At 40.4% G+C, this 72,089-nt stretch overlaps 1 protein-coding gene across 1 annotated transcript; it reads left to right on the top strand.

Moving 5' to 3' along the window:
• Nucleotides 1-36,519: 36,519 nt before the first annotated feature.
• LOC137501304 (toll-like receptor 13) lies at nucleotides 36,520-64,875 on the top strand. Its single transcript, XM_068228304.1, has 3 exons — nucleotides 36,520-36,788; nucleotides 37,598-37,787; nucleotides 64,494-64,875. The coding sequence occupies exons 1-3, from the start codon at nucleotides 36,520-36,522 to the stop codon at nucleotides 64,773-64,775; spliced, it is 741 nt and encodes a 246-aa protein (XP_068084405.1). The 3' UTR covers nucleotides 64,776-64,875.
• The last annotated feature ends 7,214 nt before the right edge of the window (nucleotides 64,876-72,089 follow it).

The raw sequence follows: 72,089 nt of genomic DNA, 5'->3' as shown, positions 1-72,089 counted from the left end.
ATCTTCATACGTTGGATACAGGAAGAGAGACACCAAATTTTTTTTTCAGGTTCAAATAACAAGGAATGGTCTTACTTGGTTGCAGGAATATTGACCTTCACACAATACTAGCAGATTACATGTTGAGTGTGAACAGAATGGGATGCAACGTGGCCAGCGTCTCATCACACACCACACAAGTTGACAGCACATGACACAGACTAGGATTATCATACCAGTACAGAGCGTAGTAGGCAACCATAGGTACCATACATTCTTGCTCTCTTAAAATAGTTGCATGGTTGGAAAAGCGCACAACACAAACTGCAACATAATATGTCGGAGCACAGAATAATGTTCCAAAGACCGTAAATAATTTTGCCGGTCGAAATACACAACACAGGCATTAATGGCGTCGTGGCATGGCACATACATAATCACTCGAACAGCCGAAACAAGGTAGCACTCGAAAATGTATGATGGAGGATACCGTTGAAAATTTAGATGTATAAGTTTTGATGTTACTTGAAGTTTATAATCATAATAATTTACATAGTCTGTCATCGATAGTAATATCTGACAATGTATCTTGCGTGTGAGTAAGTTACATAATTTTGAAGAAAATAATAAACGCTATTTTTAAAGGAATTCAGTTTACATGACCATAAATATGTTTACAAAATTTTGATGATTAAGTGGGCTTAACTTGACTCAAGTGTACACGTCTAATGCGTTTGGCAATAGGGTCGTTAACTAACAAGGATACTGGAGTTAAGAACTCTAATACCGTACAAGGACCGTGATAACGAGCTGCTAATTTAGCAGAAAATTTATTTACAGCTTTACTACTAGGATAAGACTTGACAAAAACAGTGTCACCCACAGATAGATTGGTAGGCCTGCGTCCTTTGTCATACTTCTTTTGCACATTATCATAGGAAACAACAAGTTTAGCTCTAGCTCGGTTCCACATTTTACGAATCTCCTCCGGATCTGGATCATCAGGGAGGAGGGAATCAATGTTAAGCACATTAGAAATGGGGGAAAATGGGGTAAATCCAAGCATTAAAGACATGGGTGTTTGGCCTTGAGACTCGTGAACAGATGAATTAAACGCATAAGTAAGCCAATGAATACAAGAATCCCATTTAGATTGTTGGTTATGATGGTATGCAATGAGGGCAGCACGTAAGTTGCGGTTAACTCTTTCAGCAAAACTGGGGTTGGGATAGTAAGGAGTAGTGGTGACGTGGGATATCGAGAGATCAAAACAGAACCTCCTAAACAGGTTACATGCAAAGGATCTAGCATTGTCAGACACAATAAACTTAGGAGGACCAAATACAGAAAAGATCGAATTGAGACAAGATATAGTGGTCTGGGCATCCATCTTTCTCGTCGGGAAAATCCAAGTAAAACGGGTAAAACCGTCAACACACACTAGTGCAAATCGATTTCCTTTAGAGCTTAATGGGAACGCTCCGACATAATCAATGAACAGTCTCTCCATTGGTTTAGTAGGGTGAGATGAGGACAACAACCCAACACGGGTATTCAAACTAGGTTTACTTATACTGCACAGTCTACAAGCTTTGACCATTTCCCTAATGTGAAAATCCATATTCTTCCATATGAAATGCGTTCGTATCTTTTGACGAGTTTTGAAAACACCTAAATGTCCTCCCATGGGGGAGTCATGGTAATACTTAAAGATTTCAGGGATGAGTATTTGAGGACACACAATTTTGTACTTATTGTCATGTCTGGCCTTGCAGCATAGGACATTGTTAACAAGCTTATAAGGCTTAACAACGTTACCATCTTCAAGTTGTTTAACAATGGAACTAATTTCAGGATCACTAGCTTGCAATTTTGACATATCATGGAACAGCAACGGAGAGTCAGTCAAGATAGCATTAATGCAATTGGATTGGCATGCAGAATGGTTAGGAAGGGAATTGACATCAAAATCAGGAGGGTGAAGAGGCTTTTCACCAAACATCCTACTCAATCCATCCGCTACAACATTTTCAGTACCACGGATGTGGCGAACATCAAAATTAAAGGCGGAGATGCGGATTGCCCAACGGGTCAACCTACCCTTGCGCTTAGGTCTATTTAATACCCAACTAAGTGCCATGTTGTCAGTTTCAAGAAGAAATTTAGAGTGTTCTACATACATGCGGAACTTTTCAAGGGAAAAAATAACGGCCAAGCATTCAAGTTCGTATATGGAATACTTCATTTCATCAGAATTCAGGGTACGCGAGGCATAAGCAATGGGTCTTCTACCTAGCTCATCTTCTTGGAGGAGGACACCAGCAACGGCAGAGCCAGAAGCATCAGTTTGAATAATGAAAGGTTTTGAGAAGTTAGGAATAGCCAGGACAGGGGCGTTTGCCAGAGCAGATTTAAGTTTATCAAAAGCAATTTGTTGAGGTTCCTTCCAGACAAATTTAACATCCTTACGCCGAAGGGCATTAAGGGGAGCAGCAATTTGGGCAAAATTTGGGATAAATTTTCGGAAAAAATTGGCCATACCAACGAAGCGGGCTGATCCTTAGGTACTGGAAAATCATAGATGGCTTGGGTTCTACTCTGGTCCACAGCTACACCATTAGGCGATACGATATGACCCAGGAAAGACATACGAGGCTGCGCAAAGGAAACTTTAGATCGCTTGACAGTGAGACCAGCTTGCTTAAAGCGACGAACCACTTCCCTGATATGAGAGAGATGTTCCTCAAAGGTTTCCGAGTACACGACGACATCGTCAAGATAATTGTACACAAACCTGAACTTAATGTCAGACAATATGGAATCTAGTAGTCTCGACAACACAGCTGCGCCCGTACTGAGGCCAAACGGGATTCGTTCGTACTCGTATAAGTTCCAGTCCGTGATAAATGCAGTTAAATGCTTACTTTCCTCGGCCAGAGGGATCTGGTGATACGCCTGATTGAGATCAAATACAGAATAAAATTTAGCACCATAGAAGAATGAAAAGCAAGTATGCAAGTCAGGTAGTGGAATAGATTGCAAGATAATCTTCTTATTGAGAGATCGGTAGTCGATCACAGGCCTGAAGCCACCTTGGGGCTTAGGGACTAGGAAGATGGGGGACGCATAAGCAGAAGTTGAAGGCCTGATAACTCCTTCCTCAAGCATCTTATCAATAATTTCTTTCAGAACCTACATACGTGGGGGAGATAGACGATAGGGAGGAGATCGAACAGGGATGGTGTCACTCACATCAATTTTATACTCAAGCACATTAGTTACCCCTAGCTTATCCGTGAATACCTCAGGAAATTCATCACACAATTCATGTATCAGTTGAGCTTGTTCACTAGTTAAATGACTCAGGTCACATTTTTCCTCAGTAACTTGGTCGTGTGCATCAATAGAACAGAGATGTTTACCAGAACAAGGGAGATAATTGACCAATGGCAGAGCATAATCTGTACAAAACTTGAAAGACAGACAACGATTATGGGCATCAAGAATTAATCCTACATGAACAGCAAAGTCGTAACCAAGAATTACATCATGCGATAACCCTTCGACCACAATGAAATTAAATTTCCAGGTGAAATGATTAATACGAATTTTGACCTTTACATAACCTTTAACATTCAAGATAGAGCCGTTTGCGGCATGAAATATAGTTGAAAGGGGCTCAAAGTTCGGAAATTTACAGACAGATTGATTTTTAGAAAACCAAGACCAATTAATAGCAGAGGTAACACTGCCAGAGTCCACTAGAGCAAACGTAGGTTCATTATTGATTTCTATAGGAATAATCGGAATTTTAGAATGGACACTCCCTGAAATACCTTTACAGTCACCAGGACAAACAACATCATTATCATAGACATAAGTATTATCATGGTCATTCAAATTACTCATGGAGGGGCTTGCGTTATCAGTACTTTCACCTAGTCAGATGCGCTGATTAGTATTACTCAAGTTGAAATTAGCAGAGGGAGGTGGATAATTTGGCACCGGGTAAGCAACGCCTTGAAATTGGGGGCTAGGAAAATTACTAGTAGGCAAATTCTTCCTCTTTACCAATGGGCATTTGTTCCTCAGATGGTCTTTAGACCCGCAAGCAAAACATTTTTTTGAAACAGCACCTAAACTACTGGCGTTCAGACCAGAGGACTGCCTAGGAGAAGGACTTGTTGGAGGGGGTACATTAACAGGTCTACAACTATCACCATGTTTGGCCTCTTCAGCCTTAATACAAGCCACTTTCAGCTCACTAAAGGTTTCAGGACATTTCCTAAAGGACAGGTATGAACGGTACTCAGGGGATACACCATTCATTATACTATCTACCATATTTGCCTCATCAATAGATAGCCTGAACACATTACAATAAAACTTAAGGTCATTGACATAGTTAAACAGGCTTTCAGAATACAACTGTACCCGAAAACAATGTTTCGCTGTTAAATCCTTGAGCGCTCTGAAAGGTATAAACTTCCTTAAAATTCCATCATGAAATTGGTCCAAGTTAGTATCACCCGAACAAGCTTCTAAGATCTCAGATTTAAGGATACCAACACAATGGGAAAATAGGGTTCGGAATACACTGGAAGAGCTAAGTTTAAAACAATTTGCAGTCTCTTTAACCTCGACCAGTAATCTCAAAAAGGACACTGTTTCCTCAATTGAATCTATAGACAACTTGTTAACCCCTTTAAGCAAATCACAAACAGGGTTCACATTATCGCACCTTAGCATGCCAGGATTATCAACCAATAATACAGGTTGGCCATGAAAAGCAGCAGCTAATGAGTGATTACCCAAAACAGGGCTAGAAATGGGTTGGTTAAAATTATGAGCGGCAGAAATATTGGGGTCATTATCTTGAGAACCAGCATTAATATTAATACTTCCCAATTTAAGAGTTTGCATGATGACGTTCAAATCAGCAGATATGTTAACAGCCCTAGTTAGCAACACAGTACATTGGTTCAGAGTGGACCGATCCATTTTTAAGGTAAACAGATCCTGGAGGCGATTCGTGTAATGCGTTACACGAGCTATTTGTCTCTGTACCTGGTACTCTGAAGGTTGAGATGTTTTAAAGGCTTCAGTTAACTCACTTATTTCATCTAAGGCATCAGTAATGAACAAAACAGACTCACCAATCTCTGCTTCTGACATGTCAGGTACAACAATGGGGAGATCAGCAATTTCTGAAAGTAATTCTACGTCACCCTGGATAGTACCGGATGGCTTCCTACCACGAATCTGCACCTCATAGCTTAACTCCAGCTTCCGCAACATTCTAGGAACTGGCAAGGGGCGAGACTCCATGATTGACATGAAACAGACAACAGTTAGATTAGACTTTACACTTGGTCTTACAAATACAAGTTTAAATACCAGTTATTTTATTTTGAGCAACTAGCAATGTTGACCTGGGCAACTTATCAAGGTGTTAGAATAACAATAACAATAACCACAGCGAATGCTACCAAACACTACTGCAACCTTACCAATTAGTAAACCAAACATTCAAAAGAAAAGCACAAACATCAAGAAGAAAACAAGCACAATACTTACCGAAAGGCAGTAGCATTAAATATGAAGCGTGGAGGGCAGAAGCGAGAATAAAAAGGCCAGGGTCTTACATAACTTTGACAGGTTGCCAGGTAAATATTGCTAGCTACTAAATGACACACCAGATAAATTTTAAATGAAGAAAATTTACTAAGCAAATGTAATTTGAGAATGGTATAAAATAAGAACAATAAAAATATGTGTAATTCTTTTTCTAAAATTTAAAAATGCAATCAAACTAGATGAGAAAAACAGTATTTTAAAATAAAGTTGAAATTAAGGAAAAATGAAGCTCACATTAACATAGGCTTCCGCCGAAATTAAGGTTTGAAAATTCATTACTAACTCATTACCTTACATGCAGAAAATTAAAATTATTTAAAAATTGGTTGCAACCGATATGCGGGCCCGCGATATAAAATCACTTTAAAATTGAAATTTGCTACACTACTAAAATACTAAATTACAATACGCACACAAGGACACACGAAAAAGGAAAAAAGGTAGTGGCTCCAACCGCGAATAAACATTAGACCAAAGAAACGAACTAGATGAAAACACAATAAAATAATAGCGCACAGCAACTCCAACAAAAGAAGAATATTAAAGGAAATTTACAATTAACGGTGCACTCATAAAAATAATAAAGGACACCGAAACACCAAACAGAAGCTACCCGTTACCGACGCGAAGCCAAGATCCCATAATAATCCTCAAAGCCACCCAAAATATTAACGTATTTTCAGATTAGATAAGAAGGGATGACATGACGTAATAAAGACAAAAGCAAGGAACCCAAACAATGGGAGAAAAGATAATAAGACAACGAAAGAAAACTCCCATTATTAAACTTAATTTTGACCAGCAAATTTCAATTTTAAGATTTTAAGTTATTAAAATAATATTAATTATTATTATTATTTACCCAAGAGGTGACAGTACCAGTTTACATTAGCCTTACTTAATCAATTCACCAGCGGTTTACATACTTTAGAACAGAGGGGGCCGTGGAATGCACTACGATGCGAATATGAGGTGTCATAAATTAAGGCCCGTAACAATGGGATAATAATCACGTACAGATAACCAGCCACGAAGGCAATAGGACAAAATCAGACAGCAATAACAACCAACCAGGAAAAAATTAAGGGAGAAAACACGCACCGAAATGAATTACAAAAAAATAAAAGTAATAATAATAATAATCATCATCATCACAATGAACATCAAGAAACACAGTTGGCAATAATGCACCCCGACAAAAACGTAAGACAAAATCACTTACACAAAATATCACCTCATAGATGCATAACTAGCGATCCCGAGCTCCCTACATTACATTAAATTTTCTTTTTCCAACGGGTTCGGTTCAAACAGATATCAAATTTTGCTTACAAGGTTGCACTATACCAAAATTGTCGTTCATAACGTTGCTCATGTCCACGATGAAATTACTCACACTAGTGCCTGAACGAACGGGATCCCTTCAATAAATTATAATTTTCAGTACTTACTTGAGTTAAGATATCCAAACTTACAAGACACTTAAAACATTTCATACCGATAACGGTTACTCACTCCACCAAGTTTACATGTTACATTAAGAAAAAAATAAGGTTGGAGCACACTGGATAACTTTGAAAGAATAATAGGGCCTAGCCCTAACATTATCTTTTTAACCGCCGGAGTCCGGCTCCATTATAATAGCTTTCCCTTCTCGCCAAGCCGTCCGCTTGGGAGCTTCACACAACACAGCCATCTTGGAGAGACGCGGCAAGCAGACTACTGCAGACTACTGAGCTCACACCGAGCTAGGCGAGTGGCCAGTCCCATAATTCAATGCGTGCACCGCGAAAATGCGCAGAAGTTACAAATGATAATTCAGCGCATTACAGAGTCCAGTCAAATGCCTGACAATAATGGATAGATAACTTGAATTAAATTGGTCTGGTAACTTCCACAGTTAGGAAACAGTTCCAACAATGGCCGATAATACAGATAACGGCTGGATACACATGTCGACATGACAGATGAATAAATAAATACACTTAGATGCTTTGATGTAATAATTCAGTTATGTCCAGTAAATATTAGTTCCCATTTTCACATTACAATACGTACAAGAACGGCTGGAACCACAACTTTCATCTTTTGATCATGCCTCGACGGGCAACATAAAACTCCATTCCTCAACACATAAGGGACGACAAGTTCCCCAGAAGAAAGGTTTTCCATAATAGGAGCCAGACAGGATCTTCACGTTGATATTTTTCAATATCTCTAAACAACATGGGGGCATCTGTTAGAATGGCATTTACACCAGGAGTATGGGCTTGGGAAGAGAAGAACTATCTTCCGATTCGGAGGTCTCCACATCATTAGGAAACGTACGGCTTAGTCCGTCCACCACAACATTTTCAGATCCTCTTATATGCCTAACATCAAACTGGAAGGCCGAAATCCTGATGGCCCATCGGGCTATACGACCAGTACGACGCGGTCTAGCTAAGACCCAACTTAAGGCTTGGTTATCTGTTTCCAAGTCGAACTTGACATGTTCCAGATACTGGCAAAAATGCGTGCAATTGGACTTGACAAAAGAGTGACTGAATGGGTGGCTCAGTTTCTAGAAAATAGAACTCAGAATTAGAGTAGGTGAAGCTTCATCTGTCCTTGTAAAAATTAAGAGGGGGAATTCCTCAAGACAGTATTATTGGACCTTTATGTTTTCTTATATATATCAATATAATGTGTAACGAAGAGGAATCAGAGATAAGGCATTTCGCAGATGACGTTATTATGTACAAAATATTTAATAAGTTAAAATATTGTGAGCAACTGCAAAATGACCTCGATAATGTTGTGAAACTGACAGTAGGCAATGGTATGATGATAAATTGGGATAAAAGTCAGGTTGTGAGTTTCACAAATAGGAAAAGTCCTCTCAGTTTTAATTACTGCGTTGATGGGGTGAAAGTTAATTTTGGGGATCATTGTAAATACCTAGGTATAAATATAAGGAAAGTTCTTCATTGGGGAAATCGCATAAATATGATTGTAAATAAAGGGTACAGGTCTATGCACATGGTTACGATAGTATTTAGGGGTTGTAGTAAGGATGTAAAGGAGAGAGCATATTTGTCTCTGGTGAGACCTCATCTTGAGTATTGTTCCAGTGTATGGGACCCTTACCAGGATTACTTGATTCAGGAACTGGAAAATAATCCAAAGAAAAGCAGCTGGATTTGTCCTGGGCGATTTCCGAAAAAAGAATAGCGTTACATAAATGTTGCAAAGTTTGGGCTGGGAAGACTTGGGAGAAAGGAGACGAGCTGCTCGACTCAGTGGTATGTTCGAGCTGTGTGGGAGGACATCAGTAGACGAATAAGTTTGGATGGTGTCTTTAAAAGTAGGAAATCACAATATGAAGATAAAGTTGGAATTCAAGAGGACAAATTGGGGCAAATATTCGTTTATAGGAAGGAGAGTTAGGGGTCGGAATAACTTAACATTGGAGATGTTCAATTAATTTCCAATTTCTTTGCAATCATTTAAGACAAGGCTAGGAAAACAACAGATAGGGAATCTGCCACTTGGGCGACTGCCATAATTGCAGATCAGGATTGATTGATTGATTGATTGATTGATTGATTGATTGATTGATTGATTGATTGATTGATTGATTGATTGATTGATTGATTGATTGATTGATTGATTGATTGATTGATTGATTGATTGATTGATTGATTGATTGATTGAGGCGGAACCTCTCTAGTGCAAATAAGACTGCCAAACCAAGTTCATAGTTGGAATACTTGGCTTCTTGAGCCGATAATGTCCTAGACGCATAGGCGATTGATCACCTTCCATTTCGGTCTCTTGAAGGAGCACAGCAGCCACTGCCGACGACAACGCGTCAGTTTGAACAATGAATTTCTTCGAAAAATCAGGCATAGCAAGAACAGGGGAATTACAAAGAGCTAATTTCAGGTCTTCGAAAGCGGCTTGTTGAGAAGGCCCCCACTCAAATTTGACGCCTTGCCTAAGAAGTAAGTTCAAGGGCGCCGCTCTGTTAGCGAAGTTAGGAATAAATTTTCTGAAGAAATTCACCATGCCTATGAATCTGGCAATACCTTTGATGTCCTTAGGAGGTTTGAAATCGCGGATGGCCTGTGTCCTAGAATGGTCAATGGAAACATCATCGGGCGACACAATATGCCCTAGAAATGACATGGAAGGCTTAGCAAAGGCACCTTAGATAACTTCACAGTTAACCCTGACTTACGAAGGCGATTAAGGACCTCTTTCAGATGACCCAGGTGTTCTTCAAAGGTCTCAGAAAATACGACGACATCGTCATGATTATGGTATAAGTATTCAAACTTGATGTCGGAGAAGACCCTATCTAGTAGTCTCGTGAGCACAGCTGCTCCCGTGCAGATCCCGAAAGGCACGCGGTTGTACTCATACACGTTCCGATCCGTGGCAAAGGCTGTGAGATGTTTGGATTCTTCGGCTACGGGGATTTGACCATACGCCTGATTAAGGTCTAAGATGGTGAAGAACTTAGCTTTCTGAAAGCAAGAAAACAATAATAATAATGTTATTTGCTTTACGTCCCACTAACTACTTTTTAAGGTCTTCAGAGACGCCGAGGTGCCGGAATTCAGTCCCGCAGGAGTTCTTTTACGTGCCAGTAAACCTACCGACACGGGGCTGTCGTATCTGAGCACCTTCAAATACCACCGAACTGAGCCAGGATTGAACCTGCCAAGTTGGGGTTAGAAGGCCAGCGTCTTAACCGTCTGAGCTAATCAGGCCGGCCCCAAGAAAAAAAAGAGTGAAGGTCGGGAAGAGGCACAGATTGTAACACCACCTTCCGATTTAAAACCCTATAGTCAATCACAGGCAGAAGCCCCTTGGGCTTTCGGAACCAAGAAAATAGGCGAGGAATATGCCGGCTTAGAGGGCCAAATTATACCATTTTTTAGCATTTTATCTATGATCTCCTTCAGAGCCTTCATTTTAGGTGGAAATAACCTATAAGGTGGAAACCTAACCGGGATCGAATCAGTAACCTCAATCTTGTATTCGATAAGGTCAGTAACACAAAGAGTATCAGAAAAAGCATCAGGAAACGACTGACACAACTTACGAATACTCTCAGCCTGCTCCTCAGGTAGATGTCTAAGATCTAACAACATCTCGTCCTGGGTAGGCGAAACAGAAGAACATGACACAGAATTACATTTCAGTAAGGGGATTTCACAATTACTAGCAAAGTTGAAAGTGCACGACTTGCTCAGAAGGTCGAGCACTATACCGGTATGAGACATGAAATCCGCTCCCAATATAATGGGGCAAGACAAGTGCTTAGCCACAAACAGTTTTACTTTCCAAGTGAATTTTGAATTACGAATTTTGGCAAAGGTGAAACCTAGAATTTCTAATGGAGAAGAGTTAGCCGAAACACATTGAACCGAAGACGAACAATAATCAGGAAATTTACAAACAGACTTTAATTTAGAGTACCATTCAGCCGAAATAATAGAAGAAACGCTCCCAGAGTCTAATAGAGCAGTTAGCGGTCCATTATTTAACTCAATTTTGAGAAAAGGTACCAGTGCGGGGTCTCCGCCGCAATCCTAAGACATTCTTTGGAATCTTCGATGATAAATTAGAAGAGCCCTGACTTTTCCCTGAGCTTTCGCCGGGTTTAACAGGGGCTGAGCCTGAAGAAGGTGAGTACGCCGACTCAGCCGATACAACTAGTCACTTTTGACTATTTGCGTTGTTGGAAGTTGCACCAGAAGTTGAACAGGAGGGGGTGCTATTGGCATTAGGGTAATTTTGGCAAAGTGATTAAATTAGCCACACTTGAAACACCCTTGTGATGACCCTGATACATTCTTTGGCCCATTGGATTTGATCAAAGGACACTTGTTCCGGAGGTGATCTGCCGACCCATAAGCATAACATTTGCGGGTTGTGAAAGTTCGGCGAGGTGGAGGCCGAAGGTTACTTGAAGACGGAGGGGGCTCCTTAGCGACTCGTAATGTGTCGGCATACCGCACTCCTTCAGCTGATACAGCCAGAGCCTCTAATTCAGTAAAAGTTTGAGGACGCGATGCAAAACACAGACATGACCTGTAGGGAGGGGAAATGCCTTCCACAATGGCCTGCACAATATGATCTTCTGGGAAACGGAGAGCAAATACCCTAGTGTAGAACTTAAAGTCCTGGATGAAGTCTGCGAGATTTTCATCCAGTCGCTGTACTCCATAATGGTACCTTTGAATTAGAGATGACATAGCTCGAGCCGGAATCAAATTAGTTAGCAGATGGCCGTGGAAGTCTTCTATAGATGATTGTTCAGCTATTGCTCTGACTATCTTGTCCGATAGGACACCAATGGAGTACGGTTAAATAATGTGGAGAATTTGAGAAGGGGAAAGAGGAAACACAAGAGTATGATCCTGAAACTCAACTAAAAATCTTAAAAATGTAACGACATCATTGGAGGAATTAATGGAAATCTTAGAAATACCCCTAAGCAACATCGCCAAAGGATGAGGCAAACTACTGAACCCAGGTGACATGGTAGGTAACGGCCTAGGGGGTGAAATTGTTTCAGAGACAGCGTTGTACAAAAAGAATGGTGGAATTGTGGTACGACGATCAGACTCATTTTTTAATGGTGCAGACGTCTGTTGAGTAGCCACAGATTTTCTACTTTCTTCCCCTTTAGAAGAATCCTCCTCACTAGCTATATTTACAATAGTGGCTTGGTCGGTTTTGGGAGGAACTGTTCCAGTTAACAATTGACTCACTTTATTAGACATTTGTTAGAGAAATTATCAACAAGGTTGCTAGCCTCCTTAGCATGGTCCTATTTTAGTTTAAGGGACAATAGGTCCATTACTATACTGTAAAAGTGAAACAGTCTAGCTTGTACTGTTTTAAGTTGATTGGGAGATGGATCAGTCCCTTCAAAAAACTAACTGCAGATGCTAGCTCAGCAGTGTTGTCAGTGATCGTGGAAAGAGCCTCTTCAGTATCCTTCTCTCCGAAATTTGGGATACTAATTGGCAATTCGAGGGATTCCTTAAAGCTTGGTGGTATCGGCAGCAACCGTGCCTCCAGATTGAACATTTCTAATAGCTAATTCGTAAGTCAATTCCTCCTCGCGCAAGTAGCCGGGATGGAGGACATCGCGAGAGCCGGACATGATGACAGAAACTTTACAAATTTAGAAATTTGGAAAAGAAAATCCCAGCGACTGAGAAAATTGTTAGAGTACAAATCAAATCCTATGTTTAGCCGTCAAAAGTGCTTAATAGAGACCCATTCAACCACGCTGTGCTACCACTTGCTACCGTGGTTGGTGGATCAGCAGAGGAGAAAGAAAGTGCCTGGGTGAATGGGTCTAACTACCAAATCAAAGTTAATTTAAAACTTTAACAAGGTTATATTTTCTGAGTTTCAACAATCAAACACAACAAAATTTAACAACTTTTCACTAGTTGGGATAACAATAACATACCAGGTAACAGGACAAAGTTTATACAAGGCAAGAACATCCAAACTTTAGTGACAGTTTAGTAATCCGGGCTTCCAGACCCTCACATTACATTTCCTGAGCTCTCAGCTGCACCTTACAACAGATTACTATTTTACACAAGGGTAGAAAACCCCTAATCTCTGGATCACTTGCTCCCGACTCCAAATATCAAGCCTCCCAGAGGCACAGTTACCACACTTGAAAAGAGCTGACACGCTCTTAGTTTTCCAAGCCTATTCAAGGCAATATCAGAACCTACAATTAATTGCCATCAAGGCACAACTTATCAAAATGAAACAGGGGTATCTCGTATCCAACCTACAGGGCCTTCGTGTAGAAGAAATAACAGTTAAATAAATGGCCCGGACACAAAATAAAAAGAGGCGAATACTTGCACTCCTCGATGTGACTTCCTACAACCTAACGGCACAAGGCGGATGAAACAGGGGCTATACCCAAACTATGGAAGTGACTCGTATGAGAATAATTTAAGACATTGTGGAAATGAAGAGAACCAGTTACAAAACGTAGTCACCTCAAACCAATATGAAGGGGAGCTCGAGAGGGTAAATCACTCTCTATCCCCGAATTACAGTTACAGATTTTATGAGATTTTCACATTAGACGGCAGAACTTACATTTTAGAGAAGTTGGTTACATATTAAAGTTTCGGACCCTTCCCTCAGGTTAAACTGTGGAGCTAGCAAGAAATAAAGATGTTAAACGGCCATTACCTTGCTGAAGAACTGCTGCCTGATGACGGAGGCACCTCCTGCCTCCTGCTTCACATACACACCTTAGTTAGATGTTGATCAAGTGGCCGAGAGACGTGAAAATCCGCAGTTTATAAACCCTCGCGGAAAGTTCGAGACCTTTCATGAATAATTAGGCCACACCCTCTCACTTTTATCGGTAGATAAAAAAGTTACACACAAAATCGAAGAAGAAGCCTGTGATAGGCTGAAAATTAATTACGTAAATTAGGGATTGGCTGAATTCAAAACTGGCGGAATGAAAACATCAATATTGCCAACCCAAAATTGAGTGAATATAATTTAGTAAAGGAGCCTCCGTGGCTCAGACGGTAGCGCGTCGGCCTCTCACCGCTGGATACCGTGGTTCAAATCCCGGTCACTCCATGTGAGATTTGTGCTGGACAAAGCGGAGGCGGCACAGGTTTTTCTCCGGGTACTCCGGTTTTCCCTGTCATCTTTCATTAGAGCAACACTCTCCAGTCTCATTTCTTAGCATTTATCAGTCATTAATATATCACTTTGGGAGTGGCGACCCCATCGTACTAATAGCCTATATCTGCTTCATTCATCACATCCCTGACCCGGTCAATGACTGAAAAACAGGTTGTAGGTTTTCATTTTCATAATTTAGTAAAGAACAAACTTATGCATACAAAATTCCTCAAAAAAAGTTCTTTCACTTCACACCAGGGTGCATGATCATTGTTTTTATGGCAGTGACATCTATGAAAGAATGTCCACACTTCTTGATCAATGGTAAACAAAGCACGTAGAATTTTATACAGTAGTGGAAACTTCACGATCACAAAATTAAGGAGGTGACATCTTCAGAGGAAAAGTTTAAATAGGTCTAGTTCCAAGTTCAGTGTTTCTCCTGTAGAGGAGTTGTTACTGGCGCAAGATTTAAATGTGCGGCCTAGAGGTGTACCTCCCGGTACAATTATTATTATTATTATTATTATTATTATTATTATTATTATTATTATTATTATTATTATTATTATTATTATTATTATTATTATTATTATTATTATTATTAAGTTGGTTCGGGCCACCTAAGGACCACGGTTCTTGTGTTTTTGTTGTGTTATTAGCTATGTTTGCCGCTTCTGCTGTTCTTGATGGTGGGTTTGGCCCTTGCTTTCTTCTTGGTACCGTGACATTTTCTGTTGGCCGGCCCAGTATTCCTTCATTTTCCTGCTGAACTCTATTTTGCATTACTCGGAACATTTCCTCTTCTCACTGTGGTTAGTCTCTGTAAATCATGTTAAGAAGGGTCTGGTTTTGATAATTGAACGGTAGTTGCTTTTGTTAATTATGACAGCATTATTAATATTTAATTTAGTCAGATCCTTCTCTACCTGTTCTATCCCCTGCGATCAAGGAGCTTTACCCTTGCTGACTACTTTGAAAATTTAATTGGCCAAGGTTAAGTTACCTCACGTGTTACCCACTCCTACAAGTCACCTCACCAGTTCGGCTCCTCCAAGGGGAGCCCGTAAATAGACTCTCTGAGGTTCTTCGTAGCGAGGTTAGTTTAACACGTCATCATGGTGTCATAACATAAACTTAATTTCACCTGACCGATTTGGCTCTTCCAAGGACGCATCGACAGATTCGACTCCTCCATCGTGGTCCGTGACCTGGCCAATTCGGCTCCTCCAAACTGTAATCTATTGTAATCCATCAGTTGTAATCTATCAGTTTCATGTCCGTACTGATACGTGGTATTCACAATCACAAAGGATGGGTACCGTTCACCTAATCAATACTGTATTATGCCTTGTTACTATGCAGTACCGGTTTCGACCTTCACAGAGGTCATCCTCAGCTGGTCATGAGACATAAAGCTAACTTAATATATAATTTTAAAACATTACTAAATCTAATGAAGTATGTCACATGATATGAGTGATAATATTAAAATATACAATATATAAACTATACAATGATATGCTGTGTCCTCTGGTTTAAAAAACAAGCGTCGATATTCTATGACATGCATATGTTACATAAAATTCTGGTGTACTGTTCTTGAATAATAGATAATTTGGTGAAGTACAATTTCTACACTTAAAATGTTTACAGCATTCTTGAGGTACACTTTGAAGTTTAGTTCATATTGCGTATTGATCTATAGTAATGTAAAATTCTTCCGTTATATTGAGCAGAGGGCCTTTGGGGATCATAATTAGAATCTGCATGTCGTTTTCAATATTTGCAAAATTATGCTTATAATCCTCATTATGTTGAGCTATAGACGAAAAGTGATTATGTTTAAGGCGTTAATGTGTTCATTGTATCGGATAAAGAAGTTTCTTCCAGTACGTTCGATATAGCTAGCCTCACATTTCAATCGATACACTCCTGAACAGTATCTATTATTATCATTAACGGATTTGGCATTGTGTAAAATGTTGGCGCTGCTCTGTGTGGTTTTGTATGCTATTTTTAGATTGTGTTTTGTTAAATATTAATCATGAAATGAACGTGGTATTATTGAATGTGAAAAGTACGTATCCTTCTCGGAGTCATTAGCTCTGGTTAGTCTTGATTTGGGTTGATATTTTACCTTTTGAATGATTTTATTGTCCATTTCTCTACTAAATCCGTTTTGATGGGCTATATCGTAAATAGTGTTTAATTCTTTTCACAGCTGTTCCAGGGATAGAGGTATATTGAATGCTGTGGGTACAATACTGTGATAAGCTGCTTTTTTTTCTTTACGTCGCACCGACAACTGCTTTTTGTGAGCGTTAGGTTGGATAGAATCCTTTTTTTATTGTATTGGAGGTTTGTGTGGGTTTCCTATATACTTGATATGTTAGGTGATCGTGGTGTATAGTGACAGCTATATCTAAATAATTCATGGTCCAATAATTTTCTTTTTCTATTGTGAATTTTATATGTGGGTCTACTTTATTTTTTTGGTCTAATATACATGTCCCAGTGGTGAATCTATTGTCTATAATAACAAAAATAGCATCTACAACTCTGCACCAGAAAGGGATGTTCTCAATTTTGCTTATTTCTTGGTTCTCTAAATGATCAATGTACATTTCTGCTAGTATACCTGAAGCAGGAGATCCCATAGGAAGACCTTGTTGTTTGTAAATAATGTTATGGAATTTGAAATAATTATTGTTAATGGGCGAATTCAAGTAAAGTCATTAACTCTTCTATTTCTAGGACGCTTAACTTACTGTTGTGTTCTAAATTACACTGACTGACAGAGCAAATGCAACACCAAGAAGGAGTGGTCAGAACTTTATGCCAATTGCAGGGTAGACTGACGTCACTGAGGTATGCTCATGATGTGAAATGCGCCGCTGTGCTGCGCACGTAGCGAACGATTAATGGGACACGGCGTTGGCGAATGGCCCACTTCGTACCGTGATTTCTCAGCCGACAGTCATTGTAGAACGTGTTGTCGTGTGCCACAGGGCACGTGTATAGCTAAGAATGCCAAGCCGCCGTCAACGGAGGCTTTTCCAGCAGACAGACGACTTTACGAGGGGTATGGTGATCAGGCTGAGAAGGGCAGGTTGGTCACTTCGTCAAATCGCAGCCGATACCCATAGGGATGTGTCCACGGTGCAGCACCTGTGGCGAAGATGGTTGGCGCAGGGACATGTGGCACGTGCGAGGGGTCCAGGCGCAGCCCGAGTGACGTCAGCACGCGAGGATCGGCGCATCCGCCGCCAAGCGGTGGCAGCCCCGCACGCCACGTCAACCGCCATTCTTCAGCATGTGCAAGACACCCTGGCTGTTCCAATATCGACCAGAACAATTTCCCGTCGATTGGTTGAAGGAGGCCTGCACTCCCGGCGTTCGCTCAGAAGACTACCATTGACTCCACAGCATAGAGGTGCACGCCTGGCATGGTGCCGGGCTAGAGCGACTTGGATGAGGGAATGGCGGAACGTCGTGTTCTCCGATGAGTCACGCTTCTGTTCTGTCAGTGATAGTCACCGCAGACGAGTGTGGCGTCGGCGTGGAGAAAGGTCAAATCCGGCAGTAACTGTGGAGCGCCCTACCGCTAGACAACGCGGCATCATGGTTTGGGGCGCTATTGCGTATGATTCCACGTCACCTCTAGTGCGTATTCAAGGCACGTTAAATGCCCACCGCTACGTGCAGCATGTGCTGCGGCCGGTGGCACTCCCGTACCTTCAGGGGCTGCCCAATGCTCTGTTTCAGCAGGATAATGCCCACCCACACACTGCTCGCATCTCCCAACAGGCTCTACGAGGTGTACAGATGTTTCCGTGGCCAGCGTACTCTCCGGATCTCTCACCAATCGAACACGTGTGGGATCTCATTGGACGCCGTTTGCAAACTCTGCCCCAGCCTCGTACGGACGACCAACTGTGGCAAATGGTTGACAGAGAATGGAGAACCATCCCTCAGGACACCATCCGCACTCTTATTGACTCTGTACCTCGATGTGTTTCTGCGTGCATCGCCGCTCGCGGTGGTCCTACATCCTACTGAGTCGATGCCGTGCGCATTGTGTAACCTGCATATCGGTTTGAAATAAACATCAATTATTCTTCCGTGCCGTCTCTGTTTTTTCCCCAACTTTCATCCCTTTCGAACCACTCCTCCTTGGTGTTGCATTGTCACTGTCAGTCAGTGCATTTTCAATTAATTTTATTGTTTTATGAATAGGTATGTTAGGATACATGTTCGTTATGATGCTAGACTATGGTACTGCTTGATTTCTAGTTTTTTGGTAATGTTGCAAAATGCTATAGCGTTAAGTAGTGTTTTTATGACTAAAAATGTGTAATGCTATTTCAGGAATGCGTTAATAAACTGCGACAATTTGTAAGCTGGGCTAGATCTATAATTTATGATAGGACTCATAGGTACATTTTCTTTATGAATTTTCGGGAATGCTTTTGCGGTCCGTAGTTTAGGGTTCATTATAGTTAACTTCGCGATTTCTAGTTGGTTTAAAAGAAAGTGAGTATTCTTCAATAATATTTTCAGAATTTTTTTTATGTTAGTGGTGGGAAATTTACGTTTAACTAGAAAAGTACTATCTAGGAAACACTGTTTTATTTAGTTATGTATTCATTTTTGTCTATGATGAGAGTAGTGTTGCTTTTATCTGCTTTTCTTACTATAAACTTATTTGGCCTGATTTTGTCTTACAATTTTTTGTTTGTGCGGTATTGACTGTATTTCCGTTATTGTTGTTATTATTAATCTTGTCGATGTGTTGTGGAAGTTTTTTCTTTGTTTCGTATCGGACTTCGTCTCGTATGTCATGCGGGATTTTCTTTAGGGTGTTTTCAGTTTCCGTGATGATGGTCGCGATGTTTCGAGAGGTTGAAGTATTTCCCCAGTTGTGTTTGGGTCCTCTACTCAATATATCGACTTCTATTCCATAAAGTTCATGTTAGTTAAGTTTTATAGGTGGGTGAAATATGTGTTTATCAGCTTTGTTAGTTTTGTGAGAGATGTTTTCATCGAGAGAATTGTCCTGTGTTCTTTGATCGTGTGATCGTCCAAGTGCATTTAATGTCCTGTTTAAAGCATTTTGTTTCTGGACTGCTAAGTCTGCTATTTTTCCTTGTGTGGTTGTTAGGAAGTTATCCCAATATCTTCGTGGTAGATCTTGTGAGGCTCTTAAATGTGCTTCATAACGTTGCGTGTTGAGGGAAATGTTTTTTTAATGTATAGAAATTTTATTTCAATTTTATCCAAATTTTAGTAATTTTTCTGTGTGTATTGTGTGTCTGTGTAGTATTCCTACTTCAAGAAAGCAATGCTTTTAATTACATTCGTTTCTTTGATCTTTATATTTTTGTATCTTTATGCATTTCTTTTTGCCTGGTTGGCTTCAATATTGTAATCTATCAGTTTCTTGTCCGTATAGATACTTATTCACAATCACAAAGAATGGGCACCGTTCACCTAATCAACACTTTATTACGTCTTGTTACTGTGCAGTACCGGTTTCGGCCTTCACAGAGGTTATCCTCAGCTGGTCATGAGATATAAAGCTAACTTAATATACACAGCTTGAAAACATTACTAAATCAAATGAAGAATGTCGCGATATGAGTGATAATATTAAAATATACAATATATAAAACATACAATGATATGGTTTAAAAACAAGCGTCGATATTCTATGACATGTATATGTTACATAAAATTCTGGTGTACTGTTCGTGAGTAATAGATAATTTGGTGAAATACAATTTCTACACTTAAAATGTTTATAGCATTCTTGAAGTACACTTTGAAGTTTAGTTCATTCTAGCTGATGTACCCGTGCTTCGCTATTCTACATTGTATAAAGAATCCTAAGTTAGGTAGTGTACACGTTGTGAGCAAGATTGTATGAAATTGTATAGCTCTTAACGTTACCCTAGAAACGCGACGGAGAAGTCAACAAACATATTTTCTCATATAAAGACTGAGTTAGGAAATGTTCACTATAATGGTAAACCCACTTGCACACCATCAGTCACAATCAGGTTGGGGAGCTTTATTATAAGGGAAGACACTCACTCTCCACCTGCCTTTTTACATCCTCAAACAGACTGTCTTAGTGGTTTTCCAAAATGAAATGAATATACATTACAATGACGTTAATAGGAATGGCGCGATTAAAAGCAATACTTTCATATTAAATACTCGATTAAATGAAAAACCACAAATTTTCTAACTTTTAACGAACAGGACTAAGATGTCGATCTAACAGTCCAAAATTCCAGAGCTGGAATGGCCAAGCCGCAGACTGCCGTGAGCCGCGAACACTCTTCGTCCCTTTCCGGCGGGGAGGGTTCCAATAGTGGAGACTCCCAGGACAAAAACTATGCCCTTTTACTACTCTGCTTCCTAATAGTACCCGATGAGTCGGGAAGTATCAATTCACTACACTGGCGGCGGAAAAATCTATCTGAATTGGAGGCATATTTTCCCTCATGCCAGAAGTGAAACCCATCTTCACTGCTAATTTGGAATTAAATGAATGTAGAATTTAATAAAAATGAAGAGGAAGAAGCTTTTCTTAAGAAACGGCTCTTTTCAGGATAGAATTTTGAGTTATTTAGTGAACTGTGGTGCTATAATTTGGAATAGCCCTAATTGTTATCCTAGACCAGGGCTACTACAACCCTACTAAGTGCGCCTCTGCCTGAAGTATGCCCACTGCTCATTCAAAATAGCGCGTCAGAGTAGGGATCGAATAGCTGGAATACTATGATGAACCAGTGTGTTACGTACCAGCTGTATCAGAAAATGTATGAACCAGACGAATGGCATGCTAAAGAAGAAAGTTTTCAAACTCCCCGGCTATTTCCCGCCAATATTCAGGCAGGCTATTATACTGTACTCGGTACGCAGCAGTAATCCCATCTATCGGAGTTAAGAGGCAGCATAAGAGACAAAGAACATCACAACAAACAATGGTCAATGTAATGTTATTGTTGATCAATGTTATGCGCTTTCGATATTGTAGGCCTTCACATTTAGTTTCCTTCCGACCCTGAAATACCACACTTATCATAATCGGTACGTTAAAACCGAATAAAACATAACTGATTCGAAATTGTATTCTCTATAACTTTTGTTATGTAGTACTATTCGATAGGACCCATAACATAGATATTTAAAAATTACATTTTAGGTGTCTTCCACTAAACTACAATTTCATCCAGGGTGAATAAAAATTGTTTATAGATTAGACTGTAGTTTCTTTTTCTCTGACTCTCTGAACCGATTTTAATTAAATTCTGTTAACCCATTTTCTCGTGGCTCGGCGTTGATATGGACTTATGTGCCGAACCCCCTCCCCTACATATCTAACGCGATGTAAATAGATGCGCATATAGGGAGAATTGAGGTGCGGACCCCGATTAGGGAAGGCAGGAAGACAGCCCTGAACTGAAGATGGCCCTCATTATTAATGAACAAAGATGATTATCCAAGACTACTATAAACGAAACGCAGAATAAACATAAGGCCAGAGTTTATTAATAAAGTAGCATTTGAATCAAGAATCATGGAAAAAAAGCCCATTGTACAAAACAAACCAATAAATAAATCATGAACATACCTTCACAATTAGAAGTTTTTAACTTATAATGAACATACATTCTCAAGCATACTTCTAGACATCGTGGAGTGAGCTCAATATAATTAATAATGAAACACTAAAAATATATTATTACCAGCTCACTGATTCATTAACAACCTCGTTACAATTACCATTCCAATCATATTGCCGTGCGCACGGTAATATAAGAAGTATCCTTTTTACGAGATTACATTATTCAGACCACATATCTTTCCTTTTTGCTATCCGCGCAACAACAATAGAATCCTCCGACTCACAAAAGAATGTCAGCCCACATGTCCAGAGAGATCAACATAAAAACGCAAGAAATTAAAGGAAGGTATCAACAAGGCGCTGAGTACAGCATCCCTGGACCAGAGATATTAAACAACAGAGGATTACAGGTATGCGCGATGATTAGAAAATAAGAGAATAGACATGGCCGACAGGCGGCTAGGCCGAACCCAAAGTAAAGACATGGCCAAATAAATAACAATGCTGTACCAAGGAAAGAAAATAAGGTACAGAAACAAGGTCAAAGTATTAAAAATAAAAATTTAAACAAACTAATCGATAGCCGATCTTTCACTTCGTTCAGACACCAGCATTCATTCGAAACATTCACACGAGATGCCAATACACATCACATGACTCACCTTAACACAGTCCCAGGTCTCGCATATTCAACAGGCAGCGTGTACTATGGGAGCACAATATAAATGTATAAACATATATTTATATAAACAGGGAAAACAGGCAGGATCACGTACCAAATCCCATCAAGCTCGAGTTTTGTACGACCCAAATGAAACCTTTAGTCGACACGAAAGTCATGACTTCATAGATGGCGGAGTACAACAAATCGAAGTGCACCAAAAATGCGATGAGTCGGAAACCAAAATTCCAGATGAACAGTAATCACAGTAACAAGCACAGGCACTCACACAGGTCATTACACGCACCGAAGTACAAAGACGCACATCGACCACTTATCAAGGATTGTAAAGAAATGTTTACAACATAGTAATAATAAGGTAACAACTAAAAGCACATACCGGTACCTGTTACATCCATACTTAACTTACGATTTGAATGTAGTAAAGGTTCATTTAAATAAGTTAAAAATCCACCTAAAACAGAGAAAGGCAATTCCGGACCATCTGGGCTCGAGCAAGCAAGGCAAAGACATGCGTCAAAAGATAAATCCTAGTTGTCTCGTAAAAGAAAAGATCATCATTACACATCGTGCAGAGTGCTGTGCTCTGTAGCGCATCGATGGAAATACATAAGTTTTTCCTTGAACTGAGGTCGACAAAACTCATTTGCAAAGTAAAACATTGCATTTGAGAAACATGCTAATGGAGCATGGTTCACCTTGCAACAAAAATACAAATTCATGAATATCTGTGTTATCATAGCCGGTACGGTAAAAATGTATAAGACATAAAGGGTCGGAAATTTAATTCTATTTAACTTTGGTTATGTAGTATTTATCGATACGACCACTAATAATATAAATATTTGAGAATTAAATTTTAGGCCTTCTATTAAACTACCATTTAATTCAGCGTGAATTAAATAATTCATAGCCTAGATTGTAGTGATTCATTCTCCCACTTCGCATTCCAATTTTCAATGAGATAGAACCACTAATAATATAAATATTTAAGAATTAAATATTAAGAATTCCCCTAAACTACCATTTTACTGAGCGTGAATATAATTATTCATGGCCTAGATTGTAGCGACTTATTCCCCGACTTTGCATACCAATTTGTATTAAGGTACGACCACTAATAACAAATATTTGAAAATTAAATTTTAGGCCTTCCCCTAAACTACCATTTCAATCAGCGTCAATAAAATTATTTATAGCCTAGACTGTAGCAACTTATTCCCCGACTGTGCATACCGATTTTCATTAAAATCTCTCTAGCCGTTTTCTAGTGATGCGTGTACATACATACATACAGACAGACAGACAAACAGAAATTACGGAAAAGTAAAAAGTGCATTTCCTTGTTACTGTGGACATGACCGATACAGAAATACCATTCTTTTCAAATTCTGAGCAATGTACAGACAAAACTCTTATTTTTATATATAGATTGGTGAATCGTTGCATACGTTTATTGGTATGGTTGTATTAAGCATTCTAGAATATTCTAGGATATGGATGTGATAAAAACTAATAACATATGTATGTTGGGTATTCAGCCCGAAGGCTGGTTTGATCCTCTGCAGCTCCGCCAACAGCTGTCATAAATAGCCTAGGCGTCACTGAAGAGGCGTACTAGGGAAATGAGGAGTGAGGTAGTTTCCCGTTGCTTTCCTCACCGAGCCAGCAGTTGCTATTACATAACAGTCTGCCAAGCCCACCGAAATGCATCTTGTGAGATCATATAGTTAAGAATGTTGGATGATTTACATCAAGATATTGTGGTGTGTCATTAGTTTCCTTAGTACTAATCTCGTTATAAGATATTGAGTAGGTGCAAATGTTCCCTCTTTGTAGTTTTTTTGTTGGACATGCTAGTAATTTGCGAGAACAGAGAAGAAAATTAAGTATAAGAATGTTGTCAGTGTACTGTACTGTACTGTTGACTGGTCGAATGTGTACAGTTAGGGAGCACGTCGTGCACTGCTCAGTGTGCGTCTAGGGCTGGTACTTGCGTTAACAGAGAGGGGAAGTGGAGGGGCATGAGGGGGAATTGATTGGGGAAGGTAAGGTTAGAAATGCTATTACTATTTTTATTACCGTCATCAGTAGTAGTAGCAGTTTAAGTATTTTTCGTTTACCAAGGAAGTGCTTATACTGACACCTCACTTTCTTTACTTTACAACACATTGTGTTAATACATACGTATGTACATCATCATTAGAGCCTTTGAGCGTTCGGTCTGAAAGCCTCTGTGAATTTACTAACGTCGCCACAATCCTCTATTTGCAACTGGTGATGTGGCCTCATTTATTTCTATACCTCTTGTATTTAAATCGCTAGAAACTTAGTCTAACCATCGTCATTTTGGCCTCCCTCTAATTCTCTTACCCTCCATAACAGAGTCTATTTTTTCCAAGGTAACCTATCCTCCTCCATTTGCCTCACGTGACCCACACCGACTCCGGATTATGCGTACAGTTTCATCCATCGAGTTAATTCCTTACTTAGCCTTTATCTCCTCATTCCGAGTACCCTCCTGCCATTGTTCACACCTGTTTGAACCAGAAATCAATCCTGCTATTTTCATGTATGTTACTTCTAAATTTTGAATAAGATATCCCGAGTCCACCCAGCTGTCGTCCCCGTAAAGCAAAGTTGGTCTGAAAGCAGATCGATGTAAGGATAGTTTCGTCCTGGAGCTGACTTCCTTCTTACAGAATACTGTTGTTCGCAACTGCGAGCTCACTGCATTTGCTTTACTGCACCTTGAATCAATCTCACTTACTATACTACGAACCTGGGAGAACACACATCCTAAATACTTGAAATTATCGACCTGTTCCAGCTTTGTATCACCAATCTGACATTCAATTCTGTTGAATTTCTTATCTACTGACACCAACTTATTCTTCGAAAGTCTTATTTTCATACCATACTAAGTGCAAATATTTTCAAGTTTCAAGATATTAGACTGCAGACTTTCGGTACAATCTGCCATTAAGACCAATTCGTTAGCATAGGCCAAACTGCTTACTACATTTCCACCTAAATGAATTCCTTCCCTGCCACTTTATACCTTTCAGCAGATGATCCCCGAAAATTATGGAAAACAAAGGTGAAATATTACAGCCTTGTCTAACACCTGTTAGTACCCTGAACAAAGAACTCATTCTGTCGTCAATTCTCACTGCAGCCCAATTGTCAACATAAATGCCTTTAACTGATTTTCATAATCTAACTTTGATCCCACTATGGTGAACAGCTTTTTCGGTATCCTGTCATATAACTTCTCGAGATCTACGAAACGTAAATATAACTGTCCATTCCTCTCGAGCATTTTTCTATTACCTGGCGCATACTGAAAAGATACCTGACGGCCCCTCTGTGGTTTGAAGCCACACTGATTTTTATCCCAGTTCCTGTCTCAACCACTGATCGCACCCTCCCTTCCAAGATGCCAGTGAATACTGTGAATACTTTGCCTACTATACTAATCAATGAGATACCTCGAGAGTTATTGAAATTCTTCCTGTTCCCTTGCTTATAGATAGGTGCAATTACTGCCTTTTTCCAATCTGAAGGTATCTCACCAGCACAACATGCTAGTCTAATCTAATGGAGCCATTGTATCCCTGCCTTCCGACTATTCTTCACCATTTCAAGTCTAATTTCATCTATTCCTGCTGCTTTATGAAAATGGAGTTTATTCACCATCATTTCCCCTTCCTCAAGCGTATTTTAACCAACATCATTTTCCTCCTCCCCATGAGCTCTGTTGTTAGCGACACCACCAGGAAGATCTCCTTTTAAGTTGAGAAGATTTTCAAAATATTCCCTCCACCTGCCCAGTGATTCCCTGGGATCTATTACCAGTTCACCTGAATTACCGAAAACACTGTTTATTTTCTTTATCTCTCCACTCCTAAGATTGTTTATTACTGTCCAGAAAAGTTTCCCTCTTGCTTGACCTAGCCTTTCAAGGTTTTACCAAATTCTTCCCACGACTTCTTTTTGGAGTCAAGAACTATTTGTTTCACTCTGTTCCTTTCATCTATGTACAATTCCCTGTCTGCATCAGCCCTTGTTTGGAAACATTTCTGATAAGCCTTCTTTTTACGTTTAAAGGCTGCTCTCACTTCATCATTCGACCAAGATGTTCGCTTTTTCCATCATTACACACAGTTGTCCCTAGAAATTCCCTTACTGTTGCTACTACAGCATCCTTGTATGCCACCCATTGTTTTTCTATATCCTGTACCTGCTTACTGTCCACTACTCGGAACTTCTCACTAATCATATCCATGCACTTCTCTCTAATTTCCTCGTCCCGGAGATTATCTATTCTTATTCGTTTGCAGACAGATTTCACCTTCCCTATCCTAGGATTAGAGATATTTAGTTCACTACAATCACATAGTTTCATCGAAAAATCCGCGAAAAACTCTTACATTCCTAACAGATTTTCTGAATTCGAAGTCGGTTAACATATAGTGTATTAAGGATTTGGTACCCCTTGCCTCCCACGTGTAGCCTTATGTTTGAAGAATGTACCCTTCATTTCCATTTAAAATCTCGCATTGAAATCACCCATTAGAAGTATCCTAACCTGCTGTTGACCCTGGCTACGATGTCACTCAATGCTTCAAAAACCTTCTCAATTCCTTTTTCATCATTGAGTTTGTATTCTCATCCCGTGTCATTGAAAATATTTGCTGGAAGAATGAGGGGAAGATTTTGTGCTTGATGGATTCCAATTCCTCATAAAATAGAGATAATCATAATTACCTATTACGTGAGAGTCACCACCAATATTTACTGATTGCTTATGTATGTTAGTGTACACTTCCTTGACTCTAGTTCTACTTGCGTGAGCGTCCACTGAGCATGCTCAAGCTCCTGATATAACAAACCCTGTTCTATTCGCTCCGCTATGACTGGATGTAGGCTATATTTCCTTCTTGGACTGGGAGATAACCACGACTCTACTGCATTAATTGCAGATAAGTCACCGTCTCATAATTACGGTAGTACAGTCCTCATGAGTGTTCTCTGAAAACAACTCCCTGCCGACTAAATATTACTACTGTGGCGGGACGTGTGGTGAGGAGAAATGCTTCAGTACGTTGCGCTGAGTCGAGGCCCGAGGAGAAAAATTCCAAAATGTTTATGGCCTAAGTGTGGGACTTCGTTTTCAACATGTGACCAAATCTGCGGCGTTGTCAATAGCCGGAGAGCACTTTTAACTGCAAGAAAGTTATATAATTACATACGTTGTACAAGCAATAAAGGGTATTCATTCGCTAAATAAGCATATTTCCTTGGACCAAGAGTAATATTTACTGTCGTGGAAAAAAGAACATGCAAACTAGTTAAAAAGGCCTACATAGAAACAGGCTTCTCCGCAATTTAGCTCACCTTATTCTGAGTTTATTTATTTGAGGTAGAAATTTTTATCGTTACCAGTTAAAATTTTAACGAGGTTGAACATAAAAAGTGGCGGTTTTTCTTCCGCTTCCTAGGAAAGCTCACTTTTAAAATTCGTAACTTCAAAAGTACAGCAGAACACCGTCAAAACAACATCCAAATGACATGAAGAATTATGTCGTTATAAACGTGATTCGTTTAATCAGTCTTGTGCGGTGGAAGTGAAGAATACAATAACATAAGATTAATTAGGATTACATTAGATTTGTGTGTTCATTTTTCAGCATACGAGGAACATTATAAAATTCTTCAGTCTTAAAGCTGTTTCTGCAGTACTCACCAAGTGTTCTTACTTGGGAGTGAACTGATCAATAATTTTGCTGCTGCCTCCTACTTATATCAAATATTTATTACGCTGCTCCTTCCCTAGCTTCATAGATCATGTTAACGCCCACTGTTGGGAGAGTCACTTCCTCCCTCAACTTCGTGTAACATGTTCGCACTCACTGTAGGGTCAGGCACTTCCTTCCTCCCCTCCATATAACATGTCCACACTCAGTATACGGAAAAGGTCTTCCTCCCTCCATTCCCTGAGCATGATTAGGTTCACTGTAGGGACAGGCACTTCCTTCCTCCACTTCATAGAACACGTTCACACTCACTCTAGGAACAGACACTTCCTTCCTACATTTCGTAGAACACGTTCACACTCACTGTAGGGACAGACATTACTTCCTACACTTCGTAGAACATTATCACACTCACTCTAGGGAGAGGCTCTTCCTTCCTACACTTCGTAGAACATTATCACACTCACTGTAGGGACAGGCACTTCCTTCCTAAAGTTCATAGATTATGTTCAGACTCACTGACGGGAGAGGCTCTTCATTCCTCCGCTTGTAGAACATGTTCACACTCACTGTAGGGCAGGCACTTCCTTCCTACAATTCATAGAATGTATTCACACTCACTGTAGGGCAGGCACTTCCTTCCTACAATTCATAGAACATATTCACACTCATTGTAGGACAGAAACGTATTTCCTAAAATTCGTAGGTTATGTTCACACTCACTGTAAGGAGAGACACATCCTTCCAAAAATTAATTGATTACGTTCACACTTGATGTAGGGACAGGCACTTACTTCCTCCACTTCATAGAACATATTCACACTCACTGGAGGGACAGGCACTTCCTTCCTCCACTTCATAGAACATATTCACACTCACTCTAGGGACACACACTTCACTGTAAGGAGAGACACATCCTTCCCAAAATTAATTGATTACGTTCACACTTGATGTAGGGACAGGCACTTACTTCCTCCACTTCATAGAACATATTCACACTCACTGGAGGAACAGGCACTTCCTTCCTCCACTTCATAGAACATATTCACACTCACTCTAGGGACACACACTTCCTTCGTGCATTTCGTAGAACACGTTCATACTTACTGCAGGGACAGACATTTCCTCCCTACACTTCGTAGAACATTATCACACTCACTCTATGGAGAGGCTCTTCCTTCCTACATTTCGTAGAACACGTTCACACTCCCTGTAGGGGCAGGCATTTCCTTCCTAAAATTCATAGATTATGTTCACACTCACTGTAGGGAGAGGCACTTCCTTCCTAAAATTCATAGATTATGTTCACACTCACTGTAGGGAGAGGCACTTCATTCATCCACTTCATAGAACATGTTCACACTCACTGTACGGACAGACACTTCCTTCCTAAAATTAATTGATTATGTTCACACTTGACGTAGGGACAGCACTTCCTTCCCCCACTTCATAGAACATGTTCACACTCACAGTAGGGACAGACACTTCCTTCCTCCACTTCATGGAACATGTTCACACTCACTGTAGGGACAGGTACTTCCTTCCTCCACTTCATAGAACATGTTCACACTCACTGTACGGACAGGCACGTCCTTCCTCCACTTCATAGAAAATGTTGACACTCACTGTAAGGACAGACACTTCCTTCCTACAATTCATAGAACATGTTCACACTCACTGTAGGGACAGGCACTTCCTTCTTCCACTTCATAGAACATGTTAACACTCACTCTAGGGACAGACACTTCCTTCGTGCATTTCGTAGAACACGTTCACACTCACAGTAGGGACAGATACATCCCACCTCCACTTCATAGAACATGTTCACACTCACTGTACGGACAGACACTTCCTTCCTCCACTTCATAGAACATGTTCACACTCACTGTACGGACAGGCACTTCCTTCCTCCACTTCATGGAACATGTTCACACTCACTGTAGGGACAGGCACTTCCTTCCTCCACTTCATAGAACATGTTCACACTCACTGTACGGACAGGCACTTCCTTCCTCCACTTCATAGAAAATGTTGACACTCACTGTAAGGACAGACACTTCCTTCCTACAATGCATAGAACATGTTCACACTCACTGTACGGATAGACACTTCCTTCCTAAAATTAATTGATTATGTTCACACTTGACGTAGGGACAGCACTTCCTTCCCCCACTTCATAGAACATGTTCACACTCACTGTAGGGACAGACACTTCCTTCCTAAAATTCATTGATTATGTTCACATTTGATGTAGGGTCAGATACTTCCTCCACTTCACAGAACATGTTCACACTGACTGTAGGGACAGACACTTCCTTCCTCCACTTCATAGAACATGTTCACACTCACTGTAGGGACAGGCTCTTCCTTCCTCCACTTCAAGGAACATGCTTACACTCACTGTAGGGACAGACACTTCCTTCCTACAATTCATAGAACATGTTCACACTCACTGTAGGGACAGGCTCTTCCTTCCTCCACTTCGTGGTCGCTGTGGCCGCTATTCTTCACTTCTCTTTCGTCTTCAGTTTGCACCTCGGTTGTAACCAGGTCGTACGTTTCATAGTCACACTGACTGAGCATATACCTGTTTCTCGCAGAAACGCGAATAACGACAGATCATCATTGTCAGTGAACGTATCTTCAGGTTCGACAGCATTTATTTCTTCGGTTGATGATATTCCGGCATTGTGGAAACAGTTCTTGTTAGTTTTGGTAGTGATCCGTTTCCATGCTTTCGTAATTCATCTGGTCGCATCTATCGATGTAATGGAATCATTCTGATTGTTCTCGATGCATTCTATTACTTTCAATAATATCAGTTTTCAAAGCGGCATTTCAGACTCCTAATTACCCCTTGATCCATGGGCTGCAATATGCCTTTCGTAATTTCAGGAAGAAAATCAAGCTTAATATTCTCCAGATCTAAGATTGCAGGGTGCGCTGGACAGTTATCATCAAGAACCAGGAAGTTTCTTTTCTTAATTCCAAGCTCCCGATTCCAACATCTCTTGTCGGCTTCAGATAACTCGGAAGTTATCCAGAAATGTTTATTAGCACTGTAGAGTACCCGCGTACTTTTTACATCCCTTGAGCATCTAGGATATTCTGATTTGTGAATCACGAACAGTTCTCTCTTTTCAGTTCCATCTGCATTAGCACAAAAGAGAAGTATTATTCGGTCTTTAGATAACTTGTACCTTTGGGTTTCAAAGTTTTGTCCGGTGTCAGTTTAAAGAAACTGCCAGTGCTGCACACAAATTCTACATCTTTTAATATTTTGGCATGTTCTTCTACTTTCACCATAAGGGGGGGGGTCCACTAATGGGAAAACTGTAGTTTCTCTGTCGCTTAAAGCACTTACGGAGTACTTTGCCCATGTCACTCCGTTGAAGTTCTCGTAGTCACTTAATTTTCGAAAAATTCTCTTCAAATGCAACAACAACATTTTTTCCTTGCTCTTCCAGATTGTATGGACTATGAAAGTTCCAAAGCCAGAGTCACGACAAACGTGAGCTTTTCTACTTCCAATCCCATTTTGGTGAATCACTCAAACTTTTCCTTCCAACGATGAAATATACCAGTACTTTTAGTTGTTACACTGCGTAAAATGCGCGCACTCAGAGCAAACCGCCCACACGCAGGTACCGTCAGTACCACATGAACTAGGGTGGTTTACAGTTGGATGGGAATTCTGACTACATTCCCGAAGTCTGTGACAAAAGGGCACAGGAAAGAATTTGCTGGTTTGCCAGATTTCAACAAAACAAAATCACTTATGATATTTTCTATCTTAGAAATTCTTATTTCAAACCGAGATTGGCAATGACGTTATATGTGAGGTAGACGCATAAATATTTGTCGTGTTAAGAAAGCATAGAAAACGGATTTCTTGTTAGAAACTTGTCCGTACCACATGAAACATGACGTTATAGACGAGTTGTCACTGAAACCGATGTCGTTATAACAAAGTTCAACTGTACTGATTTGATCGTTACGAAACTTGAATACGTGTTAAAGTAACTTAATTTTGATCTTTATATCAGGTTCTTATTTCATCTGATTTGTGTGAAAGAGGTGTTGTAAATTTTTTGAATTCACATATTCCCATTACTGAGTGGTCATAGCCGTAAGAAGTGTGGCTAGTTATGAAGCTCATGAGAATGTCAGGCTGAAATTAAAATTATTTAGCCCTCTCGCAATTGTTTATTTTATATTGATTTATACTTAATAGGATACTTGTGTGAGAAGAAAGCAGTGTACCGGCTTGCGAGGACAATGCACTTGGCCCTGGAAACCCTAGCGACGTTGATATGTTGAACATCAATTGGATGTTCCCTGCCGTACTATAAGTTGATGTTTGTTAAATCCTTTATTGGACTAGTGCTCGATATACCAACGGTAGAATTACCTAGTATATCTCATATTTCACCGTAAATTCCGGCTTATGAGAAAGACCTCTTCGTTTACTTACTGATTAATGCATCAGTGCAGTTCGCAGAATTATTTGGAAACTTACGTTCCTCTGAAGTAGAGAAGAAATCATTGTTTCTTCAAGACGTGTTCTTTCTACGTTAACTTTAGCAGGAGGTTCCAGATTACGCTGTCGCTAACAACTCCGGTCAGCTGAGCGCGCGGAGCACAGTAGGATTCCTTTCACAGCGATGTTTGAAACTTTTACAACGCTCCTTCTTTAGTCGTCAGCATAATCACTATCTGATGAATGAGGTGTACTTTCGTTTAAACTTATTACAACAGGATGAATAGTATGGACGTCTTGCGTGAGCGCACCTTTCTCCCAATAAAGTTTCTCAATTTCATTGGTGTGTCCAGTGCATCCTTTCCCTTTGTCAGACAGCGTAGCTGAACGGTGAGCCTGTTGGTTTACGGACACAAGGGCCCGGATTTCGATAACTGTCCAATTCATTGAAATTTATCTTCACTGGCGGCTATGTGATAAGGCTTATTGTAAGTGTAAATTCTCTTCAACGTATCAATAGTAATGGTGGGATGCGTTCAACTTTAGAAACGACTTGTATGTTAAGTTCCAGTGATGGGGAAAACACCACACTTCATCATCTAGTGTGTTATTCCCTTACTCTCCTTTCTCAACCCACAACACAATACGTTCATAGCGAAGGAGCTCTACATGACTCAAAGCCGATACAGGGCAGTAACAGAGTTCAGTTGGCGCGACAAATAGGCGAACTCGGCAACACCGCTCGCCGATACGCAGATTTCTTCTCTCCATTTCTTTTTTATCTTTACGTTGCACCGACACAGTTAGGTCTTATGGCGACGATAGGATAGGAAAGGGATACGAGTGGGAAGGAAGCGGCCGTGGTCTTAACTGAGGAACATCCCCAGCATTTAAGTGTAAAATGGGAAACCATGGAAATGGATCTTCAGGGCTGCTGACAGTTTGATTCGAACCCAATATCTCACGGATGCAAGCTCACAGTTGCGCGCCGCTGATCGCGCTGATAAATCGCCCGATTTTCTTCCCTACAAACCGCTCTAGTAAATATAAATCGATATAAAGTCAACAACTGCATGCAGGCAAAACGAAGTTCTGATTTTAGCCTGTCATTCCCATGAGCTTCAAAACAAACCGAATTGTTTACGTTTACAATCACTTAATTATGAAAAAATGTTGTTTTCCAAAATGTTCAACAGCCATTTTGACAAACATCAGATGAAATAAAGGTTTGATGTACAGATCAACAATAAGTTGCTTTAAGATATATTAAAGCTTAATAAGATCAGATCATTACTTTTATAGTTATGTATATTCAAAGTGAGCGCTCCGTTGGAATTGGGAAAAAAATGCTGGTAACTTTTCGTTCAACCCGCGTTAAAATATTAACTGGGCTTGATAAACATTTCTACTCCATGTAATTAAACTTAGAATAAAATAAGCTAAACTTCGGTGTAGATTGTTTCTGTGTGGGACAAAGGATAAACGTATTAACTCAAGTTTCTATAACATTTTCCCCAACAGTAGAGGAGGAGAAAGCCAGAAAGACAACTTCTGATCAGGCACAGTTAGTGTCAACTTTTAGTTGAAAGATAGGGTGCGAACTACGAAATCTAAATTAAGAAATCTCCCTTAAGAATCCGGTGATGAGATCCTATGTGTCACACAGATCTCAGTACGAAGGGTAGCACATCAGCAGGCTGAGTGACAGGGCAAGAGATAATCCGCAGAGTACTTAGTTCAATGGTTCACCAGCAGATAGCACTGCAGGAAATGATTGGAGGGTCAACTGTTCATAGCGGAAACGTATTTCACAAGTCACAGTATGTTACATACATCTTCATGTTCAGTGTGCAAGACAGTGAAAAATAATTACGCGCGTCCTCGTTTAGTGCCACACCTCATATCACCAAATAAATAAAAACTAAGTCTAATCATGGTCGCCTTCTCTCACCCTTCATGGATGAGTCCTTTGTCTGCTATATAACCTACCCTGCTCCATTCACCTCACATGAACCTACCTTCGAATCCGGATTATGCGAACAACTTCATCCATCGAGCTGATTTCAGCCTCTTTCTCCTAGTTCCTAGTACCTTCCTAACATCAGTCCCATTAATTCTATATCCTGGGTCAACCCAGCTTTCAATCTCGTACAGCAAACAGACAAGAGATAAGAGATAAGGTAGCTTCGTAAGCAATGAGACAACTGCACGTAGTAGTACGGCCCAACGGTATTGTATTTCCCTACTGAGAGCAGTTTAGTCTGCCCCCTGCCTGTCGTAAGAGGTGACTCCTCCAGCTCGTGTCCGATCTCCCTTGGTCATCACTTGCTCCCTTCTGACCCCGGAGGTATTTGTTCCCCGAGGATTTCATGTACTTTATTTAGCCGATACCTTCGTTATTCCAGTTGGCGGACCTCTGACTAACTCGACGATGGTTGCATTTAAGCTATTGAACGTGGCAGCTTTTCTTTAATCACTTGATGGTTGCATTTAAGCTATTGAATGTGGTAGCTTTTCTTTAATCACTTGTTGTGTAGTTAAGGATAACATTAAACAGAACTAGTTTCGGATATTACAGTACTTACAAAGTAATATCTTGTTTCTATTTTCAGGTTTACTGAAAGTTACCCCCATTTTGGAAGTACTTGATCTAAGCAGAAATAAAATCAAACAACTTGATTATGTTCTCCGCACGCCTTTCTTCAAAGGTACGATAAAGGAACTAAATTTGGCAAAGAATATTATTAATGAGGTTGGATTTTCAGGTTGGATAAGGTATGATAATTTAAAGAAAGTAAATTTGTCTTACAATCAAATCAGCTCAGTTGACCTATGGGATATTCCATGGGACAGTGACGTAGATTTGTCGTTCAACAACATCACTGGGTTTCACCATAGCCAATACTTCAGGGTGGATCGAATGGTTCTTGCTGGGAAGAACATTTCCAGTCTCTCCGAGGTGCCAACAATTATTTCTAATGTTAACTATACATTATTACTTGAGCGCTCCATATCATATGTCAAGCTGATAAATGCCGATGAATACGGATTTATAGTAGAGGCTCAGATTGATGTGTACTCTGAAGACATGTTCATACAAGCCTTCTACTCTACTCTATTAAACCTTACAGGAAATCCATTAAAATTTAACGGATCATCGGCATTTGGGATACGAGTTGAGAATTATTTCGACCTATCGCAAAATCTTTTGAAGGATCTTAATGATGTTCCTTCAGAGATCACAAATGTGGAACAACTCAATCTTTCACGGAATAGCATTCGTTATATAAATAGACATTTCTTCAAGAACGTGAAGCGATTGACTGTACTTGATCTGTCATATAACTATCTAAAACGTGTACAACTAATTCTGTATTCTTCACTTTCCATGTTAGATCTCTCAAACAACTACTTGAACAGGATGAATATTTCGCACAACTCATCGCAAAACACCACCAAATATTTGAATTTATCCCACAATAATTTCATAAACATACTGAAAGTCGAGTGGTCACACTTTAAACAGTTCTCAAAAGTAGATTTAGGAGAGAACCATTTCCAGTGCTGTGGTCCTGACGGGCAGTACTCGAGAGCAATGTTCTTCCATTATCAAGACAAAATGCTGAACATTAATTCGACCAAAGCCCTCTCCTGCGTAATGTCGCGAAACAGGAGAGTGGAGATGACAAACACGTGGCTCAGTGAGGACCACTGTCAGAATAATTATCATCTCCAAGTATGGGCAGCTTTTGGATGTCTGCTGTTGTTGTCTCCATTGGTGATACATGCCATCGATCTCTTGGACTACTTCATCCACCAGACGGAGAGGGACCTCGCAGAGCAACTCACCCACCTCAAGAAGCAGGGCTTGGAAGAGGATGAGAGGCACGCTCTGGAATGCGAATATGACGTCTTCGTGTGCCACAGGTAAGACATTTAACTGAAGTCAAATAGACAATTTTAATTTTCAATTGCTTTTCTCTCTCTCTTAAATATTAAAATGGAGGTTCTTATTTGATGGTAAAAGTTTGGTAGCACATTGTGAGTACCTGTTCAATGTTTCAGTGTTATTGACAATGAATTCCTCGACTGCTGTTGAATAAGTTGAGAGACGTGTTATTAAGTTAACTTTAACACAATGTCATTTACTTGCTGACAATTTAAAAATCCTCTCGTCATCCTGAATAATGGTTCAGCTCTCAGCAGAGTAGTGCCAACAATGCTGCACTGCCTCAGACTGATCTTCGGATGAGTGCGGCACGCGTAACTGATTTATAATGGTTGTTGTATTCCATTAAAAATATTTCATATCTACTGGATGATTTCACACACAGCATGTCCCTGATGTACGGTGTATCAAGAGTTTCTATATAACGTGAACATACGAATGCGTTGGAGTTTACTGTTTGTGGGTATGATATGTGTGTTTATTTGTGCCGTTCGCTGCGAGATGGTGCAGATGCGAAGAAGTTGTTTGTAAGATAGACTAACCCACCAGAATCCAGCAAACCTAATTTATGGGAATTACTCGCTCGTTTTGAGTTAGACAAACCTATATTTCCCCTTATGTAGTGTTAAAGTAACAAAGGCCAATCGTACTTAAGCCATAAATAACTGTTATTTTTAGTTCAATGAACGCAGAACCGAGGCTGAAAGCAGCTCCGACTATGTTAGAGTTTTATCTGCAGATATTTTAGGCTTGAATTTAGTGTCAACACCTGTGATTGCCCTTTCAGTCACATGGACGTCGGCTGGGTGCACCACGAGCTGGTACCGAACCTGGAGAACGACGGGGATGGACACCGCCTGTGTATTCACTACCGGAACTTCCCGCTCGGGTCACTCATAGAGCAGAACATCGAGAGCGCGATGAACAGGAGCAGGAAGGTCATCGCAGTGGTGACCAGGGCGTTCCTCGAGAGTTACGTGAGTATCTCTGGTGCATTATTACTGCTAGATCCGGGAAAGGCAACGGTATAATTATAAATAAGTTTAAATAATCTTAAAATAGTAAAAGGAATGCAGCGAAACCTCGGTTAACTCAAATAGACGGGAACAGTAAGTTCATGGTGATTTTTGTGTTGAAAGTTAGAAAATGTCTTACGCAGTAGTTAACATTGAAGTAATATTTTAGGATGTCTGTGTTCAAATTATAAAAGTAGTCGGTAACTTCGGTTAAACGGAAGTCCTGTTCGTGGGGTTTCGGTTAATGGAGGTTTTACTGTATAATTAAATTGATATATGAAATCGTGATTGAAATTATCAGTAAGCGAGAATGTTTTATTCTTCCTGTCAGAAACATTATGTCTGTGTGGAAGTTACGGAAGATAACAATGGATGTCAAGTAATAATCGATTGCCTACGTCAGAGTGCAGCAGTTAGGAAGGTCTCAGACCTGGCTGTTCAGAGAGGACAACCTTGGACACGTCTTAGGGCAATGCGGCCTCTACTGTATCATATTTTACCATCTAAGATTGTTGCAGCTCTAAAAATAAAACGTTGAGATGTTGTTGAGGAATGCTCCTGTGTTGCTGAGAATGGATCAGTACGACGTGTTTACGCCCTCTTCTTTTCATCAATCTATAAACGCTGATGTGCATTTAGGACGTTTGCCATGGTGGCAGATTCCTCACCAGATTTTACCTAAACTTTTCTTAAATAAATTCAGAGTAGTTGGAAATTCATCGAATATCCCACTTGGCAAATTATTGGGATACCTAACTCCTCTTGCTATAAACGAATTTTTGCCCCTATTTGTCCTCTTGAATCCCATCTTCATCTTCATAATGAGATCTCTCCTCCTTATAAAAATATCACTCAACCCTATTGGTCTACTAATGACGATCTATGCCATGTCTGCACTGGCAACTCGGAATATGTAATTGTAACTGCAATAACACTGAAGTGGTATTGGATACATGAAAGATCTTCAAACCGGAACAGTCGCAAAGTGACCGCTTGTGTCGGAGGGGAATGTCCGTCACTAAAACGCCGTGCAGTAAAATCACTGCTCTGTTTTCTTATTATGACCCCTTTGCAGGTTGTTAGTCACACATTAGTCTCACATGGACACGAACAGGAACACGTAGCATGAGAAAACTCGTCAACTGAAACAGGCAAAACATTTTCTTAACACGAGCACGAGCTTGTACACTAAAGTGTGCACTTTGAGATTACCGCGTGACCCTCAGCCGGAGATTCCCAAGAGAGGGTCGGTTTACACTCCGTCATCCACCTGGCTGGGCAGCAGTCACCATGGCCGTTAAAGGCCAATACACGTTCTCTACTGAAGCCCACAAGGGTCAAGAATATATATTTTCACTGGGGAAATATAATCAGAAATAGTTTACTAATTAACCGGTTTTTGTATTATGATTATTATTACTATGATTATTATTGTTACATGTATTGTAGCGGACCTAAAAAGCGAAAGAAGGGTGAAGGGTTGGACAAGAACAAGTTAGATTTCAAAGAAATCTGCCAAATTTTGAGAACACTGTATATTTTTCCCTTCACCATAAGTTAACAAACTAACACAATTGAGTGTGTAAGACAAGGGGCTAACCCACAATAATTCGGAAATTGGTTTTATCGTGTTATTTCATAATGGTGGTATCTCTTAGCAATCCTGTGTGCTACTTACTGTTGTGGGATGGTTCCTTGTCTGTCCAAATACACACAGAAATCTGAGGAACTTGGGAAACAGCTGTAGAATCAGTAAGAGAAGAGTCTACCTCAGGCACCTGGAGCGGAGGGACGAGAGTGACATGCAGTTACTTTTCTAACCAGAAAATATCCTGTGCTAGCAGTATGAGCAATGTATGTTCTAAAATAATGAGTGCAGCGTCATCATTCTCCCACGAGGTCATTAACCCCTGGCAAAGTCATTGACACCATGACGTCGCTGCCACGTGCTCGTGACGTCATGAGCACGTGTTATTGTTTACAGACAAGACCTCGTGCTCGTGTTTTGACAACTGTCATTCTGACTGATCTTAACCTCAATTTTGAACACGTGCTCGTGTTTGGCGCGGAATTTTAATAAGTGGGGGGTGGGGTTAACCAAACAGCTGTCATCTTCACAGGTCCTAACCTCACACCACGCGCCTTTGACAGGTGTTGGGCGAGGAATTTTGAAATAAAGAACGTTCCCAACCTCACAGCTGTCATCTTGACGGGACTTAGCCACATACGACGTGTTTTTGACAAGTATTGGGCTCGGAAGTTTGAAAAAGAGAACGACTCTAACCTCACAGCTGAAATCTTGACGGGACTTAGCAGCACACCACGTGATTTTCACAGGAGCTGGGCGCGGAATTTTGAAAAGAGAACGAATGTAACCTCAAAAAGTCAACTTGACGGGACTTAGCCACGTGCTTTTTGACAGATGTGAGGCGTGGAATTTTGAATAAGTGAACATCCCTAACCTCACAACTGTCATCTTGACGCGACTTAGCCACGTGCTTTTAATAAGTGTCAAGCGCGGAATGTTGAATAAGTGAACGACCTTAACCTCACAACTGTCACCTTATGGGACTTAGCCAGTTACTTTCGACAGGTATGAGGCGCGGAATTTTGAAAAGAGAACGGCTCTAACCTCACAGCTATTATCTTGACTAGACTTAGCCACGTGCTTTTTGACAGGTGTGAGGCGTGGAATTTTGAAAAATTGAACAATCCTAACCTCAAAGCTGCCATCTTGACAGGTTATCTAAACCGAGTACATGAACGTTATCCTATCAGCTAATGTAATAAACAGTAATATGCATTTACTTTTTTCGGTTTTCGAACAAACGAAATCATAATTTTGTTATTAATACAATTTGAAGAGCTATCTATTCTCGAACTCCCAGTCTAGTATTGCAAAGAAAAACGGATGTGAGGATCAGATCAAATAATAACACGTATCACAACGTTTTGCTGCAGATATACTTACGAACCCAGCTCACTCGCCATCTTGGAGGAACCTAAGCTCACAGAGCCCTAGTTTAATGGCCAGATGCCCTTCCCGATGCCATCCTACTAGATGCCCATACCGATGCCATCATGGAGGGGTTTAACTACACAGGGGCTATTTTTACGGCCAGGTGCCCTTCCTGACTATTTTAGGGGTAACTACACAGGGTCATCTGGTCACCCTGTGAAGTTTGGCCCCCTCCAAGGGGGTGTAGTGGAAGGGGCATCCTGAAAGATGGTGTCGAGAAGGGCAGCTAGCATTAAAAGTAGGGTCCTCTGCTGACGTTATCCCCCTCTAAGATGGTGTCGGGAAGGCCATCTAGCTTTAAAAATAGGACACTGTAAGAATAGGCCCCACCAAGATGTGTCGGGAAGGGCAGCTAGCATTAAAACTATGGTCCTCTGACGTTAGCCCCCTCTAAGATGGTGTTGGGAAGGGCATCTAGTAAGGTGGCGTTGGGAAGGGCACCTAGTCATAAAACTAGGTTCTGGGTAGTTAGGCCCCCATTCGTTCTCTTTTCAAAAATTCCGCGCCTCACACTTATCAAAAAAGCACGTGGCTAAGTCCCGTCAGGATGACAGCTGTAGGGTTAGGATCGTTCACTTTTTCAAAATTCCGCGCCGCACAATTATTAAAAACACGTGGCTAAGTCCCGCGTCAAGATTACAGTTGTGAGGTTAGGATCGTTCGCTTTTCCAAATTCCACGCCTCACGCATCTCAAAAAATGCATGTGGCTAAGGCCCGTCAGGATGACAACTGTAGGCTTAGGATCGTTCTCTTTTTCAAAATTCCGCGCCGCACACCTATTAAAAGCACGTTGCTATGTCCCATCAAGGTGAAAGTTGTAAGGTTAGGATCGTTCTCTTTTTCAAAATTCCGCGGAGCACACATATTAAAAGCAATTGCCTAAGTCCCGTCAAGATGGCAGATGTAGGGTTAGGATCGTTCGCTTTTTCAACATTCCGCGCCGCACACTTATTAAAAGCACGTTGCTTAGTCCCGTCAAGATGACAGTTGTGAGGTTAGGATCGTTCTCTTTTCCAAATTCCGGGCCTCACGCATCTCAAGAAAAGCACGTGACTAAGTCCCCGTCAAGCTTACAGCTGTGAGGCTTGAGTCGTTCCCTTTTCAAAATTCCACTCCCAACTCCTGTCAAAAGAACGTGGTGTGTGGCTAAGTCCCGTCAAGATGACAGCTGTGAGGTTATAGTCATTCTCTTTTTCAGAATTTCGCGCCCAACACCTGTCAAAAACATGTGGTGTGAGATTAAAACCTGTCAAGGTGACAGCTCTGAGGTTAGGGTCGCGCACTTATTCATATTCTGCGTCTCACACTTGTCAAAAGCACGTGGTTACGACCTCTCAAGATGGCAGCTGTGAGGTTAGCCTCCCCCAATTATTCAAATTCTACGCCAAACACGAGCACGTGGTCAAAAGTGAGGTTAAGACATGTCAAGATTACAGCTATCAAAACACAAGCACGTGGTCTTGTTTGTAAAATCTTACACGTGGCCATCACATCACGGGGTTAATGACCTTGCCAGGGGTCAATGAGCTCGTGGGAAAATGCTGACGCTACATTGCTCATACTACTTGTGATGGTACAAATAGTAGTGTTAGTGTAAGTAAAATGTTTTGTGAGGAAACAAATAATAGCGTTAGTGTGAGTAAAATGTCCTGTGAGGGTACAAATAGTACTGTTAATGTGTGTAAAATGCCTTGTGAGGGTAAAAATAGTAGTTTTAATGTGTGTAAAATGCCTTGTGAGGGTACAAATAGTAGAGTTAGTGTGAGTGAAATGTCCGGTAATGGCGCAAATAGTGGTGTTAGTGTGAGTAAAATGTCTTGTGGTGGCACAAACAACAGTTTTAATCTGAGTAAGTGTAAAAAAACGCAAACGAAACGAAGACAACTGGAAGCGGTCCCTAGCTAATAGATTGAGAAACAGTGGTGAAGCTTATGTAAGTGGCAAAACTAAGAGACTTGAGCTAGGAAAGGGAATCAGTGAAGGATGTAATTGCGCAGCGAATAATGGAAAGGCTAATGTTAAGTGATGTAAGTATTACAAACTATCTGATACATGGGCGCCCATATGACAGTTTGTAGGGTGGCCTAGACCTTGGGGTAAATAGTATTTTTAATATTTTGGACGATAAATAGAGACTTCTATTCTGCGGTAGAATAACCCACGGTATACCCTGCCTGTTGGTGGGAGACGATACTACCATTTCTACGTAATACTGACTTTTAAGTAATTTTCTTGAAAGGAAAACATCTGACTACATTAGGTTTTTGCCTTTCCCTGAGAGCTTGGTGGGGAGCGCGGCCCCACGTTGCCCCAGTGGATGGGCGCTCTTGATCTGGTAATGAAAAAGGAAACTGTTTTGCAGTAGGCCTATTTTACAAACTTGCAAATTACGACTAACAAAACGCTTTTCTGTTCCGTCTGACTGAACTGATGTCATGTTAGAGAACCTAAGCAAAAAAGGAAAGTGAGCCTAGGAGAAAAGTGACATATTACTATTACATAGAGAGGTTTGAAGATGTTATAGTATGTTTAAAAACCTTTTTTATACCTTTTGTGTATCTAGAAAGTGTGTTTCGGTTGTTAGACGTGAGGTGAAAGAAAAACAATCATGCTGAAGAGTTGACGATGATTTTAGTGATAATGAAGCAAGTCAATGGAAGTACGTCATTTTCGGGGCCATCTTCCGTCCTATCAGTACCACGTCAGGACAAGACATGAGGACATGGGAAGTGTTGCAAAAATAACTAATTGTCAATTTAATTTTGCACGTTAACAATTAATATGTTTCCTAGGTTCGTTAGCCACTCTAGTAGAAAGAAAACCAACACAAGTTCAACATAAGCTCGATGGCATCAGTTTATGAAATGGACAGTGGAATACCAGGGACAGAGTGACGTAGCCCCCCCCCCCCTTTCTTATGAGAAATGTTCATGTTTTTAATGAAAATTTTACATAGGATTAAAGGCACCTTCAAGTTACGCCTGCACACTATGCGATGAGTGGAGCGCTACGGATGAGGTTGGTGTCCCTTATGCAGTTAGACTTCATCAAATAAAAGCAGAACAAGGATAGAAAGCTCTAACTGATGCCAGAAAAGTCCCTAGAGATCCTACTTATGAATACTTAGTTACCACGTACGACTTACAGCACTCTAAAATACCTACGGAAAAAGTGTTCTACCTATCTCAGGCAGGTGTGGATGTATAACCGAGATGTTCATGCCTGCAACGACCAATCACGTGTCATGTGTATGTGGACAGAAAACATTGCTTGTCGGAGATCCTGTGTAATAAATTCATGCTTACTGGAAATGTTGGCTGACAACCAGTTAACACAAAACGAAAGAAACCTCTGGTTCTTTTCAGATTTTTGTAGCGGCCAAAATAATAATTCTGTATTACATTCTGGTACATACTGGGAAGTTTGATGAAATAAAACATTAATTTTTGGTGCCTGGCCACACATTTTTGCCAAGTGATAGTAATTTCAGAATGGTAGAGTAAACGTCTCGACAAGTTGATTGTATTCACACTCCAGAACAATGGAGAAACATTGTTTAAAGGGCCCGGGTCAATACATATTTACAGTAGTGGACATGGAATAAGCAGACTTCAAGGATTTAAAAACATACTTAAACATTGTAGTGAAGGACAAACAAAGTGTTCAGTGTAGAAAAGTACTCAGTAGAAAAATAACAACAACAAAAGTAACAAAAGACAAGCCAGGTTTCCTGCTCCTTAGGTTCGTATACTCACATTCCGAGTAATGGACAAAAGTTGATATTTTCCGAAAACGACTGGGAGGCTTAAAAAAGAGCAAAAGATGAAAGTGTTGCTTACAACGATGTGTTGAAACTTAGCGCTGGAAAACCTGATTACACTGTACCAATCAGGAAGGGATATTAATCACCTAAAACACAGAGATTTACTGCGTCTACTGCCATATATTCACGCAGTGCATCATGGAATATATTCTAGCCTCAAATCAACTACAAAGAAAATGAATGGAAATTTTGACAATGAAAACCAAGAAGGGGGAATAAATCTTAATTTACAGTATTACCTTCCTTGCATACGGTATTATTTTTAAACGAACATCGGTTTATTAACGATTCAACTTCAAATGTCATTCTACTCTTAATTTTCTGAGTTACACTGATATGTAGTTAAATTAAAGACTATAAATTGATATTTAAATTTTCAATTTTGTTGTGCGTCTTGTTTAATCTAATAAAACCTCATTTACCTCGAAGCTTTGTTTTTGTGGGTTAGCCCCTTCTCTTACTCAATCACTCAATTGTAAGGTAGCATGGCCGTATTTTGGGGGAGTACTGCGACATCAAAAAGTCCTTGAGGTGTATGTGTAGGTGATCCAAGGCCTATATGTTATCTACGTAAGTCTACTAAGGTGAAAACAACTGCAGGTGTTTTAATCAGGATTAGTGTTGATGCCGGTGTACATCAGGGGCCGGCATTGAGCCTAGCACTGTTCACCACTGTCATCAACTTGGTGACAGAGCAGCTACAGACCTGCCATGCAACGTACCTTATTCAGACGATATTATTTTTCTTGTTAGTAAAGTGAGGAGGTTGAGGTAGTCTGGGAACGATGGCGAACTATGCTAGTATCTGTGTGATAAGCGGAAGCCAGTCAAACTGAAAGGCGAAGGGTACCAAAACCACTGTCCTGCCTTCCCTCATGTACCGCTCCGAATGTTGAACAAGACATAAGAAGCATAACCACCGACGTCATGTCACAAGGATGCGAATGCTACGATAGTATGCGGTGTCGCTCTGCGTGACAAAGTCCGCAATGAACGTGTGAAGTCATGTTTTAAAATTGTCTCCTACAGTGCCAAGTTGGAGGAAAAACTGCACCGCTGGTTCGGGCACGTCTAAAGACGTGATGAACGCCATCTAGTACAGAAAGCTTTCTCCATCGAATAGTCCAAGAGAGGCAGAGGACGTCTTAAGGGAACATGGAAACAAAATGTAGAGACAGCTTTAAGGAAAAGTGATGTGGCGCAAGAACGTGGGACATATTCTCTCAGAGCCAGACAAGATAAAGAGAGCCCATTTAAGGGCACATATACGGCCAGAAATGGAGAAGATATCAATTTTCCTGTTTATTAAAGGGATATTCTATGTGCTAAATAAATTAAAAATTCATTGAGTTGTTAGAAATATTAACAGGTTTCCATATTTTCTAAAAAATTAAGGCGCAGTGCATTTTAACTTATCCAAAACAAATATCACGTAACGTTTGTATATCGTAGTTATATACAACGTTCAAGGAGGAAATAGATTTATTGTACTTCTCAAAGCATGTATACTCTCTCACGCTGAAGTACTGCATGGAAAAACAATCTGACCAATGAGCAGATATGAATATTGAAAATCTTTGAGTTATCCAATGTTATCGAAAGCAACAGAAGGTACTTCCTGTGTTTTGAGGACAAGTAGTCTGAATTCTCATAAGAACTCACCTTATTAAACCACAAAATTCCAACATTGGTTAAGCTGCTCAAGCAGTTGGCCTAAGTTCTAAAAGATATATAGAATACTAGCATGGTACCCGTGCTTCGCTACGGTATTATACTGAAATTTATAATTGAATGTTTATTGTTTTAGATATATAATCCGCCGAAATTCGCGATCTGACACGTTTTCAGCGAGAATCCACCAAAATTCCGATCTGACTCGTTTTCTATTAGATTACGGCACGTTTCCTCCCATTTTTCAATCTTCCTTTCCAGCAATCGATTTCGTACTTCCCGGGCTAGGCTCAGGTATTCTTCCCGGTCAGTTGGGTCCGTAAATCTTTGCCATACCGTATATTCCTATAATCATTTTTAATCTGGATAAAATCCTTCAGGAGATCCGGCATGGTGTCTTATTGGGAGCCTTGGCGGCACTGAACCCGCAGCCGGCTGCATTCTTAGTCATTACCCGTCCAGGAGCCGTTTCCAGCGCGGTCCGCACATTTGACGACGGTCCGGAACATTATTATTATTATTATTATTATTATTATTATTATTATTATTATTATTATTATTATTATGTGTTGCTGGGATGAATGATGACAGGGAAAACCGGAGTATCCGGAGAAAAACCTGTTCCGCCTCCGTTTTGTCCAGCACGAATATCACATGGAGTGACCGGGATTTGAACCACGGAACCCAGCTGTGAGAGGCCGGCACGCTGCCGCCTGAGCAACGGAGGATCCTTATAAGTACATTAAGAACAGTAAAATCAATTGGTCTCACCTCCTTTTACACCCCACCGCCGTTAGTTTTTACTGGCATCCCTGCTCCCCCCCAAAAAATATTAAAAGAAGGCGTGTTTCTTTATGTTTAAGGGAGATTCCAAACACCAATGTTCACGTCTATTACCTTCAGTTTTGAGATATAAGTATCCCCATAAATATAATTTACTTTTGTCACTTCATTTCAAAATACTCCCCCCCCCCCCCTCCCTAAGTGAATTTTCCCGCAAAAAATACTTGTTCCTTTAATAGTGAAGGATCTTCTAAATACCAATTATCACGACTCTAACTTCTTCACTTTTTGATTTATGTGTCCTCATGAAAGGAATTCAACTCCTTTACACTCCCGCCCCCCAAGATGGTTTCCCCCCCAAAACGCGTTTTTCTTTGTTTTTAAAGGAGATCCAAATACGAATTTTCACGTCTGTAACAACTTCAGTTTTTATTAGATGTATATATTCTCATACAATTAAAGTCAATTAATTTTTCTATTCTTTCACCCCCCCCCTCCCCCCGCTTCATTGGATTTTCCGAGAATACGTGTTTCTTTACTTTTAAAGCAGATTGCAAATATCAAATTTCACGTCTGTAACATCTTCATTTTTAAGATATCAGTAGCCTAAATAAAAGAATTCAACACCATTTTCAGTCAGATACACCCCCCACCCCCACCCAAGTGGTATTTCCGAAAATTAAAAATACACGTTTCTTTATGTTTAATAGAGATAAAAATACCATTTTTCACTTCTGTAACATGTTAAGTTTTTTAGATATAATGTAAAAATTCTCATTTTAAAATTTCACCCCTTTTACACCCCTCCTATTGGGATTTACAGGAAACAAAAAAATACGTGTCCCTTTATTTTTAGAAGAGATTCTAACTACCAATTTTTACATCTGTAAATTTTAAAGTTTTAAGATGTAGACACATTAATTTTAAAAAATTCACCCCCTTTTCACAACTCAATATTTGGATTTTCCAAAAACGAAAAAATACGTGTTTCTTTACATTTAAAGTAGATCCCAAATACCAATTTTCAGGTCTGTAATATCTTCAGGTTCTGAAATATAAGTAGCCTCATTAAAGGCATTCAACCCATTATTCACCCTTTTACACCCTTCCTATTGGGATTTTCCGAAAACAAAAGAATACGTGTTTCTTTATTTTTGAAGGAGATTCTAAATACCAATTTTTACATCTATAAACTGTAACAGTTTTGAGATATAGATACACTCATTTTAAAAAATCACCCCCTTTTCACCCCCTCATTAATTGGATTTTCCAAAAACAAAAAATACGTGTTTCTTTATTTGAAAGGAGATCCCAAACACCAATTTTCAGGTCTGTAATATCTTCAGTTTCTGAAATATAAGTAGCCTTATCAAAGGCATTCAACCCCTTTTTCACCCCTTTTCACCCCTCCTATTGCGATTTTCCGAAAACAAAAAATACGTGTTTCTTTATGTTTAATGAAGATTTTAAATACCAATTTTTACATCTGCAAACTTTAAAAGTTTGGAGATATAGATTCACTCATTTTAAAAATTCACACCCTTTTCACCCTCCCATTAAATGGATTTTCCAAAAACAAAAAATACGTGTTTCTTTGTTTTTAAAAGAGATCAAAAGTACCAATTTTCAGGTCTGTAATATCTTCAGTTTCTGAGATATAAGTACTGGTATCCTGATTAAGGGCATTCAACCCATTTTCCCCATTTTCACCCCTTTTCACCCCTCCTATTGGGAATTTCTGAAAACAAAAAAATACGTGTTTCCTTATTTTTAAAGAAGATTCTAAATACCAATTTTTACATCTGTAAACTTTTAAACTTTCGCGATATAGACACACTTATTTGAAAATTTCACCCCTCTTTTCACCCTCTTAGAGAAGGAATATCCAAAAATACTCTCTTAGCGAGCACCTACATGTTAATGTGAATATATCCCCAAAATTTCATTTCTTTACGTCCAGTAGTTTTGGCTCTGCGATGATGAATCTGTCAGTCAGTCAGTCAGTCAGTCAGTCAGGACAAGTTATTTTATATATATAGATAATCAATGATTTACCAATATAGTCTCATTTTCTACAATATTTACGAAATAAGGCGCACTCAAATTCCCTGTCATATTTTCATTTCTTTGCTTAAGAACGGCCAGACATTTCACCTCGTGCATGCACAAATCCATTACAGCAAATGGTTGAACTTAGAAGAAGGGCTCGACATTGATTTCTTTTAAAACCGTCGTCGTCGGCTGCAACTCGTATCCGAGTAAACATAGTTTTAGCACACTCGCAATGCTTTGTTTATATGTTTCATGTAGCCCAATGTTTGCATGAAACATACGTAGACACAGATCACACGAAATGGCTGAGGGGGGCGGAGCTGAGCTTGATGGTTTTCCTCGTCACGTCGTCGTCGTCCCTCTTCAAACACAGAAACTCATGTAGAAACAGTGTGGAGCCAAAGTGTGCGATTCTCGGCAAGCATATCCCATGATTGACTGTTAATTCCAACTCTTTTGATAGTATGCTTTAGCTGATCCTTGAAACGCCTCAAAGGGGCTGCATGAACTCTAGTGCCGGAATAGTTTTCACCATACAGAAGTAGTAGTATAATTGGACAGTTCTGCGGCACCTCCGCCGCCGCACGCCTCCGCCCGCCTCCTCCTCAGCCGCCGCCTCCGCCGCCGCCGCCCGCGGGAAATTTGAATTTTGGCGGGAAATTTGAATTTTGGCGGGAGATTTGAATTTGTAAACAAAGCCACGTGCTTTTTGACAGCTGTCATCGACAACAACGCATCGCTAACCTCAGTACTGCCATCTTGACGGGCCTAAACCTCACTAGTGCCAACTTAACCTCACTAGCATGAGGTAAACAAAGCCACGTGCTTTTTGACAGCCACGTGCTTTTTGACGGACAACAACGCATCGCTAACCTCAGTACTGCCATCTTGACGGGCCTAAACCTCAGTAGTGCCAACTTAACCTCACTAGCATGAGGTAAACAAAGCCACGTGCTTTTTGACAGCCACGTGCTTTTTGACAGATTTGTAAACAAAGCCACGTGCTTTTTGATAGACAACAACGCATCGCTAATCTCAGTACTGCCATCTTGACGGGCCTAAACCTTAGTGGTACCAACTTAACCTAACTAGCGCGAGGTAAACAAAGCCACGTGCTGTTTTGACAGCTGTCATCCGCCATCTTTAAACTACAAAGCACTGTGCTGCCCTCTATATCGCAGTAGCTGCAAAATTCGTCACCTGTCATCGGCAGTGCTGCCATCTTGACGGGTCTAAACTTTAGTGCTACCAACTTAACCTAACTAGCGCGAGGTAAACAAAGCCACGTGTTTTTTGACAGCTGTCATCCGCCATCTTTAATTCTATTGAGCACAGTGCTGCCCTCTTTAGATGTTAAATTCTTCACCTATCATCGGCAGTGCTGCCATCTTGGTAGGCCTAAACCTTAGTGCTGCCAACTTAACCTTACTAGCGTGAGATAAACAAAGCCACGTGCAGCTGTCATCCGCCATCTTTGAGCACAGTGCTGCCCTCTTTAGCTACTTACCTTTGAAATGTGGTGGCGGATAATTTGAAAAATGCTTTTCGACAAGCAGCCATCTTTAATCCAGAGAGAACAGTGCTGCCCTCTACGTGGTGGCGGAAAATTGAAAAATTCCACGTGCTCTTGTTTGAAAACAAACTCACGTGCTTTTTTGACAGCTGTCATCTGCCATCTTTAATCAACAGAGCACAGTGCTGCCCTCCTTAGCGATTCCACATGACAGCAGCCATCTTTAATCAAGAGAGCACTGTGCTGCCATCTTTAGCTAGATACCTTTGAAATGTGGTGGCGGCAAATTGAAAAATTCCACGTGCTCTTGTTTGAAAACAAACTCACGTGCTTTTTTGACAGCTGTCGTGCAGCTGTCATCCGCCATCTTTGAGCATAGTGCTGCCCTCTTTAGCTACTTACCTTTGAAATGTGGTACGTCATCCGCCATCTTGCATCGCAAACCTCAGTGCCGCCCTCTATGTGGTGGCAGACAATTCCACGTGACAGCAGCCATCTTTGAGCACAGCGCTACCCCTCTTTGTGGCGGCGGGAAATTCCACGTGCTTTACAAACCTATATGCTTTTCTGACAGCTGTCATCCGCCATCTTTAATCCAGAGAGAACAGTGCTGCCCTCTATGCGGTGACGGTAAATTCCACGTGCTTTACAAACCTATATGCTTTTCTGAGAGCTGTCATCCGCCATCTTTAATCCAGAGAGAAGAGTGCTGCCCTCTATGTGGTGATGGTAAATTCCACGTGCTCTTGTTTGGAAACAAAGCCATGTGCAGCTGTCATCCGCCATCTTTAATCACCGTGCTGCCCTCTATGTGGTGACAGCAAATTCCACGTGCTTTACAAACCCATGTGCTTTTTTGACAGCTGTCATCCGCCATCTTTAATCCAGAGAGAACAGTGCTGCCCTCTATGTGGTGACGGCAAATTCCACGTGCTCTTGTTTGGAAACAAAGCCATGTGCTTTTTGACAGCTGTCATCCGCCATCTTTAATCCAGAGAGAACAGTGCTGCCCTCTATGTGGTGACGGCAAATTCCACGTGCTCTTGTTTGGAAACAAAGCCATGTGCTTTTTTGACAGCTGTCATCCGCCATCTTTAATCACCGTGCTGCCCTCTATGTGGTGACGGCAAATTCCACGTGCTTTACAAACCCATGTGCTTTTTTGACAGCTGTCATCCGCCATCTTTAATCACCGTGCTACCCTCTATGTGGTGACGGCAAATTCCACGTGCTTTACAAACCCATGTGCTTTTTTGACAGCTGTCATCCGCCATCTTTAATCACCGTGCTGCCCTCTATGTGGTTACGGCAAATTCCACGTGCTCTTGTTTGGAAACAAAGCCATGTGCTTTTTTGACAGCTGTCATCCACCATCTTTAATCACCGTGCTGCCCTCTATGTGGTAGCGGTAAATTCTATGTGCTTTACAAACCTATATGCTTTTCTGACAGCTGTCATCTGCCATCTTTAAGCTGTAAATCCCCGATTCTCGTGTTAGAAGTTGTAAAACAGATTCTTAATCCGAGTTGTCAGGAAGGGCATCCGGTCGAAAACAATAGTGTATGACGTGAGAGGCTAGATACTGCTAGTTTTGCGTCAGGAAGGGTAACCCAACAAATTCATGCGATTTAAAAATCTTAGTCAGGAAGGGCATCCGGCGAGCATCTAGCTGTAAATCCCTCGATTCTCGACAGATTCTTAATCCGAGTTCTTTGACGTCAGGAAGGGCAACCGGTCGAAAACCATAGTGTATGAGGCTAGATACTGCCAGTTTTGCATCAGGAAGGGCGACTAGTCTTAAAACCAATTCTTGCGATTTAAAATCTTAGTTTTGCGTCAGGAAGGGCATCCGGCCGTAAAACAATAGTTCGTGATTTAAAATCTAAGAAGTGCATCTAGCTGTAAATCCCCGATTCCCCGTGTTAGACGTTGTAAAACAGATTCTTAATCCGAGTTGTCAGGAAGGGCAACCGGTTGAAAATTATAGTGTAAGAGGTTAGATACTGCTAGTTTTGCATCAGGAAGGACAACTCAACACATTCATGCGATTTAAACACATTTTTATTCCCAAGAGAATCGAACCCGAGACTACCGGTGGAGAGGCATGCATACTGTAGGCTATGGGTTTGTTCTACTGTCCATGAAGTCGTATCAGCGCAGAGCGAGCAGCGGAATGCGTGTGTTAGCTGAAATTGTACACGTATCTTCCGGCTCGGCCTTGAACGAGGACACTGCATGCTGATAAGCGGCTTGTAACTCGCGAAGGTCTTCTTAGCTGAGTACCATTCAAGCTCTTAAAACACAGTACCAATTAAGGTTGTAAAATATTCTGAAATAGTCCTCCTCTGTGGTGTAGTAGTTAGTGTGATTAGCTGCTACCCTCGGAGGTCCGAGTTCGATTCCCGGCTCTGCTACGGAATGTGTAGCATTTAGCCTATGTAAGTTCCTAACGTAAAATATCATGATTGTACGGAGAGGTTAAAACACACACAGTGCCTACTCCTATCGAAAGAACCTGCACGGTACCGGCATGTAGGCTTCTCCTGGTGAAGGAGCATGCACATGGTTTAACGCCTCCTATCAACAGCCCTTACTTAATGCTGGCTTTTTTGCACACCCCGCCTCACACCATAGTTTTATACGACCGGCTGCCCTTCCTGACTAGGATTTTAAATCGCAGTATACGTGATAAATTTGTTGTAGCGGGTTTTATAACTAGATATCCCGGTACCGACACATAGCCTACTCCCACTGAAGAAGCCTGCACAAGGCTTATTGCCTCCATCCGACAAATGAATCACCGTCAAGTCTTGTACTCAAAAAATCATTTTCGAAGGAGTCTGCACAAGGTTTAACGTCCCCATCAACAGCCCTTACTTAATGCTGGCTTTTGCACACCCCGCCTCACACCATAGTGTTATACAACCGGTTGCCCCTCCTGACTAGGATTTTAAATCGATATCCCGACATAGCCTACTCCTACCGAAGAAGCCAGCTTAACACCTCCATCCAACAAATGAATCACCCTCAAACACTCTTCAATCATTCTCGCTACTTCGGAAGATAGCGGGTTCGAACTGGAAGCCGCAAATGCTAGGTGAGGGACCTGCGTGATCGTCATTACATGATCTAGCCGGATGCCCTTCCCGACGGTATAAGTTGCCAGGATTTGAATCGCGTACCCCGACTAGAAGAAGCCTGCACATAGCTTAACGCCTCCATCCGACGAATGAATCACCCTCAACACTCTCCAATCATTCTCGCTACTTCGGGGATAGCGGGTTCGAACTAGAAGCCGTAAATGCTAGGCGAGGGGCCTGCGCGATCGTCATTACATGATCTAGCTTTAGCTCAATACCTACAGGTAAGGAATACCGCGTATGTACCCTCGAGAAGTCGAGGATCACATGCTAACTTTCCAAGGCTCGAACTCTTAAATTCTGACACCTCGGCATCAACAGGAGGTTCGAATACGTCAGCCTGCAGGTGGGAGCTCTTGTTTGCATAAACACTTCGTTCCGACTGTACCCGCAGTTTGTCAGCGATTTTTTCACATCCGGTTGGTAACAAGCAGAATATTTAGCCGCTGCAGTCTGCGCGAAGTGCTCACAGTTCTCTGTATGCGTTTATTACGTACGTACACACACATCTCCCGTCTGCAGTGAATATTATTCTTCAGCCTTTATCTTAAGGTAAGGTAGAACTGTTAGTTACTTTTTTTATTTGCAAAGCAACTTCTACGCTAGACATCTACATTCATATATGTTTGTTCTTTTTTAGGTACCGTTCGAAAGTACGCAATTTTATTCATCCCAGTAACAGTCTGCAGCACGTGCATTTTTTTTAAAAGGTATGTTTTCGAACTTTGAGTTGTAAAGATAACTAGGTTAGATGATGCACCCTACACTACATTCATATATGTTTCTTCTTTTTTTAGGTACGAGCAGAATATTATCATTCGAGTTTCAGGCTTGAACGCACGCATTTTATACATCCGAGTAACAGTTTGCAGCGCGAAGATTTTAAGGTATGTCTGACCTCTATTCGTTGAAACTTGGTTTCTTCTAAAACATCGTAACTTTAGTCTATTGATAAATAGTTGTTATCTTTAATCCTCACGCTATAGACGAGGTGCGCACATAGCTATGTCTGCCCTCAACAGGCTGAAACTTGGTTTCTTCCGTAACTTTAAGCTATTCATAAATAATTGTTCTCTTCAACCTACATACTATAGACGTGGTATAATTTCAAACACGCACACATAGCTATGTCCGTCCTCAACAGGCTTAAACTTGGTTTCTTCCGAACATCGTAACTTTAGTCTATTGATAAATAGTTGTTCTCTTTAATCTACATACTATAGACGTAGTATAATTTCAAACACGCACACATAGCTATGTCTGCCCTCAACAGGTTGAAAGTTGGTTTCTTCTAAAACATCGTAACTTTAAGCTAATCATAAATAGTTGTTCTCTTTAATCAACATACTATAGACGTGGTATAATTTCAAACACGTACACATAGCTATGTCTGCCCTCAACGGGCTGAAACTTGGTTTCTTCCGAACATCGTAACTTTAAGCAATTGATAAATAGTTGTTCTCTTTAATCCACATACTATAGACGAGGTATAATTTCAAACACGCGCACATAGCTATGCCTGTCCTCAACAGGTTGAAACTTGGTTTCTTCCGAACATCGTAACTTTAAGCTAATCATAAATAGTTGTTCTCCTTAATCTACATACTATAGACGGGGTATAATTTCAAACACGCACACGTAGCTATGTCTATCCTCAACAGGTTGAAACTTGGTTTCTTCCGAACATCGTAACTTTAAGCTAATCATAAATAGTTGTTCTCTTTAATCCACACGCTATAGACGGGGTATAATTTCAAACACGCGCACATAGCTATGCCTGTCCTCAACAGGTTGAAACTTGGTTTCTTCCGAACATCGTAACTTTAAGCTAATCATAAATAGTTGTTCTCTTTAATCTACATACTATAGACGGGGTATAATTTCAAACACGCACACGTAGCTATGTCTATCCTCAACAGGTTGAAACTTGGTTTCTTCCGAACATCGTAACTTTAAGCTAATCATAAATAGTTGTTCTCTTTAATCCTCATACTATAGACGAGGTATAATTTCAAACACATGCACATAGCTATGTCTGCCCTCAAAGGGCTGAAACTTGGTTTCTTCTAAAACATCGTAACTTTAGTCTATTGATAAATAGTTGTTCTCTTCAATCCTCACGCTATAGACGGGGTATAATTTCAAACACGCGCACATAGCTATGTCTGACCTCAACGGGTTGAAACTTTGTTTCTTCTGTAACTTTAAGCTAATCATAAATAGTTGTTCTCTTTAATCTACATACTATAGACGAGGTATAATTTCAAACACGCACACGTAGCTATGTCTATCCTCAACAGGCTGAAACTTGGTTTCTTCTAAAACATCGTAACTTTAGAGTATTGATAAATAGTTGTTCTCTTTAATCCTCACGCTATAGACGTGGTATAATTTCAAACACGTACACATAGCTATGTCTATCCTCAACGGGCTGAAACTTGGTTTCTTCTAAAACATCGTAACTTTAGAGTATTGATAAATAGTTGTTCTCTTTCAATCTTTCATGCTGTAGATGAGGTTAATCTTATAATTTCAAACTCACAGCAATGTCTGACCTGTACAGGTTCAAACTTGGTTTCTTCCGAACATAGCAACTTTATTCTATAGATAAATAGTTATTCTCTTCAATCTTTCACGCTGTAGAAGAGGTTAATCTTATAATTTCAAACTCACAGCCATGTCTGAACTCTATAGGTTGAAAGTTGCTTTCTTCCGAACATAGCAACTTTAGTCTATAGATAAATAGTTATTCTCTTCAATCTTTCATGCTGTAGAAGAGGTTAATCTTATAATTTCAAACTCACAGCCATGTCTGACCTCTATAGGTTGAAACTTGCTTTCTTCCGAACATCATAACTCTGGGCTAGCACACTTACCCTTTTATATCCTATTATTACTATGTGTGATGCAAGTGCTAACGCTACATTTATTCTTTTTAGAAAAACCATGGAGAAGATTAACCAGCTAGGTCATATTTCAACTCCAACCACCAAGCCGTTAACAAGTCTACCGCTAAATGAGCAATTTAAAGTAATTTCACTACGAAGATTAAAAACGAAATTTGGAGAAAGGATTTTATGTGTCTGCGAAGACTTTCAAGTTTTTTTACCTAATAGATTTAGCGTGCTAACTGATTTAGAAATAGAAGAACTAAATCAACGTTCTATTTTCATTATATATCACGGCATAGAGAACAAATCTTGTGTTATTAGTTTTACTGATGCGTAAAAGCATGTACATACAAGAATTACATCGAGAAAGCAAAAGTATGCAAACATCACTACAAGTAAAATCATTCATGATAAAACTAGTACATACAAGATGTGAATAAATACTGTAGAATTGGCATATTCTTTTATTTTAGATTAGGTATTACCTTCTCCTCCTACTCCTTCCTCTCGAAGAAGAATAAGAGCAAGAAAGAAGATGTTGATTAAATTCGTAAGTATGTTATCGTCTAGCACAGTAGGTATGTTGAGAAGAGATTTTTTTCCTAAACTGTGCTTGATTCTAGTCTTGTAATATAGTGTACTACAACATCGCACTATAGTATGTGTATATATGTTTTTTGAACAGTGGTATGTATTCAAGTCTAAACTTGCACACTCTCGCTTTGCGATGCATGTTCGATAAAGATGTACCTTGACAGAGTAAGTAAAGGTAAAGGAAGTTATACACATCAATTAATGTTCTGATCACATGTTAAGGTTAACGACATCGAGTGCAGTGTTCGATTCTAGTCTTGGTCACTTATCTAGTGTTTTGAGCACATCAATTAATGTTCTGAATACATGTTAAGGTTAACAACATCGAGTGCAATGTTCGATTCTAGTCTTGCTATGTTTTAATCTCATTTCATATTCTAATCACATGTTGAAGTTAACAACATCGAGTGCAGTGTTTGATTCTAGTCTTGTTATGTTTTACAATCTTGTTTTTTTTGCAATGCATGTTCGATAGAGGTGTACCTTGAAAGAGTAGGAAGAGTTCGATTCTAGTCCTGCTATGTTTGAACCTGATTTAATGTTCTAATCACATGTTGAAGTTAACATCAAGTGCAGTGTTCGATTCTAGTCTTGTTATGTTTTACAATCTTGCTTTTGCAATGCACGTTCGATAGAGATGTACCTTCACTGAGCAGGAAGAGCAGCTCAGTAAGTATGTTGAGAAGATAATTTTTTGTTTTTCTAAACAGTGCTTGATTCTAGTCTCGCAATGCTGTGTTCTGCAACATCGAGCACTAGTATGCAGTTCAAGTTGTAATAAGTTTTGAACAGTAGTATGTGTGTGTTCAAGTCTAAACATGTGTCACTGCGGGTATGCGAGCGGATAACAGCTGACGAAATTGCCCCGCATAGGGCAGCACGGTGCTCTGTTCATTAAAAGATAGCAGATGACAGCTAACGAAATTGCCTGCATGATAGCAGCATAGTGCTCTGTTGGTTAAAGATGGCAGATGACACCTGTCAAAAAGCACATGGCTTTGTTTCCAAACAAGAGCACGTGGAATTTGCCGTCACCACATAGAGGGCAGCACTGTTCTCTCTGGATTAAAGATGGCGGATGACAGCTGTCAAAAAGCACATGGCTTTGTTTCCAAACAAGAGCACGTGGAATTTGCCGTCACCACATAGAGGGCAGCACTGTTCTCTCTGGATTAAAGATGGCGGATGACAGCTGTCAAAAAAGCACATGGGTTTGTAAAGCACGTGGAATTTGCCATCACCACATAGAGGGCAGCACGGTGATTAAAGATGGCGGATGACAGCTGCACATGGCTTTGTTTCCAAACAAGAGCACGTGGAATTTACCATCACCACATAGAGGGCAGCACTCTTCTCTCTGGATTAAAGATGGCGGATGACAGCTCTCAGGAAAGCATATAGGTTTGTAAAGCACGTGGAATTTACCGTCACCACATAGAGGGCAGCACTGTTCTCTCTGGATTAAAGATGGCGGATGACAGCTGTCAGAAAAGCATATAGGTTTGTAAAGCACGTGGAATTTCCCGCCGCCACAAAGAGGGGTAGCGCTGTGCTCAAAGATGGCTGCTGTCACGTGGAATTGTCTGCCACCACATAGAGGGCGGCACTGAGGTTTGCGATGCAAGATGGCGGATGACGTACCACATTTCAAAGGTAAGTAGCTAAAGAGGGCAGCACTATGCTCAAAGATGGCGGATGACAGCTGCACGACAGCTGTCAAAAAAGCACGTGAGTTTGTTTTCAAACAAGAGCACGTAGAATTTTTCAATTTGCCGCCACCACATTTCAAAGGTATCTAGCTAAAGATGGCAGCACAGTGCTCTCTTGATTAAAGATGGCTGCTGTCATGTGGAATCGCTAAGGAGGGCAGCACTGTGCTCTGTTGATTAAAGATGGCAGATGACAGCTGTCAAAATTTTTTTTTTTTTTTGCTAGGGGCTTTACGTCGCACCGACACAGATAGGTCTTATGGCGACGATGGGATAGGAAAGGCCTAGGAGTTGGAAGGAAGCGGCCGTGGCCTTAATTAAGGTACAGCCCCAGCATTTGCCTGGTGAGAAAATGGGAAACCACGGAAAACCATCTTCAGGGCTGCCGATAGTGGGGCTCGAACCTACTATCTCCCGGATGCAAGCTCACAGCCGCGCGCCTCTACGCGCACGGCCAAATCGCCCGGTGCTGTCAAAAAAGCACGTGAGTTTGTTTTCAAACAAGAGCACGTGGAATTTTTCAATTTTCCGCCACCACATAGAGGGCAGCACTGTTCTCTCTGGATTAAAGATGGCTGCTTGTCGAAAAGCATTTTTCAAATTATCCGCCACCACATTTCAAAGGTAAGTAGCTAAAGAGGGCAGCACTGTGCTCAAAGATGGCGGATGACAGCTGCACGTGGCTTTGTTTATCTCACGCTAGTAAGGTTAAGTTGGCAGCACTAAGGTTTAGGCCTACCAAGATGGCAGCACTGCCGATGATAGGTGAAGAATTTAACATCTAAAGAGGGCAGCACAGTGCTCAAAGATGGCGGATGACAGCTGTCAAAAAGCACGTGGCTGTCAAAAAGCACGTGGATTTGTCTACATAGAGGGCAGCACTGAGGTTTGCGATGCAAGATGGCTGCTGTCAAAAAGCATTTTTCAAATTATCTGCCACCACATTTCAAAGGTAAGTAGCTAAAGAGGGCAGCACTGTGCTCAATAGAATTAAAGATGGCGGATGACAGCTGTCAAAAAACACGTGGCTTTGTTTACCTCGCGCTAGTTAGGTTAAGTTGGTAGCACTAAGGTTTAGACCCGTCAAGATGGCAGCACTGCCGATGACAGGTGACGAATTTTGCAGCTACTGCGATATAGAGGGCAGCACAGTGCTTTGTAGTTTAAAGATGGCGGATGACAGCTGTCAAAACAGCACGTGGCTTTGTTTACCTCGCGCTAGTTAGGTTAAGTTGGTACCACTAAGGTTTAGGCCCGTCAAGATGGCAGTACTGAGATTAGCGATGCGTTGTTGTCTATCAAAAAGCACGTGGCTTTGTTTACAAATCTGTCAAAAAGCACGTGGCTGTCAAAAAGCACGTGGCTTTGTTTACCTCATGCTAGTGAGGTTAAGTTGGCACTACTGAGGTTTAGGCCCGTCAAGATGGCAGTACTGAGGTTAGCGATGCGTTGTTGTCGATGACAGCTGTCAAAAAGCACGTGGCTTTGTTTACAAATTCAAATCTCCCGCCAAAATTCAAATTTCCCGCCAAAATTCAAATTTCCCGCGGGCGGCGGTGGCGGCGGCGGAGGAGGCGGGCGGAGGCGTGCGGCGGCGGAGGTGCCGCAGAACTGTCCAATTATACTACTAGAAGTCGAGGATGATGCCTGTTTTCACTCGTGCGATCGCGTGCCCTATCCATATGACACGGCGGATAAGATGGTTTGTTTTAACGTTGTTATAAGAAGGATCATAATTCCTTCTGTTTCATATAGTGATGTGTTTTCTTTTAGATTTTTTAAATAATGTTAATGGATTCTTCTATTGGTATATTGGTGTACATGTTGGTGATGTTATTTTTAGTTATTTAATTACTTCTAGGCTGTTTTAATTGACCTACCTTCTTTAAGTGAGGTTTTGTATGTTAGTACTTGGTTGAGTTCTTTGCTTAAATTGTAACTTGGCGCATCTTTAAAATTTACTATTTGTTTAAAGGGACATGAGTTTCTGTGTGTTTGTGGGAGGGCTTTTTGAGTGGAGAGTTTGGGTTGTTGAATGTAAGGATTTCTTTTTCTTGTTTTGTGGGTGTTGCACAAAACTATCCCCTGAGCACTTCCAGGCGACAGTCCGGATACAGTGTTTGAAAACAACGGACTACATTTCAGCACTTTAGTGTACCAGGAAAAGTTGATTTCAAAGAGCATGAGGTCTCCTTATCTCAAGGCGAAATAATAGATACTATAACTTTCTTTCCTTTAATCAATCTCTGGAAGGTCACCCTATTATATCGCCGAATCATAGATATTTACTAGATAATAAATCCCAATTTCAACAACAGAATATCGAAAAATTAAGTTGATCAAGTAAAATTCCACTGAATAATGTCCTTTTCAATTAATTATATCCATCATGACTTTCATGGCATAAATGAATAGTAAACCACGTTGTAAGTAAGTAAGAAATCCTAAAGTCCTTTCTATTAGCACTTGTGATTATGCTTTATACATAAATTAAATAAAGTAAAATTTGTAATTCCTTCTTGTGAACACATCAAACTCAAATATTAAACGCTTGAAATTAAATCTGATCTTTTGGTATAAAGTTCTGAGTATTGTCCTATTATTTTGTAACTTATTATACACTTTACATAAATATTGCAAATTAAGAGTTTATGATACACTTTCACTATGAATGAAGCACTCAATTGAAATCCTAATGTTCCAATAAGTGAGAACATATGACATTACGAGAGCACACTGTTATTTGAAAGTCTGTCGTTACTTTTAAGAGTTGTAAAGCGTGAATTTGCCAAGCTTATAAAATATTAAGTAAGTGAGCTTTTTAATAGAGTTAATGTTCTTTGTCAATAATGACACTGTTTATAAAAGTTTTGTTCAAAGTTATAATTATGTTTTTTGAATGGAAAAGACACTGATATCACCTGACATACGTCTTCTTGTTGAGCTCGAACAGTTGAATACTGCTCTGCAAGCAGCAATCTGGAACTCAGCTAGCAGCAAACACCACGATGTTCCATAGTACCACGTCCCTGGAACTGTCCCTCGTAGTACCAAGTGCACGTACCGCGATGATCAGCATCAAATCTCCGTCGATCTAGGTCGTTCTCCGTCGTTCTCCGTCGTCTCGGGTCAGGTATGTTAATAAAAGAGTGCCCCTAACATGAGAAAGTCCAACTGACTAGGCCACTAATAAAATTGCCCTGTGTTGAAATGTGCACCATTTGATTTGCACTGTTAGAACTGATTATAACTGTCTCATTAATAATCACCATTCACTGGATGAGAAATATGTCGAAGCCTGTCTCTTTTCGTAAGTTGCGATGAGAAAACACACTTCCATGCATAGTTCAGTTTGTCACTTACTGCACACTGTTCGTGTTGTCAAGAATAACTTTCATTCGAAGCACAGTTTATCATAGCTCACTTTCACAGCAAATAAATAAATAAATAAATAAATAAATAAATAAATAAATAAATAAATAAATAAATAAATAAATAAATAGCTCTCTTTCGTAATATATCGTAATATTCCTTCTCACTATCACAGTTCTACAAGTATTCGTGCATGGATCCTATACTTCACAATATCACTGAATTACGAAGTACGCGTTATGTATTGCGGCATATCCATAGTTCATTATACAGTCTATTCACACGGGTTGTTTCAAATGGTGCATTCTGTTATGAAGATACGCGAACAGTCTTTCTGCACAAATTAAAGTGTTTTGGCTTTGATAAAATTTAAAATAATCAATGTGTTGCAGCCTAAACTCACGATGTTCTAAGTTGAAAAAGTTCAAGATCATTACAATTTAAAGTAGCTGCGCTAACTTCAAGTTTGTTAGAGTTACTCACACGAAAATTGAGATATTCGTTAAGTCCAAATATTGGCGAAATATTACGGGTCTTATGACTTCAATGTTATACACACGTTAATTTACAAAGTTTGAATGTCTGACGAATTGCAAGTCCAACAATTTATAAGTTACTCACTGGTATTCACAGAAAGTAAGTGTCAACTTGCCGTCGAAATTATATAAGTATTACGATGTTCCGGCAGAATGAGCACTGAGTTCGACTCCATTCGCCGCGTGCAACATGACATGCGAGTCAGCTGTGAAGAATCCGAACTGAACTGCTACGGTCTGGTCCATTGCTTATATTCCATAAGACCCAATGTTGCTTGCCACGTCACTTGGGGAAATGTGATTCCTTTCTCGTTTATATCTCTTGAATTCCTTGATGGATTTTATTGAAATTGACATATGTTTACGTTCAGAGCATTAGCTACACGATGAGGTATGTCTCATTTCTGTATCTTCAACGGCTAAAAAGTTAGAAATTTTCCTTCCAGTACATTCGAGAGAAAGGCGTACAACATGTGGCAGTGACGTCACCCGCAGGTTCATCGCTCGTGACGTGTCCTGCTCGCCACGAGGAACTTCGTATCGCGTTCACACAAGATGTCGAGCATACGAACACATATTTCTGCTGTACTTTTTCCAAATATTCCGGCAATTATAAAATAATGTACCTGGCTTGAACAGTTCCTAGAACAATAGATAAGTACAGAAGTAGTTAATACAGTGACGGTTGAACACTAATCACCAACTCTCAGTCATGGACAAGTTTACACAACGTAAACAATACTGTAAACATATACACATGATTTGAGTAATTTGATAGAATCTGAGGATGTTCTTGTAGAACGGAACATGCCATTCTTTGTTTAATGGTGTGTATTACTTTTACAGGTATTTTATAGTGTTTTAATTTATATTGAAATTGTATGTTTGAGATACTGAAAATTATGGGTCCCTTCTTAAAAAAATATGAAATATAAGCAATGTTTTATTAATATAGTCTCCTTTTTTATTTACAAAATAATTCGCATTCAATGCCCCAGTCACATTTTCTCTTCTTTGCTGATGCATGGCCATACATTTCACATCGTGCGTGCGGAAATACTCTACAGCAAATGATCGAACGTTGAAGAAGTGTTCAATATTGTTTTCTTTTCAGTACACCACATAGGAATAGACGGGTAATTCACAACTTCATTCATTACGAAATTCGCAACATTCAGCAGAACACTACCTATAATGCATTTGTAAGTCCTGACTGTTACAAACAGCACAGCAATATATTCAATGTGAGGAAGTGTGAGAAACTAAAATCTGATCACGTGACCAACGCACACACAAGAACCAAAATGGCGGGTAAGCATATGCATGTTCTGGAGGTTTACAGCGAGTAGAGGCAAAACACAGCAGTGCGTCAAGTGCATGGCTATGCCTGAAAGTTAAACATGACTGTATTTTTATACGATCTTGGGCGAACGAGACAAAGGACGAATCCTAGCAGTGTTCATATGTTTGAGTGCATATTTAATTTGTGAGTGAAATATTAATCATCACAATAGCAATAACAACCTAAAGCTCATCTTCTGTTGTGGTTTTTGTCTGTTTCAGTGGTGCATGTTGGAACTCACTTATGCCTGGATCAAGATGGTTTCTGAAGGGAGAAATTACATAATAGTGATTGAACTGGAGAGGTTGCCCAAGGACAAACTGCCACCAATACTGAGCTACCTCATGCACTCGAGGACGTACCTTGAGTGGCCTAAGGAGCCAACAGATGCTCTTAAGCAAGAATGTTGGAGAAGGGTGCTCAAGGCCTTGGGCAAGAGTCTCAGGGATAGACACCAAGAGCAACAAAATGGCTCTGAAGCTATCCAAATTGACTGCCAGTGACGGACACGTTCTGACAAGTTAATTTGGTTAGTGTGCGATCTTCCGAGGTGAAAGTCTTTACTTTCAGCTTCAGATCAACAGAGCCATTTCGTAGTCCACGTTTTTGTGGCATAAATAAATAAATAAATGCAATAAATAAATTCTTCCAAAGTGACTTCTTCTTGTTCCTTAGTATGTAAGGTATTCATTCACGATGCAGTTTAAATTCCGTGCCACCATTCTATAGCGCAATAGGTATGGTGGGAATTGTTTGCACACATATTACCCTAGTGTGCTTGTTGCGCCACTCGGAGACGTACGCGCACAAATAATGACAACCCCTCTATTAAGCTGCTGAGAGCATCTCTTCTTATCCGCAGCTTGGTTATCCCGTATGACGTGGAAGGTGTAAAAGGCTCTCTGCAGTCTGAGTTGTGAAGTACCGGTGATGAAGAAGTTATAAGAACAGTATCTTGGATCAGGGATTCAGATATTGACCATTCAGGTGCCCTGGCTGTACTCTAACACGTTATTGATAGGATGAATAAAGTCTGGGTGAAGTGGAGGGCAACAGGGTTTCTCTGTGATAAAAAGGCACCGCTCCATATGAAAGGAAGCATCTACAGGTCAGCTGTTCGTCCAGCCACGCTGTACAGCACTGAATGCTGGGAGACAAAGAAGAAGGAAGGCCAGGTGTGACCAGGCTGGACTTTATTCACTAAACGCAGACAAATTAAAAGAAAGCCGACTCTGATTTTAGGCCAGGTTGAAAGGGGACCAGAGGGTGGCGATAAAGGGTGAACCAGCACTGTGTGGAAAGACAATAAGATGGAGAGATAAAATTATGAGGGACTGATTCTGGTCGGGCCCGAGACGACAAGTACTGGAAATGAGCTCCCGGAAAAGACGAAACCATTTGAATGGGACGAGACGTGGAAGAAGAAGAAGACAATAATTTGCTGTAGGAACTGTATGAGAGAGAGGAAGAGTCACATCATCAGAGGTTACCCAAGGACATACGGTCTTCAATACTGTGCTACCTCATGCACTCGAGGACGCAAGCTCCAGAAGGAATATTCGATCAGAAAAGTGAAGATGGAGATGATAACTTGAACATCGTGCAATTAAGCCTGTGACTTGGTGTCGTTATAAACAAGTTCATGTACCAGATTTTTAAACAAAGCATTCGAACGGAGTTCAAGTAATACCTCTTCCGTGAAGGAGAGGTTTCCTGTCACTATGTTTGACGTGATTGTACTTACCAGTGAATCCACTGTGTCATTAGCAGTGCTGATGTGGCGAAGCGTGAACTGAAGCTTATCCAAGAGTATTCCCACTTTGTTTAGGAAGATCATACTTTGATTAATGCACTGTTTGTTTTGCTGACGGTAAAACATATAAATTCCTTAATATTTTTTCGTTTTACATAATGTTCATGGTCTCTCGAACAAGGAAGTAAAAAGCTTAAGCAGGAGGTGCAGGTTAAATAGAATTACAGTCAGGAATGTTCCTGGACGTAAGGAGAGGTAGAACGAACTTACGAGGAAATTTAATTCTCCGCACTTTCGTCTCTGACTGGTTGAAGCAATATAAATTTGTGCAGTCGGAGAGCTGCAAAGTAACTCTGTAGATGCTGTTCCTCCGCATGATTGCAATATCTTACCCATCTCTGCACTTGCATCCGCCATCAAATAGACTATATCATGAAGTTACCTTCAGTAATCCAGGTTCGGGGGCCGTGTTTACGACTATGGCAGCTTAGTGGACTTCAAATAGAATTAATTTCGATGTTTTATTACAACATAACCTCACGGAAACACTTCTTGAAGAGCAACACACGCACGAAACGAAAAGCATGGACGACTTCAGCGCTGACGAATAGAAATCATGAATAGTTAGTTATTTAAATTCACGGAAGTACGTAATAACATTTGGTACGCAACAGCCACTAAACTGATAACTTTACGCAGGAGTCACATGTTAACGTCCGAGCACTGAATTTCTGAACGAGTGACTGTTGTGTACAATAGTGTATTTCGCACTCCGGTGAATTTATATATTTTAAATTAGATATTTAATTATAAATAATTTTGCCATAACGGCACGAAAATTGCCATGTTTTTGTATCGTTGTGAGTATATTGCTAAGAAGTTGTACATGGGTTTATGTGGTAATAAAACCTCAAATTTAATCATATTTGAAGCAGAGAACAGTCTTCTAAGCTACCAGAGCCGTTAACATTGTCATCCGGCCCTCGATTATTGAATGTATATGGTATATTGTGACTTATACATCAGTCAACATGGTGATTACCTGAGCTGGGAATGTGCAGGCGTCATTTTTGCTATAGACATGTATGAAACGAAAGTGCTGCAGTCAGGTGGAGGAACAATTCAACAAGATTACTTTAGGTGTTCTACGACTACCCGTGTTTAAACTACCGTCCAATCATTCAGAGACAATTTCTAAATAAACAGTGTGGAAGTAACTTCAGTACAGTTTCTGCACTCCTCTGGGAACTGAAAGAAGATAAACACGACACAGTATGAAATAAATAACGATTCTCTACTCAACGTCCAATGAACAAAAGGATAATTCGCTTGTTGGTTCATTCAGTTAAAGATATCAACGACGTAAGATATAATTTCAAACACTTACATTTTGTAGACTTTGGCAAGAACATAATGCATCTCTTCTCTCCAGATTAAGTGCTGTTCTGTAGTCTGTAGCCAGCACGCCGTCAGCATGTTCCACACAATCATAAGGTAAGGTACTGCATTTTACTTTGACTGTGATTTGTCTTGCAATTCTGACATTTTCTGTAAATAATTTTATACATAGTAACAAAGCAACCCTACTTTAAGCCTAATTTACGACCACCCAATGGCCATGAATTTTAAGGTGTCAGGTGTCAAATAAAGGTCTGACTTCGCATTTAGCCGGTTCGAGGCCTGTTGGTGGAAAGAAATATTATGGCCAATTATGATGATAATAATACTTGCATATTGAATTTTCACGACCGCATTATAATCGAAACAGACTTTCAACGTATTAGGTCGTGTTACGTACATGTAGTACGTGTTGAAGAGATGTTAAGTGCAGAACAAAAATGGCCAGCCGGACACCAGTGGGAGGTTGTGGGTTCGGATCCCAGAACAAAAATGGCCAGCCGGACACCAGTGGGAGGTTGTGGGTTCGGATCCCACTGGTGTCCGGCTGGCCATTTTTGTTCTGTACTTAACATCTCTTCAACACGTACTACATGTACGTAATACGACCTAATACGTTGAAAGTCTGTTTCGATTATAATAATACTTGTTTCTCTGTTTTCGTGGGTCAGAGAGAGAAAGAAGCGTGAGACGTAAATGGCTGGACAAAGCATGAACCGATTATTACATTTTGTAAACATATTTATGAATGAGCATTTTCTACTATTGTATTTGAAAATAAGAAAACAACAACAACAATATAGATGAAATTTAACAACAAATAAAAAGAGACAAAATTAAAAGTTTTTCAGATTTACAACCGAGGACAGAAGGCTACAATTTTCGTAAAAGGCCAGTCGAATAGGTCTTAATAAAATACATATCTTTGGCATTGGTAGGTGAGGCACATGCCTTTACAAATAAAGTCCCCCAGTAGAGGGAATATACAACCTTACTTTGTTCAGAAAGAAAGAAGTAGAAGCTTCCAGAAGAAAGTTACTAAGGGGAATCGACCCCTCAAAAGGAGAAGAGTTACAAGGGCCTCAGACCCTGAACAGCAATTTACAATTCACAGTTTCCCAATTGGACATTAGATAAATAATTTCATGTCAGAACCACTCCAGTTACATTTATCAGAACACCACTTTGTGCACTTATAAACATAATCAGCTTTTACATCGCTATCTCTATTTCATAGCAGAGCCACACCAGAGTTCCAGAACACAGGAGCCGAAGCTCGGCCAAGAAAAGGAGAAAAAATGTTAATGGAAAGGCCGAGAGCAAAATGAATTGGAGTCTGAACACAATCAAGCACTCCCAGTACAAAACTTGTTAAGGCCTGAAGACATAGGATAAGACAGGCTAGATGATAACTAAGATAAGTTTAAATCCGAAAAAAAGGAAGGGAAATTTATAATTGGAAATCTTAGTCATCAGAAAACAAAGTGAATATGGGAGTCGATGGTTCGGAGACTGGGCGTGTCTTCAACATTAGAATTCATCATAGGTAGGACTACACGTTGTTATCATCATCACGTCAGCCAGGTAGGATAACACTTACCACAGTTTCGTCAGTTCCTCTGTGTTCAAAGGAAACAAATAAGGAAAAAGCAAGTAAGAACACACCTGGAATCTGTTACGAACACTGTAACAAAACTCGGCAGATGTTCGCCGCACAAACAAATTGTTTATAATATTTAAAATAAGTTTTTAGTAAACTGTCATTAGTGTTTTGCAGAGTGATGGCTTCCTTATTAACATATGAAGAGAACCGTAACCTTTATTTACAATCCCATGATTAGTGGCGTCCCAGAGTTCAGCTTGAGGAATCTGGTCGGCAGAACATTCTTCTGGCGGGCTGAGTGGCTCAGGTACTGGCTTTCTGAGCTCAAGCTGGTAGGTTCGACCCTGGCTCAGACCGGTGTTGCTTGAAGTTGCTAAAACACGTCAGTTCGAGTCAATGGATTTTCCGGCACATAAAATCTCCCGTGGGGCAACAGTTTGGCAACTCAACGCCTCCCAAACGCATAAAAGTTGTTCGAGTGGTTATACACCAATAACATTGCATTAGAAATTTCTTCAACAAAAGGTGTACTAAAATTAACTCACGAATAATATTTTCGTGATTTCTTATTTCGACTGGGTCAATAACAAACAATATAGAAATAGTTATAATACTTGTATTGCCTAATAGAGTGTGTTCGTTCGTAGTTAAGCGGTTAGTGCTGTTAGATACCATTATTGTGGGTTCCAGTTCGATTCTCGGCCTTGTCATAGGTTTAATAGTAAAAATGTAAACTCGTGTCCTCATCCTGAGGTAATGCAGCTCTCTTCAGGTGAGCTGCATGTACCATTTGTACCACAAACCAGCCCCCTGACATTTTCTTGTTCTTCGGAAATTTGTCTTAATCAATCCAGGGTCTCTCGATCTCCCTCAACCAGCTGTAGGTGGTGTAAAGCCTCGCTCCCGGGATCCGGATTTCTACTAAGTGCATCCGCTGTAATGTTTGTCTTGCCCGCGCAATGTTCTACTTCCAAGTAGACTTACTGTACGAACAAGGTCCAACGATTTACCCTCTCCGAGGACATAGTAGACTTGAGCATGAATGTAAGGGCTCGGTGATCAGTCCGCAAAGGTATGGGAAACCCATAAATGTACTTGCGCCAGTGGTTAAGAGCAATTACAGTCGCATGCATCTCAAGTTCAGTAACTGTGTAATTTGCTCATGTCCGCGCAACTTGCGGCTAATGAAGGCCAAATAATTTATGTGAGGCTTACCGTCCTTCCTCTCTAGGTATGACTCCGCGCCGACACCTTCATGGATGAGTCTGTCTGGATTAAGAACTTCTGTATATAGTTAGGATACACCAATTTAATGCTATTGCTCATTAATTCTTTGGCCTTATCGAAAGCTTCCTCGGACGCTGTGTCCCATTTCCACCGGTTGTTGTTCTTCTTCAACAATTCTTGTAATGGAGCAACCGTGGTAGTGTACGATGGACAATGGTCAGCGAAGAAACCACATAGGCCAAAAACTGCCGGAAATGTTTGACTCTGTTGGGCTTTGGAAAATTTTAGTTTGCTTTAATATTGACTGGGTTAAGAGAAATGCCCTCTGCATCGATGATATGTCCTAGAAATAGTATGCTTCGCTGGCAAAAATGCAACTTTTGGGTTTTTTAACCGTTTTTTCGGCCCAAATATTCCAAAACAAGATGCAAGTGTTCTAAATGTTCCTCAAGTGTTTGTGTTGCTATCAATATAGCGTCCACATATTGGGCTGTGATCTATTTCACCTTATCGCTCAGTTTGCCATCGAGTGCTCTAATTAGGGCCGATCCAGCATTCTTGAGTACAAGTGGAAGCAGCTTGTAGACATAAGTCTGCTGGTCAAATAGAAATCCAGTCAAGACTTTTGATTCGCTAAATAACCCAACATGGCGATAGGATGCGCGCAGATGAACATTTGAAAATAATTGCATGTGTTGGAAATTCTTTAAACGATCTTTGATGTTAGGTACCCTGTCATACTCCGGCACTAACCTTTCGTTAATGGCCCTTGTATTTATACACACCCTCAAGGATCCGTTTGGTTTGGCCACAATGACCACAGGGTTCAGAAATGGTATTGGAGCCTTGGAAATAATGTCATTATCCTCCATCTCCTTAATGATCTCGCGTTCTCTCGCGTGGAGCTTTTCTGGTATGGGGTATGGGTTCTTATTGAATGGTTCCCAGCTAGTTACGACCAGGTTGTAATTAAAATTTAGAATCTTCCCAAGCTGAGATCCATAATCGTCCTGATAAGTTTCCAAAATTTACTTTAATTTACTCTGGTCTTCTTGGTTAATCTTCGCTTCGCTCAATTTAACCTGTACAACATCTTCAAATTTATGTTCCCGTTCTTCTTCCTCTTTATCCCGTTAGCAACCATCATGCTAAACTTTTATTTAATTTCTTCTATCTTCTGCTCATCCTTATTTGGGAATTCATTATAGTCATCCTCTCCACCTTGAAGCAACTGGTTTGTCCAAATCCATTCTTCATCGACGGTCTCTGGCTTATCATTTAGCTGTACATTTTCTTGGATCGCGTTAATGTAGAACTTCACATGGTTTTGATCCATGTCGATGACTGCCTTGTACTCATGCAGAAGATCAGCTCCCAAAATAATGTTATACTATATTCGGTACGTGACCAGAAATGGATGTGCAAGTGTGGCATTACCTTTCTGTAGGTCTAGGTACACTTGCGTACTACAAACTGTCGTGTGATCAGGAATAATGCCTCGCACCATCACTTTGGAGACCGGTAAATTTGGAATTTTGAATTTTGATTGATTTCTCGTACGAAAATCCTCGAGAATACGCTGACACTACCTCCTGCATCTGTCAAATAGCGTACGAGTAATCCTTGGCCTCGGATGTAGATTACGGGTAGTTCTCGAATAATCTTTTTGCAGCATGGATTTGGGTCATCTAACAAATCTTCGGATTGAATTACCCAGGTGTCGATATTAACAACAGTCCATTCTGGCTCGTCTTCATGGTTGCCAGTGCATGGAAAAACTGCCTAGTTGTTCTTTTTTTATAGCTCCACCCCCTGCAAAGTATTCCGTTGCATGAG

Source organism: Anabrus simplex, chromosome 6 (genome assembly GCF_040414725.1).
Source record: "Anabrus simplex isolate iqAnaSimp1 chromosome 6, ASM4041472v1, whole genome shotgun sequence".
Classification (NCBI taxonomy): domain Eukaryota; kingdom Metazoa; phylum Arthropoda; class Insecta; order Orthoptera; family Tettigoniidae; genus Anabrus; species Anabrus simplex.
Note: the sequence above shows the minus strand (reverse complement) of the source record. Positions and strands in the feature narration are given on the sequence as shown.

Coding starts and splice junctions, on each gene's coding strand:
- LOC137501304 (XM_068228304.1), top strand. CDS start 36,520: ATGTCGCGAAACAGGAGAGTGGAGATGACAAACACGTGGCTCAGTGAG. Junction 36,789..37,597: donor GACGTCTTCGTGTGCCACAG/GTAAGACATTTA, acceptor TTGCCCTTTCAG/TCACATGGACGTCGGCTGGG. Junction 37,788..64,493: donor GGGCGTTCCTCGAGAGTTAC/GTGAGTATCTCT, acceptor TGTCTGTTTCAG/TGGTGCATGTTGGAACTCAC.